Raw genomic sequence first — 72,089 nt, 5'->3', positions numbered from 1 at the left:
TGTACTATTGGCCTTTCCCTCAAAATCCCAGCCTTCAAATATTGAGTGCCATTAGCTCCTCTTGTCCCCAGTTCATACCCACATATTTCCCCTTTTTCTTGCTGCTTTAGCCATCCTCAAGACTAGTTTCTCCCAGATGAATTCATCTTCTAAAACCATGATGTCTTCCTGCATCCATTACCCCCCTGCAAGACTCCAGCTACACTTCCCACCCTCTGTCTCTGCCTTGGAGCATTCACTTGCAGGACATCCATACACCAACAATGTATTGCAGTATATTTGTATTATTTTTATTTTTTTTAATGCTCTTTTGACCCAATTTTGAGGCTTTTGCTACAGCATGGTCACTTCCCCAACTGGAGAAACTGATTAAGTCCACCCCCAAAACATTTCCCTAATTAGGTTCTCACACATTGAGCTACTAGGAACACACCCATGTTGCCCCAGGTCCAGGTACCAAAAAACAGGCGACATCCTCTACACCCTAAAGCCAGTGGAATTATCCAAATCAGCCAATTCACAGAGTGCCTGCGAAACCTAGCTAACTCCACCCACTTGCCCTATATAAGCTACCCCTACAGCTCCAGAATGCATTACCCCCTTGGAAGCCCTGTGTGGTCTGCCTGGCATCCTTCTCTGGGGTGGAGGTCTAAGTAACAGAGTTCTGCCTTTCTTGTATTCAAGTATTAGCGTGTTGTGTCCCACCACCTAAGGAATCTTTAAATCTTACCAAACATATATGCTTTCTCCCACTGTGTTTTTTAACCCCTTGTGGACAGGAACTCTTTTGTACCTTTTACCCACCCCGACCTTGACTCGCATCTGCCCACTGTCCCCACATACCATTACCCTCTTTGTTCCCATGCCCTCTGTACCCTTTATCCCCACAGAGCCCAACATGTGCTACACCCTTCACTTCTTTGCACAGTGCACTTTAACCATACTGCACCCTTTAACCCCCATGTGCATTTTACTCCCTCAGTACCCTCTATCCTCCCACACACTTTATCCCCCCAAGCTCCCATTCACTTTGTGCCCTCATCTTACTTTAGACTCCCTTCCCCTGTGTCCCCTCTCATCCTTTCTCCTCTTTCACACCCATTCCCAGTCATCCCCACACACTCCAACATTCTCAACACATCCTTTACCTCAAGAGCCAAAGCTCTCAGCACCTTTTGAATGCTGTGAAATTAAATTATTATCCTTGTGGTCTGTGTCATGTTGGAATGAGTATAAATGGCCAACATTTCTGTCTGTCGGGCATTCTGGGCTAGGACAGATGAACAATTTTCCACATATGAACACATGGTTGAAATACTAACCCACCTGGTGACTATGTGAATGATTATAAGAAACTGAGTTGGAGTGTGTCACTCATTTTCCTGTGTGCAATGTGAATGTGGAATAATGTGAATGTGGGTCATATATGTGCATGAGTGTGTGTGTCAATGTGGGAATAACTGTGTAGTTCTATATTTGAGTGTGTTTCAGTAGGTGAGTGTGGATATGCCGTGCTTCTATGTATGTCTGAGGGTGTAAATGTATGTGTGCATGTACTATGTGCTTGGAGTATGTGTTGTCAACCATGTGGCTCCGTTCCATGACTTAGAAATAGAAGGTATGCATAGAGAAGAAATAACCTACATAAAGTGTGGTTTGGCCTTAGCCCTCCACGGCTACTGGAAGATGATCTCCAGACACTTGGAATATCATGCCTGATACAAGTGTCTTTGTTTGCTTGTGGGCTTGGCCATCAGACAGTCTCACAATCTGATTTGTGATGGGGGCTTTGGGCTATGCCGGATCAGGTCAGCCTCTGAAGGAGCTGGAGACCAAAGCTATCAGTCAGACTTTCACAATAGCTGGAGAATAAATGTCAGCCACCCAGACTGTGTGTAATCAAGCTCTAGTAAAAACTCTGGGCACCAATGCTTGGGTGATTTTCCCTGGTGTCACTACTCCATGAGTTGTCAAATTACAATGTCAGGAGAGTAACACATCATCACTGCACCGAGACAGGACAATTGGAGCTCTGATTTTGGTAGTTTTCCGGGATTTTGCCTCATGCATGTCTTCACTGCCTGATATTAATTTGTATCCTTCCCTGTAATAAACCATAAGAGTGAATAGAACTGGTCTCAGTGAGTGCTGTGAGTCCATCTAGAAAATGACTGACACTAGGGTGCTTTTGAGAACCCCCAAACTTGTAGTTGGTGTCAAAAGTGTGTGTGGTTTTTGAGTAGACTGTGCTCCCTCAGGTGAAAACTCTCACAGGGGGAATGGATACAAGACCTTGTTCAAACCATGAATTTTTCTGTTGGAAAATCCAAAGGAGTGATTTTGGCTTTTAAATTTATGTGTCTCCATTAATTGGGTAACCAATGAATGCTCCTTAATGAAAATTCAGCAAAGATAAGAGAAAAGAGCTCTGGTAACTCTCAATGATCTTAAATTGAGAACGTGGCATTAGCTTTTGTGATACTTAAAAGAGTGTTAGAACCTGTCTGTTAAACCATCTGATCCTGATACTTTTATTTCTGAGGGACGCTATAAACATCATGCTTTCCTATATGGATATTTCTGTGTTTGCACGTCTTATGACCAGTGAGTCAGTATTGGTGAAGTACAATATCCAGGGAAATTTCCACATCATCATCTCCAGTTTAATTTGCATTTAGTTATACAAACAAGGCCAATGATTTCCAATGTCAACTACTGACATGTCCTTTCTTTTACTCTTATCTCATTAGAAGTTCTTCTTGGACTCTGTTATGTTCAGGTATCTGGCGAATAGTTTAATAATGATGACTCTTAGGAGTCTGAAGATTAAGAAAGAACTTGATTTTTAGTGGAAGAACTTCTCAGGGAATCCTGTGAGACACACATACCTCACTGCCAGTCCCTCAAGAGGCAGACAACAGTATTTACTGCTCTTCCCATATGAGACCCTGTCTCCCTCATAGATCACAAAAGAGTAAGAATCTCTCCAAATGCATCAACAGTCTCTTTGGAAATACTCACAAAAACTTGTATTTGGTTTTGGTAATTAGCGACTACGGAACAGTTTTTCATAAGTATTATCAGCTCTTCAAGACTGCACTGCCATTGTCGCCACAAGTGAAATGATAATTGCAGTTCTCAGGGTAGGTGAGGTCACAGAGTCATATACCCATATCTCAGGGTCTATTTGCCTCTATTTCTTATTTAAAAATGAACCCTCCTCCTGAGTGGATATCAACCCCTGTTATGGACACCACACTTTGACTGCCTAAGCCAAGTACTACCAAGCCAAGATGAGAAGCAGCTGACATCTGTTATAGACAGCTGTCCCAAGTTCCCAGACCAGGCCTGTGTTCCCAACCTTATACCTCCTCATTCAAACCACTGTAATGCTTAAGCTGAATACAATTTATATTTGGTATAAGAATGATATTCTTGACTATCTTAACAATTTTAATATTTTTACGTTATGCTAGTCACCTTTCTTGTGTTTCAGATTGCCTTTTTGGTACCTTTGAATTATTATTCCTATAACCATAATACTTTGTTTCTACCCCTCTAGACTAAAATAGATCAGAGCTTAAGTACAAAATCTTTTAATTAACTAACAGAATATCATTAAACGTTTATCTGATACTTTGGTTGTTTATTCAGTCCACATCTGAGTGGACGTCTAATGACAATGTCTTCTTACAATGGACACATTCTTTTGCTTCACATAATAATCAGTCCAGTTGTTGGATATGTGAGCCAACTTCCCGCTTCTAGTACTTCTCATTTACCTTAGTGTGTTTCTCCCTTTTGAGGTACAACTTGGAAAGCTCTAAAACCATTAATTATGACAGAGAAGACTAGTTCCAATGTTCACAGTTCATGTGATATTACTAATTATTATCCTGAATCCCGGCCAATAGCCAAGACTATTAAAGATACAGGATATGGTTCTTCCTTTTCTATTGCTCAAACTGTTCATTTATCCCAACAATTTGCCACTAAACAAAAGAAATTGGATTCTACAACAAGAACTATGGACAGTTTCACACAAATCTGGGATGGATTTGTTTGGGTTACTCCTTGTTAGGGGTCTTGAGGTACATCAGCACCTGGGAAGAGAATAAACATTCTAAACAAAACTTACCTCCCTGTACCTGAAACATGGGATGGATACTCCCGGAATCACGTCAAAATACTTTCATTCTTAGAGAAAGTGATAGGTTAGGAACAGACTGTTCTCGAAGGCCAAGGATTTATTAAGTGGCACCCAATGGAACTCAACGGTTATGTGGAACAGATCTTTGGCCTTGGCTACCACCTTGATGGCTAGGATGCTATTCTCTGGGGTTCCCTTGGACGCAGGGAAGAATTTATCCTAAATTAACAACTGTTGACAATCTTTCTCTCCTTAAGCCCAGATAGACTTGTTCAGTGTTCCATTGCTATGACCACCTATCAGTTATATTTGTTCCCTCATAGGATTGGAAGATGTCATGTCACATATAGAAGTCCTCACTAAAATTACTCAGCAGGTCTTCAATGATATCTCAACAAGAATATCTTTACTGAATACTGAGATGTCCTTAATGAGAAAGGCTGTCCTGCAAAATAAAATGGACTTAGATATTCTAACTGCATCCCACGATGCTACTTGTGCTATGGGTCAAACCGACTGTTGTTTTTGTACCTGATGAATCTTCCAATCTGTCATCTCTGTTAACACACATGAAAAAACAGGTGACTGCCCAAAGTGATCCCTCACCAAGTCTCAATTTGTTTAGTTGGCTCCACTCAGATATGAGTTCCCTTCTGTGTTTCAGATTAAAATTCTTATTTTCATTACTTGGAATTCTTGTATTAGGCATAATAATCAAGCTAATTACAGTTTTCTTTACTAAATGTTATAAGACTGATACGCAAGATAGAGCAAGGATTACTCAACAACTCGAGATAGTTGATCATTCTTACAATTCTGAATGAGCCGCTTTTGCTGATCAAGATTATGCTTAAGACTTATTCTTCTGAACTAAACACTTTATTATAATTACTACTGTATCTGTTTTACTGTTGTTAAATGTTATATGGTGATAACTACAAAATCTCTTTGAAGTGCATGCACAATCTTTGTGAGACAATGCAAAATTACTGACCTAAGGAATGCTTTCATTATCAGCATATACCTCTATGTCTGCTCACTAAACTCAGGTTTCCCCCCGACCCCTGCCACCATGTGGATAATTGGGTAAATCAATAAAATAAATGTCCAGCTCTGAGGGACATGTTGGACCCAAGCCAGGCAGCATCGACCCTGGCACCAGGGGATAATAACTTGATCATCAATACTTTTTATCAAAAGATTTCCAATCAAAAGGGGAAAAATAACAAAATAATAAGAATATTAAGAAGTTTTCACATATTGAGGTATATGAGGAAGCCATTCTGGTTTAAATCTGATTTGGTTTAAAACTTGTTTTTCCCAGAGCAGCCTGACTTATGGCCCACCAAACAGCCACTGTACATCTGTTTCAAACATTTTCCCAAAGCAAAGAATGCACTCTTTAAAGATAGGGATGAATGTCTTCTTTCTCTGACACTATCAGTATTTCTTTGAAGATAAGTTTTTCTTCCCAGAGAACCACGGTCATGTTGACTTGCTATGTATGTCCTAAATTGTGGCAAAATATCTCATGACTTTTGGAAAAGAATTGAATTCCTGTTATGCTTGATGTATGTTTTTTTTCCTGAAACAGTTTCTAACCATGTTGTAAAACATACTTCTCTTGATTTCTTTCTTCCCTGGGGAAGAGAACACTTCTGGGCTTGTCCTCACATTAGTTCATTAGATATCTCTCTTATCTATAAATTGATTATTGATTATTTGTCTTGACAGAAGTTTATGTTGGAAAGATTTTCCCATTGTTTATTCTATTGCATGGCCTTTAGGAGTTCATTGTGATGGATACAAGTTATATTTCTTTCTGTGTGTGTGTGTCTGTTTTGATGAAAACAGCCTTAATTTTAATATAATATGAAGTCATTTGATCCATATGGTTAATACGTTCTATATTGTTTAGGATATATTTTCTTATTATAAGATCATAGAAATAGTTTTGTTTATTTATGAAAATAGATTAAATCTTTAACATTTAGATCAGCAATCTATTCAGTGTTGATTGGTTTTATGATGTGGGTCGTGATTAAGACTTTTCTTTTTTCCAATATGGCTAGCAAATTTCAGCTTATTCTGGAAAGGTTGTGTTATACTGTCTTTCCGTTTCCCCTCACGTCTCATTGCTTTCCCAGGTTAAAACAATTCATCCTTAGTGCTGACTTTTCCCTGAAATGTATTGGTTCTCTCTCCACCTCTTTCTGACTTGTGAAGCCTTGGCAATCAAACAGGAGCACACAATGCAAATTACTCTTGGTGACCCAAATCTTCAATGAGCCTTTGGCTCAGAGGAATGACTGTTGCCATAATATAAAGGAAAACATGTTGAATGACAGAATAGCCTACAGAGACATGACAATAGCAATTATCTTCTTGTCACAGACTATAGTTGGAATTCTGGGCAATTTCTCTCTTCTTTACCATTACCTCTTCCTTTCTCACACAGAATGCTGGTTGAAGGCCATAGATTTGATTCTCAAGCACCTGACTATATCCAACACTTTGATCATTCTCTCTAAAGGAGTCTCTCAGACAATGGAAGATTTTGGGCTGAAATATTTTGTCAATGATTTTGGATGCGATCTTCTTTTCTATGTTCACAGAGTTAGTAGGACTGTTTCCATTGGCACCACATGCCTCTTGAGCGTGTTCCAGACCATCATGATCAGCCCCATGAATTCCTATTGCAAGGATCTTAAAGTCAAAGTCCCAAGGTACATTGGCTTCTCAGTTTCCCTCTGCTGGATCCTATTCATGTTTGTAAATTTAATTTTTCCTATGTATGCATTGTATGTGTCTAACAAATGGAGCATGAAAAATATGACAAAGAAAAGAGATTTTGGATACTGTTTTGCTATTGATCCTGAGATAACCACAGGCTCAATATATGTAGCATTAATAGTATTTCCTGAAGTTTCATTTTCTGTGATCATAATCTGGACCAGTTGTTCCACGATTTATACCCTGTACAGGCACAAGCAGTGGGTCCAACACATTCACAGGAAAGATGTTTCATCCAGATCCTCCCAAGAGTCTAGAGCCACCCAAAGCATCCTTATTCTCCTGATCACCTTTGTATCTTTTCAAACCCTCTCCTCCAACTTTAACCTTTGTATTTCTCTAATTTATAAGCCTAATAGGTGGCTGGTGGAAACTGTTTCCCTAATGTCTGGGTGTTTTCCAACTGTCACCCCCTTTCTGCTCATGAGCCGTGACTCCACTGTATCCAGCTTCTTCTTTGCATGGATAAGGAAAACAAAATTTCCTAATCATACCGGAAAAATGTAAATTGTATGTTTTGCACAATTCAGTTGTTTATTCACTCATCACTCTCTAAAAGTCAATATAGAATCTAAAGAGAAGGCACATGTTTTTCTAAGAAAGACCCTATGAGCCTTGGCATTTCATCAACTTGATGACTATGGGACATATGTGGGAATAGTGGTGGTGAATAAAGCCGATTTGCCTCATTTTGATGCCAAGTATCCTGATGAGTGTAGTCTTAACTGAATTCTGCTTGAGACAAGAATGAATTTGGGCCTAGACTCTGAATGAGATGATTCAGAGTGGTTGACCAAGTGGTGTACTTAAAGAATATTAGGCACAAGGAATACAGCTAGGATGGAGTGTTTGATATTGTTGGGAGACATTACTGCATGGGTTTCCAAAGTATGTGCACGTCTTCTTGTAAGTACCATGGCCAACTTTGATTCTGAATTGTATTTCATGGATGTTTGTGTAAAAAAAAAAAACAACATTGGAATATAGGAATTGTGCCACCTGTTGGGCAGAGTACAGATTTTTTTTGCTGTACAGGAAAATGAAAGGCCACAACTAATGAATATCAATGCCGGAGGTGACACAAATTTTGGAAGGTCAAGAAGAAAGTTAAGCATGAGAAGTCCCCTGGTCCTCAAGCAACATTAAGAAAAGCACTAAGACATAGTGGAAAACATTCAAACGTTAAAGGAGGATCAGGGTCAACACTGGCTCCAGAACCACAACATGCTCTCTTGAAATATGAATGATACTTGGCAATGTACTAAGGAAGTCATTCCTTAAAATTCACCTGGCTGGTGAGTAGGAGCTAAAATTGGAGTTAGAGCCCCATAGCCAGCTTCAAAGTTGTCCCACTACAATGCCCCTGCCTCATAACACTCGGCTTTTATTGTCTCCTGCCCCATCTCCAGACTGTGGTGGTAGAACTATATGAGTTACCTCATGCCATATAGCCTATTGGAAGGTAGAGGGAACAGCCAGGTGTAGTTATATCCCTCTGCACCAAACATGGAGGCACGAAAGATCCTGGAGAAGAGTTTAACCCCTACTGCATGGGGAAATGATCCCAGAAAATTGAAATCAGGAGAATATTAAGGGAAGAATGCAGAACTAGGATCTTTAATTCCAGGTGGAAGAGTCCACCTTCCTCATACAAACATGTAGCAGAAAACATTGTGGGCAATATAATCCATTCCTTGGAATGGAAAGAGCAAGCTCTTCCAAAGCTTCAACTCCAAGAAAAGGCCAGGCATATGTATTAGTCACTTCACCTCAGGAAAGAAATCATTGGAAATTATTTAACAAAAAGCCAAGCCATTTTCAGGTTCTGACAAAGTCCAAATCCACTTAAAATCAGAACTTTCTTCATAAACAGTAGAGACACTGAAACTCAGGAGAGCAAGACAGTCATTAGCCCTGTGGGGGATCAGAATTTGCCACCCCAAAATGAGTCTCTTTGCCTTGGTTTGATTATTTTAAGAACAAAAGACTGTGAAAAAAACTCTGGCCTTCCCCCTAACTGCTTAAAAGAATTTAAGATAAAATTCTTATCTGACAGGCCATCAGCCTGGATAAATCTGTATCTGCAGACTATGAAGGTCCTTGCTAGGCCCATCCTTATCAAAGTTCTGTTTACCAAACATTTGCTTTTCCATTTGCATGTGAATTGCTTTCCTCCCCTTTAAGTCCCAAACCACTACCCTCAACATCTTCCTTTGTCTTTAGCTGAAAATGCTATTTAAGATGACAACCTCAGCCAGAATGCTGAGTCGCTCAGTTTTCCTGAGTCTCTCCCATGTATACATGTTATAAAGCCTTGTTTGATTTTTCTCCTGTTACTCTTTCTTGTGTCAATTTAGTTCATAGTCCAGCCAGAAGGACCTAAAGTGGGTAGAGGAAATCTCTTCCACCCCTACAGCCCAATCCTAGGGAAGAAACTGGAGTTTAGGCATTAACTGCATGCATGGGAGGAGGATCAGCTCCAGATGTGGCTCCAGGCCCAGGGAGAGGCCATGAATGGATGTGTTAGTGACTAGAACTTATGAGCAATGGACACTGATAAGGGCTTCATTCAACACCCAAGGAACCATCTCAGAGAATCATAGATTTCACTTCCCAATATGCTCTCCCTCTCTTCTTCTTGTGTCATTCCCAATGCTTCACTGGAAACCTGGAATTGAATAGGCCAGTCTAGGAATAGAGATGCAGGAAAGGGAGAAAGAGGTGAATTCATTCGGAAAAGGAAATAGAGAAACACACAGTAACTCTGATTTGTTTTGTTTTGCTTTTTCTGACAAACTCGTTGTTCTAATTCTGTTTTAGTAGACTCTGCACTTCTCTTTTTGGTATCCTTTCCTCACAGCACCTATTATATTTACCGTATTTCTTTATTTTCTAGACTCTTAGAGCTCTGACATTTGTGACCTTGATGACTAGGGAGTTACTGCCTCTCTCATGAGTAGCCAATTTTAGAAAGAGAAAAGGACTTGACAAAGGCATCCCTTTCGTATGCAGCCTAACCAATATGGAGCTCACACTCCTAACCATCTCCTTATCCAACTTTCACACTCCAAGCCTGTTTTTCCACTGCCCTAAATAAACCCAGGACCAAGTACCAATTAGAGACAGTCCCTGTGCCCCAAGGTCCATGGGAATTATTCATACAAGCCAATTGTAAGCTGTCTGTCCTGTCCTGATTTTGCCTGGGAAACCCCAACAAAGGCTCTGGCCTAGGATTTCCCCCCTCTTCTGCTTCTTTCTCCTTATTAAAACATGATACTTTCCCTGTGTCCCTGCGTGGTATGTGGGACCTTCTTCTCAGAAAATATAAGTAATAAAAGTCATCTTTCTCAGTGGAATAGAATCAAAAGCCCAGAAATAAACCCACACATCTATGGACAACTAATCTTCGACAAAGGAGCCAAGAGCACACAATGGAGAAGGAAAAGTGTCTTCAACAAATGGTGGTGGGAAAACTGGACAGCCACAGGCAAAAAAATGAAAGTAGATCATTTCCTTACCCCATACACAAAAATTAACTCAAAATAGACTAAAGACTTGAATGTAAGACCTGAGACTACGCAACTTCTAGAAGAAAACATAGGCAGTATGCTCTTTGACATCGGTCTTAGCACGTATTTTCAAGCACCATGTCTGACTGGACAAGAGAAGTAATAGAAAAAATAAACAAATGGGACTACGTCAAACTAAAAAGCTTCTGCACAGCAAAGGAAACCATCAACAAAATGAAAAGACAGGTGCTTTAGGAGGCATTCTGTGTTGCAGAGTTTGTTGATGTGAGTGGCACAGCCAGGCAGGTGTCTGGGCGCAGACCCAAGTGTTGCCTGGGAAAGGGGCATGTGGCCAGGAGCAAAGCACGTGGCTTTCAGGACAAAACTTCCATGTAGCAACCCTGAGGGCTCAGGCCCAGCCACCAACAGCAGTAGACAGGGCCTCACAGCCTCTGCGCACATGCCTGAATGTGCCATCCCTGCCTCTGGGCCACCTGTGCCTGGTGCCTGTCCTAGCTTCCACCAATAATAGAAAAACTCATAACCTATGCCTCTGAGGTGATGCACTAAGAAGGTCCCACCATCATCTGTGTGTAGAAGTTCTACTCAAATGTTGTACCTGAATCTAAGGGTGAGGGACAAAATGAGATAAATCCACACTGAAGGACATTCTGTAAACAATGGGCGTGCATTCTTCAAAATTGTCAGTATCACTGAAGACAAAGGTGTGGCAACTGATCTAGATTAAAGAAACTAAAGAGTCCAGACAACCAAATGCAATCCTTGTACCACGCCTGGATCCTAGATTTATGAAGACATTGTTGTATCACTGGGGGTATGTGTACACACTCTATTAAATGGACTGTCTATGAGGGAGTGAAGATGGCGGCGTAAGCAGACTCGGAACTCACCTCCTCCCGCGGACACAGCCAATTTACTACTACTCATGGAAAAATTACCCCGAGACAGAACTGAAAACTGGATAAGAGGAACTCCTGCAACAACGGACAATCCTAACTGAGGTGGAAGAGGCAGAGACTCCCTTCTGGAGAGGAAAAACGCTGCCTCCACAAGCCACCAGCTTCACGGCCGCCGGGAGCAGCTCACAGGTACGCAGCCCTCCCTGGAGGACCGGGGCCCTGAGCCGGGAGGGCCCCCGCTGTGGGCATTTTGTGGACCCAGCACAATCGAGACCAGCGGCATAATATCTGATTTTGCCTGCTACTAAAGCATTGGGGAGTATCCCCAGAAAACCCGGTTCACAAAGAAACTAAAACTGGCTCTTAAAGGGCCCACGTGCAAACTCACCCGTTTCAGAAAGCATCCTAAAATCACCAGAAAGAAAGGTGCACAGTGCTTTGGTGACAAGAGACTCACCTAATAGGCCCTGAGTGCATCTCAGTGAGGGGTGAGACCTCTCCAGGGACTGGGACATTGGCGGCGGCCATTGTTGTGGCCTGGTGTGAGCGTGCTGACACAGACGCCATTGGAGTTCTCCCTGAGGCCTGCTAGCCCAGGGTCTGCCCCACCTGCTAGAGCACCAATTTAATCCAGCTCAGCCAGGACAGGCAGCACACCCTAGAGACTGGCCCCACCCAACAACAAGCCCTCAGGCAACTTGTGGGCCTGCATAGATTGGTGACTGGATTCTCTGCAGCCTGGCAACTGAGCCGACTTGAGCGGGGCAGGGTGTGCACAAGGAGCAGGTGGAGAGTGTGGGGTGGTGGCGGAGTGTGTGGGGCTCCTGCCATGGAGAGACTGGGTCCGCTTGGGGAGGTCGGGGCGCTCACATGGGGCAGGACTGTGTTGACTGTGTGTGGACCTGTGGGTGGCAGGGCTTGTCAGCAGCAGAAGACTTGTGCTTCTCAAAGACCCACATAGGAGGTTTCCCACACCTTCCAAAGCCTGAAACAATTGGGTGCTCCTGTGCCTGAGGCCAGCCCCACCCAGCTGCAATCCTCAGAGAGCTGACAAGAGACCTAATAGGCTAGAGGCTTACAGCAATTGTAAGGCCCTAAGCCTAACAACCTGCCACGCTAGAGGCCGACTCACTTAAAAGAAATACTGCAACACAAATGTGGTATTAGAACTTGCAGCCAACTGTGCTGGGGCTCCCCACACCTGATAAAGAGACTGAAGGGCCCACAACAACTACAAGCAGCTGAGCATTATAACAGCTGGCCAGGAGCATAGCTCAGCCTCCCTGGGCGCCTACAGGGAGAGCAAACAGGCCACAACAGAAGGACACACGTAGCCCACATAGGGGTCAACCCTGGAACATTGAGAACTGAGGGAAGCACACTGGAAGCCTCCTAAGGCATCACTTACATAAGGTCACCTATCCAAGAGCAGGAGACGTAGCTCACCTACCTAATACGTAGACACAAGCACAGGGAAAGAGGCAAAATGAGGAGGCAAAAGAATACATTCCAAGTAAGGGAACAGGACAAAACCCCAGAAAAGGAACTAAGTGAAACAGAAATGAGCAACCTACCCTACAGAGAGTTCAAACTAAGAGTGTTAAGGATGCTCACTGATCTGGGGAGAAGAATAGATGAACTCATGAGAATGTCAACAAAGAAATGGAAGATACAAAAAAGAACCAATCAGAAATGCAGAATACAATACTGGAAATGAAAAATTCACTAGAGGGACTCAAAAGCAGAGTAGAGGATACAGAAGAATGGATCTGCGAGCTGGACGAAAGACTAGAGGAAATTACCCAAGCTGAACAGGTAAAAAAGAAAAGAATTTAAAAGAATGAGGACAGTCTAAGCGACCTCTGGGACAACATCAAGTGCACTAACATCCGTGTTATAGGTGTCCCGGAAGGAGAAGAGTGAGACAATGAGGGAGAGAATCTATTTCAAGAAATAATAGATGAAAACTTCCCTAACCTAATGAAGGAAACAGACATCCAGGTACAGGAAGGGCAGAGAACCCCAAACAAGATAAACCCAAAGAGGCCCACACCAAGACACATCATAATCAAAATGTCCAGAATTAAAGATAAAGAGAGAATCCTAAAAGCAGCAAGAGAAAGTCAAGTTACATACAAAGGAAACCCCATAAGGCTATCAGCTGGCTTCTCAGCAGAAACCACACAGGCTAGAAGAGAGTGGCACGATATATTTAAAGTGCTAAAAGGAAAAAACTTACAGCCAAGAATACTCTACCCAGCAAGGTTATCATTCAAAATGGAAGGAGAGATCAAAAGTTTCCCAGACAAGCAAAAATTAAAGGAGTTTGTCACCAAGAAACCAGTGCTACAAGAAATGTTAAAGGGACTGATTTAAGGGGAAAAGAGAAGACCACAAATAGGAAAAATTATCTATTTCCATGATAAGAGGGTAATGGATACAAATGCACAAAAAAGAGATTAGATATGATATCAAAAACATAAAAAGAGGGAGGAGGGGAGTTAAAGAGTACAGCTTTCAGACAGAGGTCAAACTAAAGTGACCATCAATTCTGTATAGAAGAAGAAAGGAACAGAGAAGGACTACTAAAACACTGAGAAAAAAAAAAAAGTTAAAAAATGGCAGTAAGTACACACTTATCAATAGCTACTTTAAACGTCAATGGACTAAATGCTGCAATTAAAAGGCATAGCATGGCTGACTGGATAAAAAGACAAGACCCATATATATGCTGCATACAAGAGACAGACTTCAGACCTAAAGACACTCACAAACTGAAAGTGAAGGGATGGAAAAGGATACTCCACGCAAATGGCAATGAAAAGAAAGCTGGGGTAGCAGTACTCATATCAGACAAAATAGACTTTAAAACAAAAACTGTAAAAAGAGACAAAGAAGGGCATTACATAATAATCAAGGGAACAATCCAACAAGAGGATATAACACTTGTAAATATCTACACACCCAATGTAGGTGCACCTAAATATATAAAGCAAATATTAACAGACATAAAAAGAGAAATAGCCAGTAACACAATAATAGTAGGGGACTTTAACACTCCACTTACACCAACGGATAGATCATCCAAACAGAAGATTAATAAGGAAACATTGGCCTTAAACGACACACTAGAACAGATGGACCTGGTAGATATATACAGAGCATTCCATCCAAAAACCGAAGAATACATGTTCTTTTCAAATGCACATGGAACATTCTCCAGGATTGATCACATATTAGGCCACAAAACAAGTCTCCATAAATTTAAGAAGATTGAAATAATACGAAGCATCTTTTCTGACCACTATGGTATGAAACTAGAAATCAACTACAGGAAGAAAATCAGAAAAGCCACAAATATGTGGAGATTAAACAAAATGCTACTGAACAACGAGTGGGTTAAGGAAGAAATCAAAAAATACCTGGAGACAAATGAAAATGAAAATACGACATGCCAGAATTTATGGGATACAGTAAAAGCGGTTCTAAGAGGGAAGTTTATAGCGATACAGGTGTATCTCAACAAATAAGAAAAATCTCAAATAAACAATCCAACAACGCACCTAAAGGAACTGGAAAAAGAAGAACAAACAAAGCCCAAAATCAGTAGAAGAAGGGAAATAATAAAAATCAGAGCAGAAATAAATGAAATAGAGACCAAAAAAACAATAGAAAAAATTAATAAAACCAAGAGCTGGTTCTTTGAAAAGATCAACAAAATTGACAAACCTTTAGCTAGACTCACCAAGAAAAAAAGAGAGAAGGCACAAATAAGTAAAATCAGAAATGAAAGAGGAGAGGTTACAACAGACACTTCAGAAATACAAAAGATTATAAGAGAATACTATGAAAAGCTATATGCCAACGAATTCGACAATCTGGAAGAAATGGATAAATTCTTAGAATCATACAACCTTCCAAAACTGGATCAAGAAGAAGTAGAGAATTTGAATAGACCAATCACCAGTAAGGAGATCAAAACAGTAATCACAAACCTCCCCAAAAATAAAAGTCCAGGACCAGACGGCTTCCCTGGGGAATTCTACCAAACATTCAAAGAAGACTTAATACCTATCCTTCTCAAACTCTTCCCAAAAATTGAGGAGGGGGGGAAGCTCCCTAACTCATTCTACGAAGCTGACAACCCTGATACCAAAACCAGACAAGGACAACACAAATAAAGAAAATTACAGGCCAATATCACTGATGAACATCGATGCAAAAATCCTCAACAAAATACTAGCAAATCGCGTACAACAACACGTTAAAAAGATTATACACCATGATCAAGTGGGATTTATTCCAGGGATGCAGGGATGGTTTAACATTCGCAAATCAATCAACGTGATACACCACATTACTAAAATGAAGAATAAAAATCACATGATCATCTCAATAGATGCAGAGAAAGCATTTGACAGGATACAGCATCCATTTATGATAAAAACTCTGAATAAGATGGGTATAGAAGGAAAGTACCTCAACATAATAAAGACCATATATGACAAACCCACAGCTAATACCATCCTCAATGGTGAAAAACTGAAAGATATCCCTCTAAGAACAGGAACCAGACAATGATGCCCACTCTCACCACTCCTATTTAACATAGTACTGGAAGTCCTAGCCAGAGCAATCAGGCAAGAAAAAGAAATAAAAGGGATCAAAATTGGAAAGGAAGAAGTGAAACTGTCACTATTTGCAGATGACATGATTTTATATATAGAAAACTCTAAAGAATCCACCAGAAAACTTTTAGAAGTAATAAACGAATATGGTAAAGTTGCAGGATACAAAATCAACATACAAAAATCAGTTGCATTTCTGTACACTAACAACGAAGTAGCAGAAAGAGAAATTAAGAATACCATCCCATTACAATTGCAACAAAAAGAATAAAATACCTAGGAATAAACTTAACCAAAGAGGTGAAAGATCTGTACACCGAAATCTATAAAACATTTCTGAAAGAAATCGAAGAAGACACAAAGAAATGGAAAGATATTCTGTGCACTTGCATTGGAAGAATTAACATAGTTAAGATGTCCATACTTCCTAAAGCCATCTATAGATTCAATGCAATCCCTACCAAAGTTCCAACAACATTTTTCACAGAAATAGAACAAAGAATCCTAAAATTTATATGGCACAACAAAAGGCCCCGAATAGCTAAAGGAATCCTGAGAAAAAAGAACAAAGCTGGAGGTATCACACTCCCTGATTTCAAAATATACTATAAAGCTATAGTAACCAAAACAGCATGGTACTGGCACAAAAACAGACACACAGATCAATGGAATAGAATTGAAAGCCCAGAAATAAACCCACACATCTATTGACAGCTAATCTTTGACAAAGGAGCTAAGAACATACAATGGGGAAAAGAAAATCTCTTCAACAAATGGTGTTGGGAAAACTGGATAGCCATATGCAAAAAAATGAAAGTAGATCCTTACCTTACACCATACACAAAAATTAACTCTAAATGGATTAAAGACTTGAATGTAAGACCTGAAACTGTGAAACTTCTAGAAGAAAACATAGGCAGTACGCTCTTCAACATCGGTCTTAGCAACATCTTTTCAAACACCACGTCTGACCGGGCAAGATAAACAATAGAAAAAATAAACAAATGGGACTACATCAAACTAAAAAGCTTCTGCACAGCAAAGGAAACCATCAACAAAATGAAAAGACAACCTAACAATTGGGAGAAGTTATTTGCAAACCATACTTCTGATAGGGCTTAATCTCCAAAATATATAAAGAACTCACGCATCTCACCAACAAAAAAACCACCAACCCAATTAAAAAATGGGCAAAAGACCTGAACAGACATTTCTCCAAAGAAGATATACAGATGGCCAACAGACACATGAAAAGATGTTCAAAATCACTATCAGGGAAACGCAAATCAAAACTACAATGAGATATCACCTCACGCCCGTCAGAATGGCTATAATTAACAAGACAGGAAACAACATGTGTTGGACAGGATGTGGAGAGAAGGGAACTCTCATACACTGCTGGTGGGAGTGCAAACTGGTGCAGCCACTATGGAAAACAGTATGGAGATTCTTCAAAAAATCAAGGATAGAACTACCATATGATCCAGCTATTCCACTGTTGGGTATTTATCCAAAGAACTTGAAAACACCAATTTGTAAAGGTACATGCACCCCTGTGTTCATTGCAGCGTTATTCACAATAGCCAAGACTTGGAAGCTACCTAAGTGCCCATCAAGGGACGAATGGTTAAAGAAGATGTGGTATATATACACAATGGAATACTACTCAGCCATAAGAAACGATGAAATCCAGCCATTTGTGACAACGTGGATGGACATTGAGGGTATAATGCAAAGTGAAATAAGTCAGAGGGAGAAGGTCAAATACCGTATGATTTCCTTTATTAAGTAGTAGATAATAACAACAATAAACAAACACATAGGGACAGAGATTGGATTGGTGGTTACCAGAGGGGAAGGGGGGAGGGAGGAGGGTGAAAGGGATAATTCGGTACATGTGTGTGGTGATGGGTTGTAATTAGTATTTTGGTGGTGAACATGATGTAATCTATGCAGAAATAGAAGTACAATGATGTACAACTGAAATTTTTACAATGTTATAAACCAATGTTACTGCAATAAACAAAAAATTAAAAAAAAAACATGAAAATATTTAATACTTGGAAATTAAGCAATACACTCCTATGTAATTGATGGGTCAAAGAACAAACACAACAGGTATTAAATAATACTCAGAAATGAATTTAATAAAAATATTTCATGTCAAAAATAAAAAAATAAAATAAATGGACTGTCTAATGTTTATTTGTTAATTGTAATAGTTGCACTGTGTTAGATTGTACAATGACCATGACATTAGGGGACCCAAGATTAGATTGGTGGCAGGTTTGATGTCTGGTGAGGGTTGTTTTCCTGGTTTTCAGACTGCTACCATCATCCTGTATCTTCAATGGCAACAAGAGAGACCTCTGGTCTCTTGTAAGGGGAACTAATCCCCACCTAAGAGCTCCACTTTCATGACCTCATCTAAACCTGATCACCTCCCAAAGGCCTCACCTCCAAATTCCATCATATTGGGGATTAGAGCTTCAGCATATTAATTTGAAGGACACAACTATTCAGTCCATAGCAGTAAATATGCACCCACAGTGAGAATGCAATCATGGTGGTTCAGCCTTCCCCTGCCTCAGATCATCAAGATATTCCACATGTGCACAAATCAACATGACCACTGATCCACATTCCTTGATGTCTGTGACAGAGGGCATTGACTCTTTAAATCTATATAGAAGGTCTGCTTCAATAAAGATGACTCGTTAATGGTCTCTATCAAATAATTTATCATATTTCAGTGAATAGGACAAATGTAATTACACCAACAGTAAAATATCCCCTTCATAGATTACTGATTAAGGAAAGCAGTTTGATTGGAATGTAAGTCCATTTAGACAATGTTTCTGCGAAAATTTGAAACAGGAAAAAATGTTAATAGAGTGTTTCTGTGCCTGAAATATAGTAGAAAATATATACTGGTTTCTACTCCTGGTTCCTGACAGAGGGCTCTTGAAGACCTTGTAATTTTCTGGGTGATAAGAGCATTAGGAGGGGCTGACTCAGTGGTGTAGTGGTTAGGTTTATGTGCTTCACTTTGGCGACGCGGGGCTCATGGGTTCAGATTCCTAAAGTGGATCTACATGCCTCTCATCGAACCATGCTGTGGCAGCATCCCACACAGGAAAAGAGGAGGAAGATTGGCACAGATGTTGGCTCAGGGCCAACCTTCCTCACAACCCCACCAAGAAAAAAGAGCGTTAGGAGTCTTTTGTTCTAATATTTGGGTTTTGACCCTGGTTCCTGACACAGGGCTCCTGAAACACTTGCAATTTCCTGGGTGATAGGAGTTTCTTTTGTTCTAATAAAGTGACACTTGGTGGACTCTGGTATGGCACCTGTTTGAGGGCTGGTCACCAGAAAGACCAAGCCAGGATTAGAAGCTTGGAATTTTCACCCCAGCCTCCCCATTCTCCTGAAAAGGGAGAAACGCTGAAAACAGAGTGAACAATTGATCATGCCTACAGGATGAAACCTTTATAAAAATCCCAATAGTATGGTGTTCAAAGAGTTTCCAGGTTGGTGAACACATCCACGCTAGGAGGGTGACGCACCTCAACTTCATAGGGACAGAAGCTCCTACTCTGGAGACCCTCCCGGACCTCCCCTTTGTGTCTCTTTATCTGGCTGTTTGTATCCTTTAACACAGCGTTTAATAAACTGGCAAGACTAAATGTTTCCCTGAATTCTGTGAGTCATTCTAAGCAAATTAATTAAACCCAAGGAGGGAGTCACTGGTGGCTTTGATTTGTAGCCAAGTAAGACAGAAGTAGTGGGTAACTTGTGGACAATTACTACATGTAATTGGCATTTGAACTGGGGTGGGAGCAGTTTCTGGGACTAAGCTGTTAGCCCATGGGATTTGACACTATCTTCTGGAAGATGGTGTTAGAATTGAATTAAATTGCACAACAGCCTGCTGATGTCCAGAGAATTGCTTGTTGTGCAGAAAAATCTCCACAAATTTGGTGATCACAAGTGTCAGAACTGAAGTGTTCTGTGTAAAAGGAAAGGAGACTCACAAGAAAGAAACACACAGTAGAGAACTGTGTTCTTCTCTACACAGAAGAAGGAAAAACTGAGTTTTTCCTATACAGTGATTTTTATTTCATTTTCTTGCAATGGCAGGTAAAATATCAGATTTACACTGACACTACATAAAAACTAGGATGCACCTAAACCTTAGGAAAATTGTTACTGCCAGATTTCAAAATGGTATCAGTTGTGCAGTAATTCATTGTGTAAATATTTTTCACTAAATGTGTTTCTATGTCTTTAGATTTCTACTGCTGCTAAAACACACTTCCATGAATTTAGCAGCTGAAAACAACAGACATTTGTTTTCTCACAGATTGACAGGTCAGAAAGCTGAAGTCAAGGTGTCTGCTGCTGTTGTCTCTTAACTGGACCTGTGGCAGAATTGCTTCCAGGCTGAATCATGTTGTTGGCTGAATACATTTCTTTAGAGGATTCTCATGTGGCTCCCTCCATCTTAAAAGCCACCATTAGCAAACTGAATCCCCTTCCTGTTTTGAATCTCTTCCTTCTTTCTATTCTATTTCATTTCTGTTCTTAAAGCCTCATGTGATTACATTGGACCTACCTTGATAATCCAGGACAATCTCTCATCCTAGTCTGTTAGGGCTGCTATAACAAGAATACCACAGACTGATTGGGTAAACAACAAACATTGATTTCTCACCTTTCTAGAGGCTGGGAAATTCATAGATCAAGATCCTGGCAGATTCAGTGTCTGTTGAGATACCTGATCCTGGTTTGCTGATGGCCCTTGATTTCTCATACCCTTAGACAGTGAGAGAGGCAGAAAGCAAGTTGTCTCTTGTAGCTTCTTATAAGAGCAGTAATCCCATTCACGAGGGCTTCATCATGTGACAAAATTATGTCCAAAGGCCCCACCTCCTATTACCAACCCATTGGGAGTTAGAATTTCAATGTATGATATGTGGAGGGACACAAACATTTGGTCCACAACATAATCTGATGATTAGTAACCTTAATTACAACTTCAAAGTCCCTTTTACCAGGTAATGTAATATAACCAAGGTAGTAACACCAGGGAACGGAGATATGCCTACTTCACTATGAGACCAGTCAATTTTTTGCAATTAAAATGTATATATTTTGAGTGACATCAGCATCATGGCGAAGTGAGCTTTCCCGTAAACTCTTCCCCCAATAACATACAACAAAAGGAACAGTCACAGACCAACAACAGACCCCTAGGAAGCAAAAAGGAAGATCGGAGAGATCCACACTGCCTCACATCTGAGAGTGGACGTACTGGGGCCACCAGAGGAAGTGGGGAGAGGTAAGGAGATATCCTCTCCCTCCCCATCAGGTCAGCGATCTGGGTCCGCATGGCTCCCAGAGAGGGGGGAGGGGCGGCCCTCTGCAGGGAAACTGTAGCTCTTCAGGCTCTCTCAGCCAGTGGGAAACTCCCACACAGAGGACTCAGAACTGCTGCAGGGGTGCCATCAACATCTGAGCACCCCAGGAGAGCAGATAACGAAGGGCAAGTGAGAAGCCCCCCACGCCAGGGACCCAGTGGGTGAAAGAGAGAACCCCCCCTCCTCACATGCCTGACACTGAAGCTCAGCCAACCAGACCAGACTGAGCAGCCTGCTGATCACAGTGAGCAGCCGGGGCAGAGCACAGGGGTCTCAGATTACACAGCCCTTAACCCCCACATGGTGGGGCCAGTGGAAATTGCAACCAGATATTTCCAGGATGAGGAAAACAAAGTGAATTCAGGAACCACAATGCAAAGGTACATGAAATCACCAGACCAGAAGGAAAATGACAAGCACCCAGAAACCAACCCTGAAGACACAGAAATCTGTAACCTAAATGACAGAGATTTCAAAACAGCTACCATAAAAAAAACTCAATGAAATACAAGATAACACAGGCAAACAATTCAATGAGATAAGGAGTTTCTTCACAAAAGAGATTGAAATCATAAAGAAAAACCAATCAGTACTGATGGAGGTCAAGAACACAATGGAGGAGTAAAGGAGAATCTGGAATCTTTAAAGAACAGAGCTGACAATATGGAGGAAAGAATTAGCATTATAGAGGACAGGAATACAGATATGCTCCAGATGGAAGACGAGAGAGAACTAAAACTAAAAAGAAATGAATAAAGTCTCCGAGAAATATCTGAGTCTATTAGGAAATGTAACATAAGACTTATAGGTATTCCTGAGGGAGAAGAGAGGGAAAGAGGAACAGAGAGCCTATTCAAGGAAATAATTGATGAGAACTTCCCAAATCTGGGGAAGGAGCAGGAAATAACAGTAAGTGAAGCCAATAGGTCACCTAAATATGTCAACAGGCAAACGCCCACTCCACGATATTTAGTGGTAAGGCTGGCTAAAGTCAATGACAAAGAAACAATATTAAGGGCAGCTAGACAAAAACAAAAAATAACATACAAAGGAACTCCCCTCAGGCTCTCAGCGGATTTCTCAACAGAAACTTTACAGGCTAGGAGAGACTGGAATGATATATTCAAAATACTGAAAGACAAAAACTTTCAGCCAAGAATACTCTATCCAGCAAAAATATCCTTCAAATATGGTGGAGAAATAGTAACTTTCCTGGATAAACAAAAGCTAAAGGATTCATGGCCACAAGATATCCACTACAAGAAATACTCACAAAGGCCCTCAGGCCTGAAAAAAAGAAGAGAAAGGGAATACAAAGCTTGGAGCAAGGAGGAAAATAGGTAGATAAAATCATAAAAATAGTAGATCTTTATCGGAATAGGTTAGCAACCACTTAAATACCAAAATCAAAGATCAAAGACGGAAATCACCAAACACAAATATAACCTCATCACTGTAAACACACACTCACAACACAAGATAGAATAAGGTATAACAAGAATGACTTAGAAGGGGAAGAGGAAAGAGATTGAATTGACTTAGTATAAGGAAATAAGAGGCCATCAGATAATGGACTATCTCATACACAAGATTTTTTTACACAAAACACAAGGTAACCCCTAAACAAATAATCAAAAAAAAAAATCACATATGATAAACAAAGAGAAAACTAGAAGAGTCATAAGACAGAACAACCATAATGAATTGGCACTCCGAAACAAATGGGACAAGAAACAAAGGAAATGCAAAAGAACCAGAAAATAAGTGACAAAACAGCAACATTAAGCCCTCATATATCAATAATTACCCTAAATGTAAAGGGATTGAACTCTCCAATCAAAACATACAGAGTGGCAGGATGGATTAAAAAGCAAGACCCAACAATATGCTGCCTTCAGGAAACACATCTTAGCACTAAAGACAAGCACAGCCTCAGAGTGAAAGGATGGAAGACAATACTCCAAGCTAATGGCAAACAAAAGAAAGCAGATGTTGCCATACTCATATCAGACAAAGTAGACTTCAAGATAAAACAGGTTAAGAGAGACAAAGAAGGGCAATATATAATGATAAAAGGGACACTCCACCAAGAAGATATATCAATTATAAATATATATGCACCCATCATAGGAGCACCAAAGTACACAAAGCAACTATTAACAAACCTAAAAGGAGAAATTAACAACAACACAATAATAGTAGGGGATCTTAATATCCCACTTACCCCAATGGAAAGATCATCCAGACAAAAAGTCAATAATGAAACAGTGGACTTAAATGAAAAACTGGACAAGATGGACCTAGTAGACATATACAGAGCACTCCATCCAAAAACAGCTGACTACACATTCTTCTCAAGCATGCATGGCACATTCTCAAGGATAGACCATATGTTGGGAAACAGAGCAAGCCTCAATAAATTTAAGAAGATTGAAATCATAACAAGCATCTTTTCAGACCACAATACTATGAAATTGGAAATCAACCACGAAAAAAAAACTGGGAAAGTGACAAAAATGTGGAGATTAAACAACATACTACTGAACAACCAATGGATCATTGATGAAATTAAAAGATAAATCAAAAAATATCTGGAAACAAATGAAAATGAAAATATGCCATACCAAATCAAATGGGATGCAGCAAAAGCAGTCCTGAGAGGGAAACTCGTAGCGATACAAGCCCATCTTAACGAAAAAGAAAAATCCCAAATAAGCAACCTTAATTTAAACCTAACAGAACTAGAAAAAGAAGAACAAAGCCCAAAGTCAGCAGAAGGAGAGAAATAATAAACATCACAGCAGAAATAAATGAAATTGAGGCAAAAAAAAAACAGTAGAAAGGATTAATGAAACAAAAAGTTGGTTCTTTGAGAAGATAAACAAAATTGACAAACCCTTAGGCACACTTACTAAGAACAAAAGAGAAAAGGCTCAAATAAATAAAATTAGAAATGAAAGAGGAGAAATTACAATGGATACCACGGAAAAACAAAGGATTATAAGAGAATACTATGAGAAATTATAAGCCCACAAATTGGACAATCTAGAAGAAGTGGATAAATTCTTAGACTCATACTACCTCCCAAAACTGAACCAAGGAGAAATGGAGAATCTGAATAGACCAATCACAAGTAAAGAGAATGAAATAGTAATCAAAAACCTCCCAAAAAATAAAAGTCCAGGACCAGACGGCTTCTCTGGTGAATTTTACCAAACATTCAAAGAATACTTAATACTCACCCTTCTCAAACTATTCCAAAAAGTAGAGGAAGATGGAACACTTCCTAACTCATTCTACGAGGCCAACAACACCCTGATACCAAAGCCAGACAAAGACAATACAAAGAAAGAAAATTACAGGCCAATATCGCTGATGAACATAGATGCAAAAATCCTCAACAAAATATTGGCAAACCGAATACAGCAACACATTAAAAAGACCATACACTATGATCAGTGGGATTTATACCAGGGATGAAGGGATGGTTCAACATCCGCAAATCAATCAATGTGATACACCACATTGACAAAACAAAGAATAAAAACCACATGGTAATCTCAATAGACACAGAGAAGGCATTTGACAAGATACGACACCTGTTTATGAAAAAAACTTTCAACAAAATGAGTATGGAAGGAAAGTATCTCAAATAATAAAAGCTATTTATGACAAACCCACAGCCAACATCATACTCAATGGGGAAAGGCTGAAAACCATTCCTCTGAAAATAGGAACGAGACAAGGCTGCCCACTCTCACCACTCTTATTCAACATGGTACTGGAGGTTTTACCCAGAGCAATAAGGCAAGAAAAAGGAATAAAAGGAATCCAAATAGGCAATGAAGAAGTGAAACTCTCACTATTGGCAGATGACATGATTTTATATATAGAAAACCCTAACGAATCCACCAAAAAACTTTTAGAATAAACGAATATGGTAAAGTTGCAGGATACAAAATCAACATACAAAAATCAGTTGCATTTCTATACACTAACAACAAAGTAGCAGAAAGAGAAATTAAGAATACTATCCCATTTACAATTGCAACAAAAAGAATAAAATACCTAGGAATAAACTTAACCGAAGAGGTGAAAGAGCTGTACACGGAAAACTATAAAACATTGCTGAAAGAAATTGAAGAAGACACAAAGAAATGGAAAGATATTCCGTGCTCTTGGATCGGAAGAATTAACATAGTTAAGATGTCCATACTTCCTAAAGCCATCTATAGATTCAATGCAATCCCTATCAAAGTCCCAACAACATTTTTCACAGAAATAGCACAAAGAATCCTAAAATTTATATGGAACAACAAAAGACCCTGAATAGCTAAAGGAATCCTGAGAAAAAAGAACAAAGCTGGAGGTATCACACTCCCTGATTTCAAAATATACTATAAAGCTATAGTAACCAAAACAGCATGGTACTGGCACAAAAACAGACACACAGATCAATGGAATAGAATTGAAAGCCCAGAAATAAACCCACACATCTAGGGACAGCTAGTCTTTGACAAAGGAACCAAGAACATACAATGGGGAAAAGAAAATCTCTTCAACAAATGGTGTTGGGAAAACTGGACAGCCACATGCAAAAAAATGAAAGTAGACCCTTACCTTACACCATACACAAAACTTAACTCCAAATGGATTAAAGACTTGAATGTAAGACCTGAAACTGTGAAACTTCTAGAAGAAAACATAGGCAGTACGCTCTTCGACATCAGTCTTAGCAACATCTTTTTAAGCACCATGTCTGACCGGGCAAGAGAAACAATAGAAAAAATAAACAAATGGGACTACATCAAACTAAAAAGCTTCTGCACAGCAAAGGAAACCATCAACAAAACGAAAAGACAATCTAACAATTGGGAGAAGATATTTGCAAACCATACATCTGATAAGGGCTTAATCTCCAAAATATATAAAGAACTCATGTATCTCAACAACAAAAAAACTACCAACCCAATTAAAAAATGGGCAAAAGACCTGAACAGACATTTCTCCAAAGAAGATATACAGATGGCCAACAGACACATGAAAAGATGTTCAAAATCATCAACTATCAGGGAAATGCAAATGAAAACTACAATGAGATATCACCTCACGCCCGTCAGAATGACTATAATTAACAACACAGGAAACAACGTGTGGGAGAGGATGTGGAGAGAAGGGAACTCTCATACACTGCTGGTGGGAGTGCAAACTGGTGCAGCCACTATGGAAAACAGTATGGACATTCCTCAAAAAATCAAGGATAGAAGTACCATATGATGCAGCTATTCCACTGCTGGGTATTTATCCAAAGAACTTGAAAACACCAATGCGTAAAGATACATGCACCCCTGTGTTCATTGCAGCATTATTCACAATAGCCAAGACTTGGAAGCTACCTAAGTGCCCATCAAGGGACGAATGGTTAAAGAAGATGTGGTATATATACACAATGGAATACTACTCAGCCATAAGAAACGATGAAATCCAGCCATTTGTGACAACATGGATGGACATTGAGGGTATAATGCAAAGTGAAATAAGTCAGAGGGAGAAGGTCAAATACCGTATGATTTCCTTCATTAAGTAGTAGATAATAACAACAGTAAAAAAACACAGAGGGACAGAGATTGGATTGGTGCTTACCAGAGGGGAACGGGGGAGGGAGAAGGGTGAAAGGGATAATTCGGTACATGTGTGTGGTGATGGGTTGTAATTAGTATTTGGATGGTGAACATGATGTAATCTATGAAGAAATAGAAGTACAATGATGTACACCTGAAATTTATACAATGTTATAAACCAGTTACTGCAATAAACAAAAAACTAAAAGAATAAAAACAATGTTCAAAAATGCAAAAAAAAAAAAGAAAAGAAAAAGCGAGGGTAAAATAGAGGAAGGGGCAAGTGGATATGGAGAGACAACAAGAGTGAACCGGAGAAAAGAAGAGGGAGAAAAGAAAATAGAAAAATCTAGATTAAAAGGTATTGCCAGAGAGGTGAAGGGTGGCAAACTGGACGAGAGAGACTTAACCGGTGGTAACAGTGGGGACAGCAAGGGGCAGGTACATCAAACTGAGTGAGGAGGAAATAAAAGAGGTGGGGCCATGGAAGATGGAGAGATGTGGTTCTGGGACGGAAAGAGGGGCAAGACTTACAGGGAGGGCAGAGGGACAAACGGAGTTGGGAGACAATCCCCTGGCATTAATCCCTTCAATGGCTTCCCATTGCCCTCAGGACACTGATTCAAAAGTACTCCCCCTAATCCCTCTTTCAGTAGCACTAAGCTAGAAAAAGCAAGCACAGCACACCTGACCCCTTTACACACTACCGTCGCATCTCAACAGAAATATTGTTGGTTCCCTGCATTTTGCGTATTATAGGGAAGGAGTGGAACCTAGATGGGTGATTCCTGTGGAGAGCCAGAAGGCTGCTATAGCAAAGGTCTGAGGACACCAGAAGAAGAAGCAGGCTTTGCCATTGCAGGTACAGATGTGCAAGAAGCAGCAGTTAGTAACACTGCCTGGGAGAGGCATCTGGGCTGGTGGGATAGGGAGGAGACCGCCTCCATGCGCATGCATTTGCGCGTGGATATGGTGGCCTCTTCCTTTCTCTGCAGCAGTTACAGACCTAAGGTCACCCTCTTGGCTGACAGGTGGTGTTAGAGCTACAGATTGTGGAATGGAGCAGTTACTTCGGAAATAAATCTTTGATGATAATGCTCTTTTAGAGCCTCTAGACTCTGAAGAGGCAGAGTACCATGTACAGGGTGCAGACTATGGATGCAGTTGAGATCTGTGCTCAGAGCTACCTGTATGGCTGCCCAAGTGAGAGCGGAGACCTAGTGTCATCAGTGGGGTATCATTCTGGAGTAAATTGTGCTGGGACCTTGTCGTACTCATTCCCATTCAGAGTTCAGTACCAGAACCATGGTGCTGCCCTTGAGGACATCTAGACTTTAGGGGACCCTGCATTCAGGTCCATTAGGTGATGCCCTGGATACTCTGTGTGTGCCCATGCAGGAGGGTTTGGCCTGGAAGGAAGAGATGGCATTGAGGTTGATCCAGGACACCTCCAGGAGATTCCTGTGTTAGCAGGAAGACAGGTGTGTGATATGAACACTGGTCCCAGGTTTGAGTGTCAGCAACAAGTCATCACAAAGGACAAAGATTTAGGATAAGCTCTGCTGAATCTCATGACAAAATCACAGACTCACTCTAAGCAGCATTGTTATTATTATCTGATGTCTCATTGTGAGCTCACAATACAGACCTGTAGATCTGTATGTTTCATCATGTTCAGACACAATCAGCAGGTCACGCACATTCACAGGAACAACCTTTCCCTAGTAACTTCCAATTTTGGGGGGGAGACATGTATTTTTTAAAAATTTAAGACACATACACAGGTTATTAGTGCACAGCTCAGTGGGATTTCACAAATGACCACACCTCTGTACACAATACCCAGATCAAGAAACAGAACGTTGTCAGTCTCCTAAAACCCTCTTTTGCCCCCTCTCAGTCATTATTCCCAAGGGTGTAGTTCTGGTGGGTATATTTGTAGGACCAGAATTGTTGGGAATAAGTTTACTACTATCTTACCATTTGAAAGATTAGATTACCTTTGCCTGTTTTATACTTTATATAAATGGAATCATACAGCACAAAACATTTAATAATGGCCCTTTTTCCATTCCATATGATTTTTGTGAATTTATCTGTATTGTTGCATATTATTATTGTGATTCATTAACATTTCTATATAGGACTCCATTGTGTGAATATCAAATGATTCATTGGTTCACTTTATTGTTAATAAACAAGTGGGTAGTTTTGCATTTGGGGCTATTTTGAGTAATAAGTCGTGCAGTATATAAATTCTGTGACTAGTTTTTTGGTGATACAAATTTCTGTTCAGTATATTCACACGAGTGGAATTGCCAGGACACAGGATTACATTTAGTCAGCCAAAGTATATACTACACAGTTTCCCAAAATGTTTGTACCAATTTTAACACCCACCAGCAGTGCATGAGATTCTTGCTTTATCCACATCCTTCACAAAACTTGATATTTCTGTCATTTCGTTTTAGATTTCTGGGTGGTGTTTGATGGTACCAGGTAGCGTTATATTTGAACATTTCTGATTATTTAGGACGTTGAATATTTTTTACACATGTATTACCCATTGAATAACCTCTTATTGAAGTTTCTATTGGAATGATTTGTGCATTGTCTGTTCTATCTTTGGGAGTTCTTTCAGCTTGTTACAAGCATTTCCGTGTCTCTGTGTGTGTGTGTGTGTGTGTGTGTGTGTGTGTGTGTTGATGAGAACCAGCTCTTAATTTTAACATAATCTAAAGTCATTTCTGGGCCAGCCCCATGGCTTGGCGGTTAAGTGCGTGCGCTCCGCTGCTGGCGGCCCGGGTTCGGATCCCAGGCGCGCACCGACGCACCGCTTCTCCGGCCGTGCTGAGGCCGCGTCCCACGTACAGCAACTAGAAGGATGTGCAGCTATGACATACAACTATCTGCTGGGACTTTGGGGGGAAAAATAAATAAATAAATAAAATTATAAAATTATAAAGTCATTTCATTCTTATGGTTAATATATTCTGTGCTGTTTAGGATATAAGAATATTTTCTTATTCTAAGACCACAGAAATATTTTTTTTGTTTTTCTAAAACAGCACAATATATTTTTAAAATTTAGATCAGCAATCCACTCAGAGTTAACTTGTTTTATAACGTGGGTAGTGATCAAGGTTTTTCTTTTATCCAAAATGGCTAGCAAATTTTAGCTTATTCTGAAAATGTTGTATTATGCATTCTTTCCATTTGCTCTCATTTCTCATTTCTTCCCCTAGATTAACACCACTTCATCCTTAGTGTTGACTTCTCCATGAAATATACTGGTTATCTCTCCACCTCTTCCTGTCTTGTGAAGTCTTGGCAATCGAACAGGAGCACACAGCACAAGTTACTCTTGGTGTCAAAAATCCTCAATGAGCCTTTTTGCTCAGAGGAGTGATTGTTGCCATAATTTAAAGGAAAATATGCTGAATGACAGAGTAGCCTCTAGGGACTTGACAATGGCAGTTATCTTCTTGTCACAGACTATAGTTGGAATTCCGGGCAATTTCTCTCTTCTTTCCCATTACCTGTTCCTATACCACACGGAAAGCAGGGTGAGTGCCACAGATTTGATTCCCAAGACCTGACTATATCCAACTCCTTGATCATTCTCTCTAAAGGAGTCCCCCAGACAATGGCAGCTTTTGGGTTGAAACATTTTTTCAATGATTTTGGACGCAAACTTTTTTGTATGTTCAGAGAGTGGGCAGGGGTTTATCCATTGGCAGCACCTGCCTCCTGAGTGTGTTCCAGACCACCATGAACAGCCCCATGAACTTGGAAGGATCTTAAAGTCGAAGCCCCAAAGTACATTGGCTTCTCAATTTTCCTCTGCTGGATCTTGTACATGTTTGTGAATTCAATTTTTCCTATATGTGTTGTATGTGTCTAACAAATGAAGCATGAAAAATATCACAAAGAAAAGAGATTAGAGATACTGTTCTGCTATAGATAATGAGAAAATCACAGGCTCAGTACATGCACCATTGATAGTCTTTTCTGAAGTTTCATTTTCTATGCTCACTATCTGGGCCAATGACTCCAAGGTTTTTATCCTATACAGACATCAGCAGTAAATCCAACATATTCACAGGAATAATGTTTCCCCCATATCCTTTGCTGAGACCAGAGCCACCCAAAGTATCTTTGTCCTGGTAAGTACCTTTGTATCTTTTTACTCCTTCTCTTTCACATTTGTCTTGCTCTTATTTATAATTCCAACTGATGGTTGGTGAAGATTGCTTCCCTCATCTGTGTGTTTTCTGACTGTCAGCCCCTTTCTGCTCATTACCTCTGACTCCACTATAACCCAGGCTCTGCTTTGTATGGCTAACAAATACAATAATTCCTAATCTCATCAGAAACATGTAAATTGTATGTTTTTGTGCAATGTTCAGTTGTTTATACAATTGTTACCCTCAAATACTCAATTCAGAAGCTTATGAAGACATCACGTCTTCCTAAAGTACACCCTAATGGTTACAGGGCTTTGTTCAGCTGGACCAACATTGGTATAGCAGAGGCAAATAAAGCAACTTGGCCTCATCTCGATGCATAGTATCTTGTAGCTAGCAAACCTAACCAAATATTGTTTGAAGTAAATTGAATAGATTTTAGTCTTATCTCCTGGGTCAATTAAAGAGAGTGGTTGACAACTTGTGTCACATGTATGGGAAAATTGGCCAGAAGTGAATACAGTGAAGAAATGAGGCACAAACAGCTTTTCTTCTGTACTGTTTTCACAAATATTTGTGAGAAAAATAGTTTTGGAAGATAGGGACAGCATCACCCTCTGGAACAATGGACAGACTTGTTTGCTATACAGGTAAATAAAGATAATGTTTCCCTTTTAGGCAAAGGGTAGGGCAGGTTTGCTAGTAGTTCCCTTTAAAAGATTGGGTTTTTCTACACTTAAAAGTTCCTCACCTGTGATGCAAACCCATTGCGTGTGCTTTGTCCACCAGTCCCTCTCCACATCATTCCGATAGGAATTAGGGAGGCATTGATGAAATCACGATGTTCTTGAGACTGCTGTACCATGGATAATAAAGCCTTTGTGTTTTTTCTGTTTTGTTGTTTTTTTAAGACTTTATTTTTTAGAGCAGATTTAGGTTCAGAGCAAAATTGAGTGGAAGGTACTGAGATTTCCCATATACCTCCTGCACCCCATGCACAGCCTCCCCAACTATCAAAATCCCACACCAGTGGTACATTCATTACAATTGAAGAACCAACATTGACACACCATTACCACTCAAATTCCATAGTTTGTATTAGGTTCACTCTTAATTGTATATTCTATAGATTTGACAAATGTAATGACACATATCCATCATTATAGTATAACACAAAAGTAGTTTCACTGCCCTAAAAATCATCTGTTCTCCACCTATTTGTCCTTTCTTCCCCCTAACACCTGGCAACCACTGATCTTTTTACTGTCTCTACAGTTTTGCCTTTTTCAGACTGTTATATAGTTGGAATCATACACTATATAGCCCTTGCAGATTGGCTTCTTTCACTTACTGATATGTATTTAAGGTTCCTCTATGGCTTTTTTTGGCTTAAAAACTCATTTCTTTTAGCACTGAATAATATTCCATTTTCTGGATGTACCACAGTTTAACCATTCACCTACTTAAGCACATCTTGGTTGCTTCCAAGTTTTGGCAATTATTCATAAAACTGCTATAAACATTCACGTGTAGGTTTTGTATAGATATAAATTTTCAACTCACTTGTGTACATAGCAGGGAGCGTGGTTGCTAGATCATATGGTAAGACTATGTTCAGTTTTGTAAGAAACCATACACTAAGTGGCTTATAAACAACAGATTTTTCTCACAGTTCTGGAGGCAAAGTCCAAGATCAAGGTGCTAGCTGATTTAGTGTCTGGTGAGAGCCCTCTTTCTGGTTGCAGATGGCTGTCTTCTTCTTGTATCCTCACATGGCAGAGAGTAAGAATGTTCTCTGAGGTCCCTTTTATAAGGGCACTAATCTCATTCATGAGGGCTCCACTCTCATGAACTAATTACCTCGCAAAGATCCCACCTGCTCATACAGTGACATTGTGGGTTAGAACGTCAACATATGAATTTTGGATGGGAGACACAAACATTTGGTCCATTGTATTCACTTTGTATCCTTCAATCATGCTATAATCACTTATTAGTTCCAAAAGTTTTTTGTTGATTCTGAGTTTCTACATAGATAATGTCATGTGTGAATAAAGACAGTGTTACTTCTTCCTTCCCATAATGATGTGGGATAGGTTTGATTTGATAGGAAAAAAACATGATTCACAGAATTTTGAAAAAATTATTAAATTTTATTAATTAAAACATGACAACTATGATACATTCTGAGTAAAATGGTATTGATGATATAGTGGTTAAATGTGAATCCTATACACGTATACCATACTCTGGTTAATTAAATTCTCGTCTCTGATAATTGCTGTCTTTAATTTCCAAGAATAAGACTAATTCATCTTTGATATACAACAGCTATTTTCTTTAAAAGGAGAGGATGGCAATCACTTCTTCTCCATTATTTCTACTACATAAGCAGTCCCTACTAACCTATCATCACATTCTCATTAAAATCTCAGTCTCTCAATCCTAAGGCCTGCTCTGTTTCATGCTCAGCTGGTACAGCAAAGGTTTCTGATAATCCAGTGGCCCACTGTTGTACCAATAAACCTGTAGAAGAGTATCCTGAACATATGATGATTTACATCATTGTTTTACATATATTCTTCTCCCAACCCCATGCTCTCATTGAAAACCACACAATATTGTATGTTAAAATTCAGCATCCCTGTTCCTTCAGGAAACATGGATATGAATAATCTCCATCTAATAAAGTAGGCCTGTTTATCTATCTTACTGATCCCCTCCCAGAGACCATGAAGGTAACACATGAAACGCATGTGATGAAGGCATAACATCAAATTTCAAACTTCAGGTTGAAAGATATCAATAGTAATGTAGCCTTTTCAAGAAACCTCAAATAATAAAAATATTTTTAAAATGAAGAAATGGTACACTACCAAAGATCTCCTTGCTCCACCAATACTCATCATTACATGAGTTTCACATGATTTTGACTTTTAATTATTGTGAAGAATTTAATATCTGAGGTCAATTAATCTAGGACTAGAGGCTTAGTTCTCCCTAGTATAAATTCTCTGATACATAGTCTGTTGTGAAAAATGTTTAAACGATTTACACCATTCATTATATTTCTTTACACCACTCATTATATTTCTAAGATTTCTCTCCAGTATGAATTCTTTTGTGAATCCTGAAGTCAGACCATTGTCTAAAGGCCTTGCCACATTCAATACATTTGTATAGTTTCTCTCCAGTATGCATTCGCTCATGACCCCAAAGGTGTGAACGTTTGATAAAAGCCTTACCACACACGTTACATTTGTGTGGTTTCTCTCCAGGATGTATATTTTGATGTCTAGTGAGGCTTGAGTACTGCTTAAAGGCTTTGCCACATTCATTACATTTGTAAGGTTTCTCTCCAGTATGAATTCTCTGATGAATTGTAAGGTTTGAATTTTGACTAAAGGCCTTGCCACACACAATACATTTATATGGTTTCTCTCCAGTATGGATTCTCTGATGTCGAGTAAGGCGTGAACACCAGTTAAAGGATTTGCCACACTCATTACATTTGTAAGGTTTCTCTCTACCATAAATTCTCTGACGAACCCCCAAGCTTGAGCTTTGAGTAAAAGCATTATCACATGTAGTTGATTCACAATGTTTCTTTTCATTATGTATTTTCTGATGTCTAGTAAGGTGTACAAATTGTGCATAAGCTTTATCACATTCATTACATTTATAAGGTTTCTCTCCAGTATGGTATCTCTTATGTTTAGTTAGGCTTGAACGAACAGTAAAGGCTTTGCCGCACTCATTGCATTTGTGAGGTTTCTCACCAGTATGAATCCTCTGATGTTCCACAAGACTTGAACTTTGGATAAAAGCCTTACTACATTCATTACATTTGTATGGTTTTTCTCCAGTATGAATTTTCTGATGTTTCACAAGGCTTGAAATGTGGATAAAAGCCTTACCACACATACTACATTTGTGTGGCTTCTCTCCAGGATGTACATTTTGATGCTTAGTGAGGTGTGAGCACTGCTTAAAAGCTTTGCCACATTCATTACATTTATAAGGTTTCTCACCAGTATGAATTCTTCGGTGAATCCTGAGCGTAGACCACTGCCTAAAAACTTTGCCACATTCAATACATTTGTATGGTTTCTCTCCAGTATGAATTCTCTTATGATCCCAAAGATATGAACGTTTGGTAAAACCCTTGCCACATTCATTACATTTGTAAGGTTTCTCTCCAGTATGAATTCTCTCATGACGCCAAAGGTCTGAACATTTGATAAAAGCCTTACCACATTCATTACATTTGTGTGGTTTCTCTCCAGTATGAATTCTCCAGTGATTTGTAAGATGGGAATTTTGATTAAAGACCTTGTCACATATATTACATTTATAAGGTTTCTCTCCAGTATGGATTCTCTGATGTCTTGTGAGGTTTGAGAACTGCTTAAAGGCTTTACCACACTCATCACATTTGTAAGGTCTCTGCTCAGAATGAATTCTCTGATGACTAGTAAGGACTGAATAATGGCTAAAAGTCTTTCCACATTCATTACATCTATATGGTTTTTCTCTAATGTTTGTTTTCTGATGATGTGTAAGCAATGAAGGATACATAAAAACTTTTCCATATTTCTTACAAATGTTGGTTTTGACACTAGGAGGAGGAAATCTTTGAAGTGGTAAAATTGAGGAACAAGTTTTGATAGACTTCTCAACTTGATGACATTCATAAATTTTCTCTTCAGTTTGAAATCTCTGCAATTCAGCCAGATGTGACTGAAAGCTTAATCCAATCCTATTTTCAAAACATTTTGTATATTTGTTTCCTGCAGAGACTATGTTACTTTTTATTTTTAACAAATTCTTTATAAATGACTTCCCATGTTTGAAGTTATGATATGCACTTTTTATTAAAGAAACACTCTGCTTTAAAGGTAAATTAATGCAAGATTTGCTGTCGTGTTTCTCTTTTTTACTAGTGAGACTTACGTTACCTGTCATAAGCACTTCTTTGAAATTTCTTTCTTCATATCCACAATTACTCTCAAATTCATACATATTTCCCCAGACTTTCCTGAAGTCAAAATCCTCAATGTCATGGCTTTCATATCTTCCCAAGACCATTGGTTGGTATAATTCACCATTATTAATGTCTTTCTTTGGTAATAATTCCTTGATCATAAATCTAGCAGAGATATCTGAAAGATATTTAAAAAATAGTCTTCATATTAACTAGAATTGGAAGATGAATATTACAGTAAAAGTAATATTTACATTGAAGAGATAAAAACTTCTCAAGCAAGGTCTACGAATGTTTAAGAACAGAACTCTTTAATAAAAGATTACATGTATTTCAAATTATTTTTAAGGGAAGCCTACTTTCAAACACTCTAGGAAAAAATCACTTACACTATGTAAACTTACATAAGCTCTGAAAGAAAGTGTATTCTTTGACTACCACATCAAAACACACACTGACTGGCAGTAGACAAACTGGTGTCTCATATTACAAGAGACACAAATATTATATAAATGCATATTTACTGCATAATTATTGCATGCAAAAAAATGCTATAGTATAGCATTATATGAAGTAATGATAAATAATTCATTAAAAACATAATGAATATGATAAATACATGGGAATTATGAATTGCAAAACTAAAAAGCTGATAGGAAAATCAAAAAGAATTTAACAAAACATCGTTGGAATAACAACATATTCTGAATATCTTCTATAAAACTATCTCTACTCATGCAGAATAGGTATTTTGCAACATTAACAATTGGTAAATTGCAGTCCTATTCTATACTATATACTGAAATCCATAATCTGTAAATGAGAATTAAATTAATAAAAATTTTTAATAAACCAAGATAAATCCAACAGGTAAATAACAAGGAACCACAATTATACAAAATCACAGACTGGAATTTTAATGCTTTCTCCCTTAAGAACAAGAGAAAGACTTATATTCCATAAGGAGTACACAATATGAGAACTGAAAAATATGTTGAGAAAAGTTCCCACATATTCCTAACACTCTAAGTTATGCACATGCCCCCTGATTTTTGAAATATCAGTTTCAGATAAATATATAGTATTATAAAGGTAAGAAAGGGGTAAAGCTAATAGTGTGAAAATCGTGAAGTATGTTACTCCAAAAGTACATCTCTCCATAAAAACAGCAAATAAATTGGCAAAAACTATCAGAATTATGGAAACTAAACAAATGTTTACAGCAAACGTGTAGATAATTAATCAAGAAAGAGGCAGCTCATGCTCAGTAGGAGAGCTTTCTGGCAGTTTAATTTACCCTGGCCCCATCTCATTCTCTCCAGCACAAAGACAGCCTTGAAAATAGCAGCCCACATTCCTGGCACAAGTCCCTTGTACTGGGAGTGGCAGAGCAAACTTTATTCTCTAACAATTGTGATTTTTACTATGACTTGCTTGGGGGTTCCCTGAAGAACTGAGTCAAAGAGCTTTGCCTTTATTTTGCCTAATTCAAAACTCTCCGAGGGCAGAGGCACTACACAGGGGTGCATTTGTCAAACATATTTAAAGGCAAATATAGTAGCTGCTGAACACTTGGGGCAAGAGATTAAAGATGGAGAAAAGAGAAGACACATTGAAAGACCTAGGAAGAAAGGCTGGGGAGTAAAATGCTTTGGGGAATAAGGGCTTTTAAAAGCTGCCACATGGGGCCAGCCCCGCAGCTGAGTGGTTAAAGTTCTGTGCACTCCGCTTTGGCGGCCTGGGTTTGCAGGTTCAGATCCCAGGCATGGACCTACTCCACTCATCAGCCATGCTGTGGAGGCGTCCCACATACAAAGTAGAGGAAGACTGGCAGAGATGTTTGCTGAGGGTGAATCTTCCTCAGTGGAAAAAAAAAAAAAAAAACTGCCACATATTCCTAGGAATCTAAGTCATACACATGCCCAGGGCTGAGTGATTGCTCAGAAAACATATGAGAAGACCCTGAGGCCTTACCTCCAGCTAAACTTCAGGCTCAGCAAAAGCAGGAGGTAAAGGCTAAGGCAGCATTGTAAATTGCCAGGCTGAGTTTTACAGGTATTCCCAAACACACAAAGTTTATCTCCAAAGACTGGGGTTTTCGTTTCTGTTTTTCTGGGTTTTTTTGGTTCCAGGTATTTGAGAAATTTTATGTCGAATCACTAGCTGACCACTAAGCTAACTAAAGAGAGACTTCAGAGACCACACGTGACAAAGAATATGGACTTTACAAAATTAACTCAGAAAAATTACTAAACAAACAATAGCAACTACAACAAGCAGGAACAACCAACGATGGGGTGGCGAAGTGGGTAGGGAAGACTGTGACTTCCTGAGTTGCCATATTATAAAATTCAGTTTAAAAATATATATATATGAGGCATGCAAACCAACAATGATGTATGGCCCATACACAGGAAAAAATGGAATTTAACAGCAATTGTCCCCAAGGAAGCCCCGACATTGGACTTGACTAGACAAAGAATTTATATCACTATTTTAAATATGCTCAAAGAGCTAAAAGAAACAATGTGCAAAGAACTAAAGGAACCCAAATAGAAAATACCAATAAAGAGAAATTTTAAAAAGAAACTAAATAGAAATTCTGGAGATGAGAAGTACAAAAACTGACAAAAAAAAAATTTTAAAACCCTAAAGGGGTTCAACACAGAACTGAACAGGCAGAAGAAAGAATTAGCAAACTTGAAGATAAGTCAATTCAGATTACATAACTTTAGGAGCAGAAAAAAAAAGAATGAAGAAAAATGAATAGAGGACAAGAGAACTGTGGGACACCTTCAAGTGTACCAACATAGATAATGGGAGCCCCAGAAGGAAATAACAGAAAGAAACGGGCAGGAAAAATATTTGAAGCAACAACACAGAAATATTTCCAAATTTTATGAAATACATGAATCTACATATCCAAGGAATTCAACAAATCCCAAGTGAGATAAACTAAAAGAGATCCACAGTGAGACACTTTATAATCAAACTGTTAAAGACAAAGAGAATCTTGAAAGCAGTAAGAGACAATTTCTCAGGTGAAAGAGTCCTCAATAAGATTAACCACTGATTTCACATCAGAAACCATGGAGGTCAGAAGGCAATGAGATGACATTTTCCAAGTGCTAAAGAGAAATAATTGTCTACCAAGAATTCTATGTATGTCAAAATTATCCTTTAAATAAAGGAAAAATTAGGACATTGCCAGAAAAATAAAAACTGACAGAGTCCCTTGTAAGTTGACCAGTCCTACAAAAAAATGGTAAAGGGAATGCTTCAGGCTAAAATAAAAGAAGAGACAGTAACTCAAATCCACAAAAAGAAATAAGGAAAAGTAATACACTACACAGGTAAGTATAAGGTCAGTATTAACATATTTTTGGTTTGTAATTCCTTTTTTCCCCTATTGATTTAGAAGACAACAACATAAAACAGTAATTCTAAATCTACATTGATTGATACACAATATATAGAGATGTAACTTGGGACAATAACAACAGAGGAAGAAGGGACAGGAGATACATGTGTGTGTGTGTATATATATATATATAGTATATCAAAGTTTTTATATACTATTGAAATTGAGTTGGTATTAATTTTAACTAGATTGTTATAAACTAATATTTTATTTGTAATCCTCAGGGCAATAACTAACAAAACAATTAAAAAATACATAGTAAAGGAAACAAGAAGGGAATCAAAATGGTACACTAGAACGTACCTAACACAAAAGAGGGAAGTAATGGAAGAATTGAGGAGAAAAAAACGACAGAAGACACATTGAAAACAAACAGATAGATGGCAGAGGTTCTTCTTTATCACTACTTACATTAAATGTAAATGGATTAAGCTCTTTAATTAAAAGGTAGAGGTTGGCAGCATGGATATAAAAATAGGATCTAACTATATTCTGTATGTAGGAGATTCACTTTAGATATAGATATGTAAACACGCCGAAAGTGAAAGGATGGCAAATGATTCTGTTATGGGCTGAACTGCGTCCTCTCCCACAAATTGATATGTTGAATTTCTAACCTCCAGTACCTCAAAATGTGACTATATTTGGAGATAAGGTATTTAGAGGGGTAATTTAGGTTAAATGAGGTCATTGGAGTGGGCCCTAATCCAACGGCTGGTGTCTTTATAAGAGGAGATTAAGACACAGACACACACATAGGAAAGACCATGTGAAGAAGGAGGGAAGAAAAGACAGCCAACTACAAGCTAAGGAGAGTAGCCTAAGAAGAAAAAAACTGCTGACACTCTTATCTTGGACTTCTAACTTCCAAAACTGTGAGAAAATAAATTTCTGTTGTTTAAGCCACTCAGCCTGTGGTACTTTGTTATACAGCCCTGGCAAACTATTACAGATTCCATGCAAATAGTAACCAAAAGAGACCTGAAGTGGCTATACCAATAACAGAATTTAAGTCAAAAATTTTTATGAGACAAAGAAAATTGTATACTAAAGAAAGGATAACTTATCAAGGAATTACAACAAATATGAACTTACAACTAAACAAGAAAGTCCTACAATATATGAAGCAAACACTGACAAAATTAAAGGGAGAAATAAAAACAGTTCGAGAATATTTGGAGACTTCCAGACCCCACTTTCAATAATGGAGAGGATAGCTAGAGAGAAGTTCAATAAGGACAGAGGACTTGAGCAAGACTGTAAACCAAATAGCTCTGACAGACACATATAGAACACTCCACCCAATAACAGCAAAAGACATTCTCCTCTAGATGCACATGAAACATTCTCCAGGATAGACCATACATTAAACCATGAAGCAAGTCTCAATAAACTGAAAAAGACTGAAACTATACAAAATATTTTCTCCAACCACAACAGAATGAAAGTAGAAATGAATAACTGCAGGGAAACTGGGAAGTTTACAAATATATGGAAATTTAAAAAAACACTCTTATCAGGTGTATAAGCAGTACCATACTATACCATACCATAAGTTTTGGTATGTTGTGTTTTGTTTCTTTCCTCTCAAAGTATTTTCTAGTTTCCCTTTTGAAATTTTCTTTTATCCATTGTTTTTTTGAGTAAAAGCAGTTTTACTGCTGGATCAAAAGATCCACCCCACTCCCCTGTTACACATACTTCCTGACGTGAGGCAAAAGCAGAACTGAAGAAATGGCTGGGGCATCTGAAGAGGCAGAGAGGGCTTGAGACAGCCCCATGCACTTTCCTGGGGCCCAATATGCCAACATTTTCCCATCCTGTAAGAGGGTCTCCCAAGTACATGAAATGGGAATGGAACCTGGAGAAGGCCTGGGGCCTGGAGTATGGAGGCTTCAGCTCTGATCTGTGTGGACTGAGAACTGAGTATGAGAATCAGGAAGAAAGAGGACTCCTTATAACCAGCCCTCCTGGTGCACCTCAAGATCAAGCTACCAAAGAGGACCTAGAGGGCAGATAAGAGTATATTAGAGGTCACGATAAAGATTTTGCCTTGGTCTTTGCATGAGCTAGAGGTTGGGAGGATGAACTTTTACAGGTCTGAAGAAAAGAGTGATAAGTGGAAGGGAAGAAAACTTTCCTTTGAGAGGTCACAAGAAATAAACTTTGTTTTCCCATAGAACTCTTTCACTTGTGGAGAGTTTCTCAAACATTACTAATGGTGCAGCTTCCTCTCCATCCATCTGAGCTCTTTCCTCTGGTCACATCTTTGATACACTTAATTTTTCCCTATATTCACCTGGCTTTGCACAGTCCAGGGCTCGTGCCCTTGCTCCAAAATGGAGATAATATTCAGGTCAGAAAGAGAGATTCCTGCTTATAAGAAAGCCACATGATGTGCTGTGGCTTTTCCAGAATACAATTCCATCCCTTTGTTCAGCTGAGAAGAGAGGACATTACAGTTATGTCTAGAAAAATATTTCACAAATTTGTTCACTGTCTGTCTCCCTCTGAATGCTTAAGGAATATTTTTAAAATACAGATATCTAGCTCTCCTCCAAGAACTACTCTATCAAAAGTACAGGGGTAAAAGCAGATCCAGAAACAGATATTTTTCAACATTTGCCATAAGATTTTGTGATTACTCAACTTCTGGAACCACCACTAATCTAGTGTGGAGTGGGCAGATCATCTGAAGAAAAGGGAAGGTGAAAGTCTAGACACTACATCATGAAGCTTTTTAGTTCAGAGTCAATCCAGCATCAATTCCAGGCAAGCAAGGCAAGGGCTCTCAAGAGACTCACTAGGGCAGATCCCAACTTCTGGAGGGATGCTATTCTCACCCAGGGAGAGCAGGTTCCTGTAGTTCTCCAACATCACATCCCTGTACAAGGCCCTCTGAGCAGGGTCCAGGCATTCCCACTCCTCCTGAGAGAATTCTACGGCCACATCCCTGAAGGTCAACAGTTCCTGAAATGAAAAACACATTTCACTAATGGACAGTAGCGACGGTTGTTATCTTCACACAATACGTGAGAAGGAGAGAGGTGTAAGGATTGATTCAATTGAAGTGAATGTTCTGACAGATCATTTTGAGCAAGATAATTGTGAACAATTTATATATCCCTAGTTTTGCTTTATATTTTTCCATCAGAGGATATCAAATCCACTAAATCACTGTAGATTTCCCATTTTTCAGGACAATAAAAGAAATACATAAATGAAAAATATTCAACACAGGTTGTTTATACGGATGTAGTATATATTATGTTCTACACATTGAGTGATATTCAACACCTAGATGAGCTAGTGCATGAGTGGCATTTTCAGGCACGACAAAGTCCACATATATGCAAAAATATAAATACAAGTTTCCATTTAAAGTCAGATATTTAGCCATTATGGAGTTTATTAGCCAAATGGAGTTTAATCCACTAATAAAAAAACGATTCAAGATGAAAAAATTGACTAATGTTGTATGTTAATTTAGCAGATTAAATAGAAGAAAGATTTATCACAGCAGTAGATCTTTGAAGAAATACTCGATTAAAAATCATGCCAGATAAGAAATTAAAAGAACTGTTATCAAGCAAGACACTTTCACCAAGCATCATAATCTGCAGTAAGCACTAGAGGCATTTCCACTAGAGGTAAGGCTGAGGCAAGTGGGCCAGCCAGGCTCCTGCCTTTCACCACTGCACAGGATGCCTGAGCTGGGACGAGAAGAGGGAGAAGCAAATTCCCATCAGGAATTTTACGTGACATCTAATTACAAGAGATTTCCCAAGCTATGTGAAGAAATTAGAAAATTTTATTAAAGAATATACTGATGGATATAACAAAAATATAATCAAAGACTGACAAACCTAATTCTTATTGGAAGATGTGGTGATATAAAGACCTCAGTCATTTAGAAATTCAGGGCAATTCAAATGTAAAAGAAATGTGGAATTTCAAATAAAAAGTCTCCATTGTGTTGAGAGAGAAATAATTTTAAAAAGAAAAATAAAATGGAGGGCCCTGCCAAACAACATGTGAACCTATTAGTATATGTGTATGCGTGTGTGTGTGCGCGAGGGTGTGTAATATACAAAACTTTGAAATCAACAAAATAAAATGGCTAAAAGATATCCACAAAAAAGCCAAGTTAAAAATATTTCATTAAATCCAAGTTAAAGAGATAATTTTAAGCAAAAAAAGATTAACACTAAATGGAACACAATATTTTGAAACTATGCCAGGTGAGGCCTTCTAAAGCAAGATCAGAAAGCAGAGGGCAAGAAGGAAAGAAGATGCATGTTTCATTGCAAAACAATGATAAACTAAGAAAGACACCAGGGCACGTGTAAGAATTAAACTACAAAATATAGAATAGCTCCTAAAAATATATCAAAGGAGAACTGAGTAAAGTATGAAAATCCATGTTTTATTTCCACAAAATAATGAAAGTTACTCACAAGTAGTTGGAAAATGGAAATACAAACTAAGATTGCCATTTTCCTCCAAATTTTCAAAATGCAAAAAGATTACAGTACCTGTTTGGTTACATCAGGGGAAATCTCACATGCTGTTGGTGGGAGAGAGTACCTTTGCAGCTTTAGGAGAGGGCATCTGACAGACTCTACCAAAATATGAAATGCACCATGCTTGACCTAGTAATCACATGTCAAGTTGCCCAACCCAGAGAAATCCTCAGACACCAGGAGAGAGGTCAGCCTGCTCATAGAGAGCCACTGTGGCATCCTTTATAACAGCGAAAAACTGTAAAGGTCTCATGTGTCTTCATCAAGAGATTGCCCCAATGAGGATCTGTCAAAGGCAAGCTGTATCTGTGTTTACTAACATGAAAACAACTTCCAGACATATATTGTGTAAATTTTTTAAATTTGCAGAACAAAATATTACTTTAATAAGCTTCATTGAAGAATTTTTTCTAAGATCTCATTAGGATGCATAAATGCATTTTTATAAGATTTCAGCTGACTCTTGCTACAGAACTGACAACAGTGGTCCCTCACTGAGGCATGAGGGATGGTGGAAGACATGACAGGGAAGAGGATGCTTTACATCTTAGTGCCTAAACTGCTTCTTTGTTTGGAGTTTGACCACAAAATCACACAAATATATATCATGCAACGTTTAAAATAAAAGAAAGGTAATAGTTAATAATAATGGTGGAACCAGAATTTGGCCACAGCCTCTTTGATGACAAAGATAAAGTTTCATGCTCCACGTCTTGGCTTAATTATAACCATTTTTATCTAAAAGATCTGCTGCATGAGAGTCCCTGAAGGAAGACCACGGTCTCTGTGGGATGGATATGCCGAGAATGATTTTTTTAAAACCTGTTACTGTTATATATTTAGGTTGATTGTCTATCTTAAAACCAATTATGGAATAAAACATACTCTATCACTGATGTCTGTTTCTGAACTTTATTCTCAATCATTAATATTCTGGAACCAGAAATGCCATGATTCACTTGTTTAGCTCTGAATGCATTATCAAGTCAGGCAGAGCTGGTTTCCTCTTATCACTCTGGCAGAATTTTCCAACTATTCCTATACATTAATACATGACTTCCATGTGCAACTTCTTTCATCCTGGTCTACAGAGAGTTGACAGTGAATCCACATGGGGCCCCTAAACAATCCTTGCTGTCCTCAACTGCACTGATACCACAGTGCCCACACCCACCTCCAATCCGTGGATGTGAAGCCCTGCCTAGGACCACACCCAGTGGAGCCCCTTCACAAGTTCCATGTCACCGGGTCACGGTGAGATGGAATCTAAGTGGAGATGAGAGGGACTGAGGGAAGGCCCTGAGTGAGTAAGAAGGAACACGTCAAGCAGGACACTCAGAGTCAGAGATTAGCAAGTCCAAAGATGGACACTTCATGAAGGAGAGACAGAACAATCAAGTAAGAACATGACTTTACCTGAGGAAGAGCCATTTTTGACTCCTTTTCTTTCCTCTTCCTCCTTTTCCAGGCTTTTTCCTTGGGCAAGATTGGTCTTGAGAAGTTAATCCTGAGTGTCAAAAATATGCTGTTTAATGCTTAGATTCAACACATCTCCTTCCTGTGCCACAACCACACACACAGGGAAGTCCTCACCATGTGGAAAAGACGGTCCTCTGCTGCCCACTACCTCAGGAGGGATTCAGGGAAAATAAGCTCCTACACAGAGACCAACAAGTGAGTTTTTTGACCTCTTTCTTCAGAACTTGCTCCCCTCCTGATGAAGCCCTAACATACACTGCAGCAGTGGGGATCTGGGCTGGACTGACCCTCCCCTTCAGGTCAGACCCGGCCCTGATCAAACCCCATGCAGAGTAGAGCCCCCTCACCTCTCCCTGGATCACAGGCTGATCTCATCCTCAGAAATGGAGGACTCAGAGCCTTGATGCTCAATGCTGGATACAGATCAGAATCACCTGGGATACTTTAAACATCACGGAGGTCCCATTCCACTTGACCATTTGAAGGGCAATCTCTGGGGACAGTGCACAAGCACTGTATTTGCAAAATGCCTCAGCAATCCAATGTAAAGCCGGAGTTGAGCACCACTCAGAGGATCCAAGCCCAGCACACCTCCCACCTAGTGGCTCTGCTCTCCCCTAGGGCATTGCTGTCATGTGTATCCAGCCAGTGGAATGGGAAGGAGCAGAGACAAACATGCAGAGCAGGCAATATGGACCAGAAGTGGGGGTGAGGGAGTAGCTGGATGTTAAAAGGGGGATAGGGGAGGAGACAGAAGCCAGAGAAGGTGCCACTGAGAGACGATGTCAGAACAAAGACCTGAGGAAAGAAGGGATTTTGCCACCTACAAGTGAGGGGTCAGAGACTTCTAGGCAGAGGGACATGCATGTGAAGGCCTGAGGTGATGGTGTTCCTGGCTCCAGAAAGGGCAAAGAGGCCTGTGCGGCTGGAGTAGAGTGAGTGAGGAGGAGACAAAAGTAAGAGATAAGATGAGAAAGGGCTGTGGCCTTCAAACATTTTTCCCTGTCCCCAAGATTTTTGGAAACCATGTATTCCCTTATCCATTTTAAGTAAACATCGGTTTTTAAATTTATTTTGTCCTAAGTTAAAATAGTAACAAATAAAATAATATCTTATATATTTTGAAAACATGCTGAGATGTTCACCTAAGCCCCAGGAAGTACAGGGTTGCCCAATACTGAGATGTGGAAGACTGCAGGAGAACACATTTGGGGAGTTCAGGGGGCCATTTTTGGACATATTAAGATGCAAATGCCAGTTGGTTGTCCTGAAAGAGATGTTGAAGAGACAGCTGGATACAGGACTCTGGTTTCAGGGGACAAGTCTGGGTGAAGAGGTGAAAAGAGACATTAGTGTTTAAAGTTGAGATGGGATGGGATGGGATGGGGTGGGGTGGGGTGGGGTGGGGTGGGGTGGGATGGGATGAGATGGGATGAGATGAGATGAGATGGAATAGCAGTGGTGTAGACAGAGAAGAGGTTCAAGGACTAAGCACAGAGGTGCTCCCATAGTCAGAGACCAAGGAGTTAGGAGAAACAGGCACAGGAAGCTGAGACATCAACAGGGAGAAGAAAATTAACACAGATGATTGGTAGATAGATTTATTTTCTAAAAATAGTGTGATGTGAAAGCCAAGAAAAAAGTGCTTCAAGAAGAGGGAGTGCAGGGGCCTGCCCCGTGGTGTAGTGGTTGGGTTCGTGTGCTCTGCTTTGGAGGCCTGGGGTTTGCAGGTTTGGATCCCAGACACAGACCTACACACCGCTCATTAAGTCATGCTGTGGCAGCATCACATATACAAAATAGAGGGAGAAGGGCATGGATGTTAGCTCAGGGATAATCTTCCTCACCAAACAAAAGAAAAAAGAAGAGGGAGTGCAGCATGCTGTTGACAGGACAAGATGACAACAGAATAAAATACTGATTCAGAAATGGGGAGGTCACTGGTGACTCTGATGAGGAAAATATCAATGGAATGTGGATGTGAAAGGGAGAACTGGAAGCAAGAATTGAAGCAGAGAGTATAAACAAGGTTTTAGAGTATTTTGCTCTGATATGGAGCATAAGAAAGTGCACTTACTAAAGTGGGAAATGCAGCTAATAGAGGATTTTTTGTTTTAAAGATGGGAGAATGTAGTAAACGGCTTTTTGTTGTTTTTTTAAAGATAGGACAATATCACCATCTATGTATGCCGAACATAACAATTGCCTAGAGGTAAAATTTGACAACACAGTGGCAGTAGCCAAAGGATGCCATACCGTCCTGAGACTGTTGTACTGCTGGCCCTTTAGCCCCTCCACAGTTATGCCCAGAGACCCACCTCCAGCAAGCTTGCCCCAATGAAAACTCCCCTTCCCGTCACTTCCTGCTTCCCTTCTTGACTCAGACACTCCTACAAGCTCCCATGGTGTTCTACACTCCCAGTGGACACCTCATGATATTACAGAACCCCATAATCATCAACACATTCTGCCATAGAATCCCACACTGCAATCCTAACATCAATCTTCTTTTCTGGCAGGAAAACACCCACCAACCCATGATCCCATAGTTCCTTCTTGGAGATCTTACCCTAAAGTCAGGCACCGCCATAATGTCAAAATACAAGAGTAATGTCCCCAGTGACCCACATACTCCAACAAGACTCCAATATCTCCTAACAAAACACCCCAAAATGTCATCTGTATTCCACAAAAGACGTGACACCTTCAGAAATGCTTGGCCTGTAATGAGATCCCCCACCAAAACCACCACAGATTATCCCCAAAATGATCTGTGAAATTTTCCCTTTAACCTCTTAGGTCAATGATCCTTGCACTCCTAAGAGACCCCATAGCAGTCACTATGTAGACTGTATATCTTTACAGACTATGATGCAATTCCTGACATCCCTCAGAATGAAGGCGTGAATTGCCCCACAGCCAGGCATCTGGCTGCTGAAGGCTCACAGTTCAATCCCTCCTTGTAAACTAACTCAGCCAAAGGGAGCTGCCTGACCATCAGCATGGCACCTCCCTAGGCAGTGAGTATCCAATGACTGGTCAGTGCAGGATAGAAAAGCCTGTTTCTTCCCTCACACTGGACCAATTCTGGAAGGTTGCCCCACCTCCAGAGCCCCCTGCTGTAGCCAGACAGTGGAAACTGGATTTTTGTCCTGAGGGCAATGGGAAGCCATTGAAGGGATTAATGCCAGGGGATTCCCTCCCTACTCCGTTTCTCCCTCTGCCCTCCCTGTAACCTCTTGCCCCTCTTTCTGTCCCAGAACCACATCTCTCCATCTTCCATGGCCCCACCTCTTTTATTTCTTCCTCACTCAGTTTGATGTACCTGCCCCTTGCTGTCCCCACTGTTACCACCGGTTAAGGTCTCTCTCATCCAGTTTGCTACCCTTCACCTCTCTGAAGATACCTTTTAATCTAGATTTTTCTATTTTCTTTTCTCCCTCTTCTTTTCTCCGGTTCACTCTTGTTGTCTCTCCATATCCACCTACCCCTTCCTCTATTTTACCCTCGCTTTTTCATTCTTCCTTTCTCTCACACAGTTTTTCTCATTCTCTGTCAGACTGTCTCTACTCCGCCCCCCATCCTGCACATTCACAGGTATGGAATAAAGACGTCCCTTGCCCAGGAACAGTGCTTTCCAGTAGGGCTTCAGGAACGTAAACGCACCACGGCAAGCACAGCCAGCGGGATGCCATTCGGGCAGGAGAAACACGGTGTCACCGAACGGGTGCAGGTCTCCTCCCCCCGCGCATGGATCAGAGATCTCCCTCAAGTCGGCGACTGCAACGTGGGGGACTAAGGAGGGAGGAGCCCGACTCTAGAGGACGCGTAGATGGAGGGGGTGTCAGGAAAGAGGCGGGGTCTGCAGAATCCCAAGGCCAAGAAAATGTGTGTACTGCCATCTCTGCCTTGGAGGGACAGAGAGGGGCGAGGCTGGGGGACGAGGGAGGGAGAACTAGAATCCACCTCCGGAGTGAGAACTTCACACAGCGCGGCTGAGAGGGGGAGGGGACGGGAGCCTCCGGGAGTCACCGAAGGGCTGTGAGCAGGAAGACGACGCGGCAGGCGGTGTCTACCTGGACCCAAGGCAGAAAGGCCGGGGGCGGGGACCCGCCTCAGAGCGATTTTAACCCGAAACTGACACGGACCCCCGGACCCGCAGCGGAGCTCCCAGGCCTGGAACGTCTCGCGATTCTGCCTGGACTCATCGAGCGCGGAACGAGCGGATGAAGGGGTTTTGACGTTCGTGGCGACCCCTGAACCTCGGGTGTTGCAGACGCGGGGGCGGGGGGGGATGGGGCACCGCAAAGATCAGGATTCAAACAGAAAAGCGAAGACCGACTCACCCGACTGTGCCCCTCGCTCCGCTTCCGGGTCGGCAGAAAACTGCGCGTGCGCGGCGGTGCAGGGGGTGGGGCCCGTAAGGTGCGGGGCGTGGACAGTGGCCCCGACTGGACAGAAAGTGCGCTGCGAGACAGGCTGGGGCCGAAGTAGGGGCGGGGCCTGGAGGGAGCCGGGTCTGGATCTCTGGCCGCCCTTGGACTTTTGCGGAACTGTTTCTCGACTCAACGGTACCAGCTTCTCTCCTCCTGAATTTCCTTAGTGTCCTGTAGACCGAGCTGCTTCCTCGCTATTTTAAGGTAATGTTTCAATTTAAGGTAAAAGATTAGAGTTGTGAGGTCTGCTTCTATTAGAAGCTGAGATGTTTTCCTCTTAAATTGAAAATGGTTGGGGCCGACCACGTGGCGTAGTGGTCAAGTGCGCGAGCTCCGCTGCTGACAGCCCGGGTTCGGATCCCCAGCGCTCACCAGGGCACCGATTGTCAGGCCATGCTGTGGCAGCGTCCCATATAAAGTGGAGGAAGATGGGCACAGATGTTAGCCCAGGTCCAGTCTTCCTCGGCAAAAAGAGGAAGATTGGCATGCATGTTAGGGCTGATCTTCCTCACAAAAAAAAAAAGAAAGAAAATGGTTGAATTCAAAGCTCTTTTGGCCAGCAGGTAGTGTTGAGGAATATAATTAAAAATAAAATAATCTCCCAACCCAGAAATCCTCTCCACAAAGGTAGTTGAGAAAGAAAACAGTTGTATTATTGAATAAGCATTAATCTAGAATGTAATGTGCATCACAGGCTATCTGCTGAGAGATTGCAAAGACAAAGAAATCTCACCCTGTCATATAAACCAAGCAGATACAAGCCTTTGCTTTTTACGTACACGTTCTCAAGATAAAAAATAACTAGTCTTCAAAGAAGGCATGACAGCACCATTTGTCGCACATAATTCATCCTAGCTTCACTAGGTAATTGGGGTGACCATCAGTGTTAGCTAGTTGGCTTTATCCAAAGGAAGAACAAACTTCTCTTATCTTTATGACAAGAGGGGAATTTTGCAACTTGGAGGAAGGCATCTGCTGATTTAGGCACCTACCCTCCTCATAGAAACAGTGAGATGTGTGCTATCTCCCTTGATTTACATTTCAAAGAGATGGCTCCCAGGTCCTTGAGGATGCATTCCTGGGTTACAAAATTGGCAAGAGACTCATTTAGCTTTGAAAAAGATATATATACATTTCAAAGAGGCAGAGAAGTAATTTATAAGTTTTCTAAAGGAAATGCTCTAAGAAAAGGGAGGGGAGAAAGTCTCTTCCCTTTCTTTCAACAGAGAGAATTGCCTTTTTTGTCCCCTTTCTTATTTTTGGTTTGTATTTGTCCTTACAGAAACAACATGTGTTCATTCGTTCAAGCAATATTTTTTGAACATCTGCTTTGTGCTCACAAGAACGGTAGCGTGTACTCTGTCTCAGGAACTGTGCTGGGAACCTCACATAAATTATGTGAGTTAATCCTGTAAATACCCTGGGAGTTGGGTATTATATGTCTGTCTTCCCCAGGAGGATTTAGGTGCCGGGCTTTGCCTTTCTGGGGGTAGAGATTCTCTGTCTCTTCGGTTTCCCTATCATTGATCATTAAAATGATCTTACATGTGATGGTAGCTCAATATATATGGACGAGAGGAGGCACAAAGGAATGGTGGGACTAGAAAATTCTGAAGGATTTTCTGGTTGTTCATTTGTGTTCATGTATTTTGTTTGTTTTTGACATGTGAAGCAACCATTGGGCCCCCAAGAGTTGGAGACATGGTGCTTCCAGGAGTTGTCTATGCATAGGTTATAACCAAAAAAGCAAATTCACTTATCAAATTTTAAGTCCTTTGTTCCCCTTTATGTGCATCTGGGTGTCTGGAAATTCTGAGTACCAGTTCCGAACGGGCAGCAGGAGGAGCCACCCTGAACTAAATTCTCCCCTAAACAGTTCTGAGATGGGAGGACCTGAGGGTGGGGGGCAGACGGGAGGGGTGTGAGAGGCAAATTCCTTACCTATGAGGCTATTTTAGAGGGGACCGGGACTGATGATTCTGTTAGGCCCTGGAGACCCCAGCTAAGCAGAGGAGATCGCCTCCTGGGTCCAGATTCTGGAGGCAGCTGAGCTCTGTGCACAAAATCATGTAAGGCCAGAAGTATGAAGTAGAAATCCAGGAAGTTTTGGGAGGAATAATTTTAGCCAGGACCTATGGGCTAATTATACGTTATATAGCACAGGGTAGTTCTGGGCCCCAGTCCCAGAATTACAGTCCCTGTGCTCTCCTAGGGAAATATGTATTGTAGGACACCCTGAGGGGCTGCCCACTTCCCTGTGTGTGCATGCCGGAGGGTTTGGGCTGGAAGGAAGAGGGAGAAAGGTGGGGGGAGTAGAGGAGATCAATTACCCTGGGGGACAGCACAGCATGGTGGTAGGACTGGTTGGTGCTACAGATTCACGTCCAGGTCAAGGCTGAGCTCTGCAGCTTCTTCCTGTGGGCTTGGGGTCAGATTGGGTTCTAGTTGGATGATCAGAGCCCCGAATCGGTAGAGGGACCAATTTCTTGATGCATGTTTAGATCCTGGCTAAGGGGTGCAGATGACATAAGACTTCAGAGCAGAAGTGCAACAACTTGGGCAGAAACATATAGCAGCACAGTGGGGCTCCAGTAGGCGGAGTCTGGTCCAAGAGAGGTGGAGCCACACGAAGGTCCTGTGGACATGTGCCTGTGTAGGTGCCAAGTGCCATGAGATGGCGTGGGGACCAAGCTAGGTGCCCAAGGATCGTCGCTTCCAAAATTCCTTGGAGAAGACTTGTCCCAAAGACTTGTGCTCAGGTGAGACATGCCCTCTCCCAGTAACCCTAATTTTTTTATATTGCTTCTGTTGTCTAATCGTGACCATAAAATTTATGATGTTGTCTTCAGGTTTTTTTCCGTAATCGGTGGAAAAATGGCAAAGGGAAAAATATTTTTCTTAATATAGCCTCTAGGTTCTTGTTCTATTTAATAGTCCTGGAGACCTCTGACTTTGGTGACTTAGAATGTCTTCCAACAGTTAATGACGTCTCATGTATGACAGTATGAAATAATAGAAAATATATTTATTGGTCTCCGCCCCTGCCTGGTTCCTGGCATGGATCCTCTAAAACCCTTGTCATTTCCTAAGTGATAGGAACACTAGGAGCATCTTTTGTTCTAATATTTGGTCTTGAACCTGATTCCTGTCACTGAGCTCCAAAATCCCTTGGAATTTCCTGGGTGATAAGAGTGTCTTTTGTTCTAATGAGGTGAATGTTATTTGGCTCCTGGGTGGGGCCTGGTCACCAGAATGACCAAGCCCTGATTCCAAGCTTGGAACTTTCTACCCTGCCCACCCCCAGTTCTCCAGGTAGAGGAAAGGGGCTGAAAATGGATTTAGTGATCCATCATGCCTATGTGATAAAGCCTCCATAAAAATCTCAAAATTACAGGGTTCGGACAGCTTCTGGGTTGGTGAACATGTGGAGGTGCTGGGACAGTGGCTTGCCCAGAGAGGATATGGAAGCTCTGAACCCCTTCCCACATACCTTGCCCCATGCATTCTTCCAAACGGCTGTACCTGAGTTATATCCTTTTATAATAAACTAGTAATCTAGTTAATAAACGGTTTTTCCTGAGTTCTGTGAACCACTCTAGCATGTTAATCCAATCAGAGGAGGGAGTCATATGAACCTCCAATTTATAGCTGCTCAGTCAGAAGCACTGGTGAGAACCTGGACTTGCGATTTTCGTCTGAAGTGGGGGAGGGATCAGTCTTGTAGGACTGAGCCCTTAACCTGTGGGATCTGACACTACCTCCAGGTAGAGAGTGTCAACATTGAATTGAATTGTAGGACACCCAGGTGCTGTCACAGAGGATTGCTTGGTGGGGGAAACACTACAACACACTTGGTAGTCAGAAGTGTCAGAAGTGTTTGTGAGTAAAAGAGAAACATGGGTGGGAAAGTGTTTTTCCAACTCAGACAGTGACACAACAGAGCCACAGTGAAGACACAGGGCTCTTCAGTGCCATTCAAAGGACAGAAATACTAAGGTTCTTGGGCAAATTTTTTATTATTAGTAAAGTTTCCAATGTTCCATTGTTTAAATATAACATGTATTTATTATTTTTTGAATTTTGCTTGGTGTTGTAATATGTAGTGACAATGTTGAACTGTATTCCAACACTATAATTCTGGGAAATAGCAAAAGTTAAAGAACCTCTCACCCCCACCCACATGTTGCAGGAAACAGCTTACTGTAAAGAACCTTTCCCATATGACTTGAGTAAGACTCATGATAGCCCCCTTGTTACCTAGGAACAAGGAAAATACAGACCTCCAGATCCCCATCCTTTGTCTTATCAATGATTACTGAATTGTTTGCCCCACTATCAACAGGAACTGCAGGAAATCAGAATAGTATGTCACTTCAAAATATGTCACTTTGGCATATTGATTATTTTGAATTAAAGGCTTAATTCAAACTTAAGAAACAGCCAGTGCAAGAAAGGCACTCTGACCCTCCATTGTCTTCCTGAAAGCAGGAGATCAGTCTCCCATGTGAAAGGTACCCTCCTTGTACCAGGAGGAAGGAAGACATTCTTATCGCCAGAGACAGGGAATTTGGGGCCAAGAAATCTGTACAAAGAAACCTTGTTAAACTAACCCTTATTTTCCTTGTTACTTCTTCACCACTTACTGCCCCTAGCCCGAATCTCTCTGTCTTGTCAATTCTTCACAGATTTATTGTTTTTTGCCTAAAAGGTATAAAAACTTCCTGCTCTGGCCACTTCCTCGGGTCTTCATTCTCTTGTGAAGGCTCCCATGTACATGTAAAAATTTAATAAAATTTGTATGCTTTTCTCCTGTTAATCTCTGTTATGTCAGTTTAATTCTTAGGCCCAGCCAGAGACCCAAAGAGGATAAAGGAGAATTTTTCCTCCCTTATGGAATAATGCTTATTAATATGAGTTAATCAAACTTTACTTAAGCTTCTGTCCTTCCGAAACACCCCTGAATTTTAGATCTCTCTGGAGCATTGTAATTTGGAACAACCCCTAATTCGGAACAACCCTGCCATCATAACAGCCCCTCTCAACGGTAGGCAACTTCAGGGTGAAACGTTCCCTGATCAATTATATGTCGTGCCATATGCTCATCTAATCTCCTGTACCTTTTTTTTTCTAGCCTTGTTTACCCCTCCTTATAAAAGAAAAGCTCTTTTCTGTCTGGCTTTTGAGACTTTTGCAGATCATGTGGTTGGAGCATTCTCCCTATTGTAACAATCCTTTCAATTCTCCTTACCTAAGTTCAAATCTGTTTTTTATTTGGCAGTGGTAAATATTTTAGTTTTTCATTTGTTCTAGAAAATGTATATTCTCTATTTTTGTATCACAGGTTTTAAAAGCTATTCATTAGGTCAAACTAGTTCCTTGTGTTTTTCATATTTTTGAATCTTTAATAATTGGCATCTGTTTTTTAATGACATTACAAGGAGACATATGTCAAAATCTTCCTGTGATTTGAGGAAATATCCTTTTTTATTTCTCGTGAATATATCTATTTTGCTCTTACAGTTTTACAAGCAACAAAATCCCTCATAAACAAAATAGATTCATGACTTTCACTTATAATGAACTTTTCCTCTACTGTTCAGAATTTAATGAAAAGTTCCACCATCAGCTCATTTCTTTGCTTAGGATTATGGAAGTCCATGCTGAAACTTCCTTCTTGCCAACACAGTATAGGGAAGGAAAAATAATTTTCTATCTACTCTGAGTTCTTGGCTGAGATGCCTGTAATAAAACACAGATTAACAGGAGAAAAACAGAAGTTATTAAAAAAAAAAAATCTCAGAAGTTTATTAACACCTATACCTCATGTGCATGGGAGATACCCAGGGAAAGATGAGTAACTCCCAAGATGGCCTAAGCCAGCTGCTTAAATACCATCTTCAGCTAAAGACAAAAGAAAGATGTGGCAAGGCCACTTATGAGGACTTTACCAAGGACAGCTGGGTAAACAAGGGTAAAGTTTGTTATGCCTTTGATAACATTCTCATGTGATTTAGAGTTGTCCTTCTTTTCCCCTGCAGAGAGGGAGACACCCTTACAAATGGAGATTTCTTTTAAATGTAATGTAATTCCCCTTGCAAAAGGGTAACTTCTACTCTGTTTTCAGAGCTTCTCCTGTGTCTGCTGCTTCTCGAAATAATCCTTATGCCAAAGGGGCATATTTTGGGATGGCATATTCTGCTGCCCTCTAATGGTTAGTTAGCCATATCACATCACACAGAATAATCTACCTTCTAAAGATCTCAAAATCCATCCCAGACACCATATATTTTTAAAATGTGCTAATATGTCATCATGTGTTTACCTTTGGGCCATGCCAGGATATTCTGCTCATTTTACCTGAAAATATTTTAAATATGCTAATTTTATTACCTAAACATCATATTTCAATTGATTACCATTTCTCTATGATGAAATCTCCCACATGTAGGAATGTGAGAGAAACACATATTTCATAGTAGATGTTCACTCACAGATATTGCCATAAAAATTATTGAGAGTGTGGGGAGAGAGGGAGAATCCCCCTCTGCCCTTTCCCTTAAGGTTCTTATGGCTGGCCAAATAATCAACAAGACAGGTTAGCAGGAGAAAATAATACCAAGTTTAATAACATGTATACATGGGAGACACTCAGAAATGAGCAACTCGTCCCTCTGTCTAAGCTGCTTGCTTAAGTATTGCAGCTAAAGGCGAGGAACGTGTTGGGGGTGGGTAGTGGTCTGGGACTTCAGAGGGCAGGAAGACAATTCTTTTCAGGGTCATCTATAGATAATGTGGTCAGGGAGAGACAGTTTTTTTGATAAAAGGGGCTTGGTGCCCCTCCCATTGTAACATCTATTTTACATTATCATTACAGCCATCATGATAGAAGATCTGTTCCAGGAAGGAGCCACCATGTCAAATTCTTTAGGCAGTTAGTGGGGGAGGTCAAATGTCCCAAAGAGAAAACAATGAAGGTAAAGAGATATATTTCAGGGTGGCCAAATCTTGATCTCCCACAAGGGCAAATACGAGGCTGTTAGAAATTTGAAAATCTAATTTTACATTCCTTAGGGGTCAAATAAAAAAAATAGGTATGAATACCCTTAGAAATATTACAAAATTAATTATTCTTTAGGTGAAAATAAATCGAAATGTCTTCTAAGGACTGTATTTTACAGGCTTTGTTATCCACACCTGACAGAACACTCAGCAATAGAAAACAACTAAAATACATTACAATTTTTAAATAAAAAATGCTTTCTAATTACCTTTGGAATGATTGTAAAGTGAAATTGAAATTACATTATATTCAGAAATTATTGACAACCATATTGTGATGCCAACAAAGTTTGTCTCAAATGTATTTGAGTATAATTCATCTCAAGTGTGAAACAATATAACAAGTAAAAAAAGAACAATGCAATTTCATCTATTTTTTTGAAGTTATTGCTTTTTTAAAGCAATGGTCAGTGACCTAAATTATCACATGCCTTAGCCCTCCAAGCCCCACACCTCAGGTCTTCTCCCTATGAAATTTTCTGGAACTGAGCATAGAGTTGAGCCTCTGACTCAGAGGTGAATGAGAAACAGAAATGGAAATGATGTTCTGTTGGGCACACTACATGGATATTGCACGGTGCGCCCAGACGTAATTTGCATTTCACATTCTAGTTTGCATGGCCTACAGAGACAATTCCAGTGCTTGTTTAATTAAATTGCTTAAATTAATTTTAAATGCAGGAAAGTTCCTGGATCCAACCACTGCCCCCCATCGACCCCCCGCCGAGATCCCAGTTCCCACCTAGACCACTGAATTGTTTCAGCCTCACTAGCAGGACTCGCTTTCCAACTTGCTCGAAAAAATAGCTTGTGAACTTAGACGGTTTTCAACTTAAGAGGAAAACATCTTAGTTTCCAACAAGAGTGAGCTACACAACTCTAAGCTTTTACCTTAAAACTGTTTGAAACATTAACTTCAAATAGTTGGGAAGCAACGCTGCCTCTCAGGAAGAGAAACGGGCTCCAACGTTTCCAAAACCCAGACGCGCTGGGAGGAAACCCGGGCCCCGCCTGTCCCAGCCCCTCGCATCCCCGCCTGCTCGTGGTCCCGCCCAAGCCTGCCTCTTTCTACGTCCGGTATCTATGGTACCGACCCGCCCAGGCTCCGTCTCCACGCCCCGCCTCTTCTCTCAGCGTGAGTCCAGTTTCCTGCAGACCTGGAAGTGGATAGCGTGGAGGGAAGGTCACTCTGTGGAGCCTGAGTGTCATCTTCTTTAAACCTGCATTCTGCAGTACCCCTCACCACGCCTGGGGTCTAGGGGTGGCTACAGATCTTAAAATCCTCGCACCCGCCTTCGTGCCTGGGGTCTGGAGGTGGCTACAGATCTTACAATCCTCGCACCCGCCTCTCCACGCCAAGTAAATTTAGATGTCACTGTGAGAAGCTGGGGGCGCTTCCCTTTTGGTTTAAAATGTGCGAGATGGGTCCACACCCTTCATGCCCCCCAAGCCTTACTTTTCTCCTCCCCTGGGGGGTGTCACCAACTAGTGCCTGGAGAAACTCAAGGGTAGGTTTGGAAACAATTAACTTTTTCCAGGTTGTTTCTTTTCCTTTTGTATGTTAAGGAGGTGTAAGGAGCAGCCAGCCTGAAACTGACCAAGTGAGAAACTGAAGGGAGTTGTAACCACCAGCCATCCTGAAACTGACCAAGGCTTGCCACAAGAGCTATGCCCATGACCTTTGCCTTATTTTTAATGCAAAGATCTCTCCAGGAGGAGCCTAGGCTTCATTATGTGGAAGCATGTTCTCCCACTGAGCCTGTGCAAGCGAATACCTGACTCTCCCTTTTGAATATTCATTCCCCAACTGAAATAAAAGTTCTTGCTTCACTTTGTTCAGAGATGCCATGACTTTGGAAATGATTCCTTATGGCATCTTATTTGCTGCAAATACACTTTACTTTGTGAAACAACTTCTAGTGGTGTAGAGTCTCATTTAACTCACCAGGAGGCGGGCCCACTTGGTTCGGTAACAGGGGCAGCTCCAGCCACCATGCTCCAGGAGAGGCTGCGTGTTGTCCCAGGTCCTGGGATTCTGGACCCCACCTGTCTGCTGAGACCCAGCCACTTCCACTCACCTTGCATCATCCTCCGCCAGGTCTGTCCACTCCCCAGGCACCCCCGTCATTAGTCACAGCTTCTCCTCACCTTGCACTAGGGGAGGTGACTAAAAAGGACCTGTCTTGAGACACCCAGTGTTTTACCGTTCCAAATTCCATTCCACTGGATAATATGCTCTCGAAGGAAGCAGGCATCTTATCCTTAGCTCAGGTTCCCTGGAACACAGATGCTGAGACTGAGATTTGCATGCGTGGGTTTAATTGGGAAACTCCTGATCACATCTGAGGAGGAATGAAGGAAGTGGAATTAGGCAGACAGAAATGTTATCCTGCAATGTAGTTAGAACAAAGGCCTGAGCTGAGCCCACAGGGAGCTCTGGCTGCAGGAGGATGGGTGCCTTGGTGCTGAGGGGGGTGGATCTAGGAGGTGCCCGTTTTGTGCCAATCTCAGCCTATCGATAACCAATATAATTGTTGAATATTACAGTAACAGCTTAAACTAGGTTTAGACTAAGATAAAAGATTACTGACATCTTTACCAAGTACACATTGGAACAATCTAAAATTATTTATTCGATACTAAAGAATGTTTCCTATATATATGACATAGAGCAGAGAGCCTGTGGGTTGTGGTTGGACCTGCCCTTGTGGTTTTTATTATGATTGCAAGACACCCTTCAGCAATGACCATCAGGAAACCGAAAAAATAAAAGTTTATCACTTACAAGACCTGGAAATTACACAGCACACCTGGGGCCACACAGCGAGGTCACAGGAAGAGAGAGAGAAGGAGTGCACTTGCCTGGGGTTCTGCTTTTATTGGAGTCTAGGGTGGAGTTTAGGGTTTCATGGGCTCACTCTTTATTGGTGAATTTAAAACAATGGGAATTTAAAACATTGGAAGAGAAAAAAAAAAAAGTAGCCCAAATGGTCAGTTATTGAAATCAACCAAGATCTCTAACACAAAGGTGCCTCGGTGCAGTGAGACAGCTTGGTTCTTTATCTAGTCCTGTGGCTGGCAATATATTTATTTGAGATAGCCCTCTTTGAAATGGATGCCTCGGCAATCAAAGTTTAAGTCAGGCACTTGCATTACAAAAAAGAGAAAACTCAATTATCAGGGCTTACACTACAGTGCCCCAGACCATCCACTCCACACAATGACTTCCCTGGGAGCCTGCTAGGGTCATTGTCCAACCCGGAGAGGATTTGTAGGGAAAGTCTCAGAGAACATTTTGGGGGATAACTTTGGAATTTGGGGTTATTCTGGGTTGCAAGTCAAGAAGGTTTCACATGCATTTTGGAAGACCCAAACGAGCATTTGGAGTGTTTTTGGAAGATAGGATCTCAGTGGGGCATGTGCTTCCTTGTAGACATCTGTTGAGAGTGAGGAGAGTGTTCTGAGTGAGAGACTCTTAGTTGTGCCCTCTTCTGCTCCTGATCAGCTCCCCCCTCACTCATGATAAAGACTATTCCAAGGACAATGAGGACCCTTGCACACATCAGTCCCCCAAAATTGCAGCCACGCCAGAGGGTGTACTACTATCCCTCTGTGTGTTGCTGACCTGTAAATTGTGCACCAGTTGCCAGCCCCATGCACAGTCTTAGTATGGTATGGCATCCTTCCCCTAGTGCATCATCAATTTTCACATCTTAGGAATTATTTTGGTCAGCATACACAGATGGTGGGATTGTCTGTCTGAAACACACACACACACACACACACACCCCAACGCTTTTTATTCACTCTTTTCTTCTATTGTTAAAGCAAAAAATTCTCTATTAACTACATTTCCCCCTCTAGTAAGTACCCCTTTCCTGTGCTCCCTTTCAGAGCACAGTACAGTAAAAGCTTGTTTATACGCTCTTCAAATCTTACCACCAGTTCTCACTTGAAACCCATCTAGTCAAACTTCCACATCCACATTCCACTGATACTTTCTTGTTCAGAGCCACCAATGACCTCCCCATTTCTAAATCCAGTATTTAATTTCCTGTCCTCATCTTACTTTTCCTGTCAGCAGCATGTGACACAGGTGATCCTCCCTCTTCCTTGAAACACTTTTATTCTTAGCTTTGAGGATACCCCACTAACCTTTATAAACCTGTTTTGTGTCTTTCTCACTTCCCTGATCACCTCTCAGTTTCCTCTGCTGGTGTCTGCTGAACTCCTGGGGCTTAGGTAAGCATCTCAGCATAATTTAAAATATATATTACATTATTTGTAAATGTTTTAATTTATAAGATAAAAAAAAATTACATGTTCACTTAAAATGAGTGAGAGAATATATGGTTTCTAAAATTCTTTTGAGATATGGAAGAAAAATATTTGAAGACCAAGGCCCTTCCTGATCAGCTTCCCCCAGTGCCTCTCTGCCGTCCTCCCCTGCTTGTCTCCTCCTCCTCGTCATCCTGCTCTGGCCACACAAGTCTCCTTTTCCTGGGGCCAAGGCTGCTACTGCCTCAGGGCCCTCACAGAGGCTGTCCTTCTGCCTAGAACTGTCTGCCCCTCAGATGCAGGTGGCAAACACCCTTCCTCTCCCAGGTTCTTGTTCTGATACCACCTTCTCTGACCCCCCACCCATTTAACATGCCAGCCACACCCTCACCCCCACCTCTGCTCCATATTGCCTGCTTTGCATGTTTCATTCTGCTCCTTCCCTTTCCGCTGTCTGGATCCTGATGACAACAAGACCCCCACAGGGAGAAAAGAGCCACAAAGTGGGAGGTGTGTTGGGCTTGCCCTCTGAGTGGTGCTCATCCTGGCTTCACATTAGATTGCTGATGCATATTGCAAATACATCTCTTGTACCGACTCCCAGAGATTCCTCTTCAAATAATCGGGATGGAGCCCAGCCTCAATAATGTTTAAAGTGCCCCAGGTGATTGTAGTCTGTATCCAGTATTGAGCAGCAAGGCTCTGGGTCCTCCATTTCTGAGGATGAGATCAGCCCTTGATCTATGGAGAAGTGAGGGGGGCTCTGCTCTGCATGGAGTTTGATCAGGGTTGGGTCTGACCTTAAGGGGAGGATGGGTCCAGTTTAGATCCTCACTGCTACAGTATATGTGAGGGCTTCACCAGGAGGGGAGTGAGTTCTGAAGAAAGAGGTCAAAAAACTCACTTTTTGGTCTCTGTGTAGGTGTTTACTGTCCCTGACTTCCTCCTGAGGCAGTGGGCAGCAGGGACCTTCTTTTCCACATGATGAGGTCTTCCCTGTGTGTGTGGTTTTGGCACAGGAAGGGGGTATGCTGATTCTAAGCATTAAACAGCATATTTTCCACATTCAAGATTGACTTCTGAGAAAGACTCATGTTGCCCAAGAAAGAGGTCTGGACAAAGAGGAAGAAGAAAGAACAAGAGTTAGTAATGAATCTTTCTCGGGTAGTCATATTCTCAGTTGATTGTTCTGTCTCTCCCTCCTAAATGCCCTTCTTTGGACTTGCTAATCTCTGACTCTGAAGTATCCTGCCTGACACCTGTTTCCTCACTCTCACTAAGGGTGAGTCTCTCTCCTTCAGTCTCTCTCATCTCCACTTAGATTCCATCTCACCATGACCCAGTGACATGGAATTTGTGAGGAGGCTCCAATGTGTCATGGAGAGATAATTCCTTATTTCAGTAAATTTAAGTTTGTATATATTTTTGTGCATGAATGCATGGATGGCAAGCTCATGGTTTTTATAAAAGACACATCATTATTTCATAAGTTATTTATTACTTAATAGTTGAAATTATGTCTTAAATATTTTCCACGGCCTCAAATTTTTTCTACAGTGTCACATTAATGAACTAAATAGTAGTAAGAAGAGTAACGTTTACATGCATGCACATATGTGTGTGTGTGTATATAATGACCTTTTATGCAGTTCCCTGTTGTTAGCCTTGAACTTGTTTCAAATTTTCTCAGGGAACCCTCTATTAATGTACTTTTGATGCTGTATCTGTTATATATGTTTAATTCTTTAGATTCAATTCTAAAGCCTGAACACCTGGGTTCAGGAGCTTGCTCTGCCATTTCTTATCGTTTGAACTGAGACAAGTTTCATAGAATGTCGGTGACACAGCAGTCTTCTCAGTAAGGTGGGAACAGATCTGTCTTTAATGAGTGATGTCATTGTTATAGGAGTTAGTGCATGTAAAGCATTTAGAGTAATGCCTAGCACATTGGATGTTTTCAAAAACTTTTAGTTATTACTGTTGTTATCATCACAATTTTTAGATTCTGACCTTTCTTTAAAGTCCCTGTGGACCTTGTCATCTCTGAAGACACAAGTCATGCTCTAGTTCATCTAGATATTGAACATCACTCAGTGTGAAGAACATAATAACTAACACTGCTTATAGATAACCCTCTATGGGTTTTTTATTTTTATATTTCTTTTATTTCCACAAAAATGAGAAATCCACACTGATTTAGAAGCTATCATAACCTCTTATGGAAAAGTACAATACACCAAAATTAGGGACACATAACTTGTTCAAAAACACCTTACGTGGATCTGTTAAAACACTCACTTCAACCAAAGTGATCCTTATTTCTCTCTCCTCTTCTCATTTTGAGTGAAGATAAGAACTCTCCCCATGACTCCTTTGGTGAAATGTGCTTTCCTTTCAGGGATGGTTGACCTTAAGGATGTGGCAATAGAATTCTCTAGGGAGGAGTGGGAATGCCTGGACCCTGCTCAGAGGGCCTTGTACAGGCACGTGATGCTTTTGGACAACTACAGGAACCTGCTCTCCCTGGGTGAGGATGATTTCCCTCCGGAAGTCAGGATCTTCCCCTGAGTATCTTTGCATTTTCCGTTGTTTGCCTCCTGGGAGCCCCTACATTGCTTGACTGAGATCAAAGCCCTGTTGACTCAGAAAGGAAAAGCTTCATGATGTGGCATCAGGAGTTTAACCTTTTCCTTTCTTCAAGTGATCTGCCACTTCATGATACATCAAGGGTTGTCCCAGAGCTTAAGTATGTGTATAACCTATGACAAACTTAAAATATCCAATTCCCTCTTTTCTGCTCCTGTGCTATTTATTCAGTAGTTCTTGGAAGAGAGCTAGATATCTGCATATTATACTGTTCCCTATGCATTCAGAGGAGGCAATCAGCAGATGAATTTTTGAAATTGCTTTTCAGCTTTATTGAGGTATAATTGACAAATAAAGCTGTAATATAAAGTACAACATGATCATTTGATATACATTGTGAAAGGATTCCCATAATCAAGTTAATTGACACATGCATTACATATTTACTTTTTTTTTTTTTTCTTTTTGGTGAGAACACAAGTTCTACTCTCTTAGCAATTTCAATTATATAATATTATCAACTATAATCACCATGTTATACATTAGATCCTCAGACCTTATTCATCTTATAGCTGAAAGTTTGTACTCTTTTACCAACCTCTCTCCATTTCCCCCACCCCCCATCCCCCGGCAGCAACCATTCTACTCTCTGTTTCCAAACTTGATTTCTTCCCTTGTCACTGCACTCCCTCTCTTTCAAATCTCTTCCATTTTTGCCCCACACCCATTTTGCCCCACACTCATACTATAATTTCTATAGTTAAGAATGAGACAGTATGATGGTACTTGCTCAGTCAGTTCCTCTTTTCTTCCCAGGGCAGAATTTTAACTGCCCTAGTACATTTATCTTCCCACAGATTGGCAAGTACAAAAACTTCTCTCACATGCTCATTACTTCCTGCCCTCTGCTCTTGACCTTCCTATCTCCTGGCCATCATTCACATGGTACCTTGATCTGTATGGACTACACTGTTACTTCCTAGCATATTAATTTTGTACTCTTGAACCCCCTAATTTGCACAGGACCCCCTCACCCATCGTACTACTCTCATTGTGTAAGGAAAGACCCCTACTCATCCATCATATAACTTTTTGAGGACACTACGTAAATCAATATGTACAGGGGGCAATGACTCAGATACCATTATCCATGAGGGATGGCTGAGTAACACCATAGCAACACAACTCAGTTACGGTGTCTCTGTCAAAGTATTTATTTTTAAGCTCCTGCTATTGACTGTGACTTGTCATTTATACTACCTGGATGGGCAGTCATGCTTAAGAACACGTTGTCTGAACGTGTAGGCCCAAGGTCAAATCCTATTTCTCTAACTTACTTTCTCTGTAAAATGGGGTTAAATATACAAACCCTGTGTGCCTACTGTCCTTATTTGAAATATAGTGATAACTTACCTCAAGGGTTTTAAACAAGTTAGTGCTGTTAGAAAGCTTAGAATATTGCATGTTTTATGGTAAAGTCTCAAAAATATGTTTAGTAAGATATAGCAACCCTCTGTCATGTTTTTAATCACATGGTCCTTTGCCTGTGTCTTAGTTTGGCCTGCCATAACAAATACTATAAACCAGGTGGCTTAAACAATGGAAACTTATTTCTCACAGCTCTGGAAGCTGGCAAGTCCAAGATCTTAGTGCTACCCAATTCGATTCTGATTAGGGTCCTCTTCCTGGTTTACACTAATGTCTTCTTGCTGTGTCCTCGCATGACGGAAAGAATGAAAAGAAGCAAGCTCTCATATCTATTCTTATAAGGGCCCTAATCCCGTTCATGACACTCTACCCTCATGACCTAATTATCCCAAAGATCCCAGCTCCAGTACCATTACATTGGGGTTTAGAACCTCAACATATGACTTTTGGTGGATGCAAACTTTCAGACCATGCAACCTGCATTATGTTTGGTATGTTTTTATTTTACAGTTTTGTCCAAATAATATTTTATCTGACCTTAGTTAATAAGATTTCCATGCACAAATGCTTTATTACCTATATTTTGTGACCAGTGCACTGGAAAATTAAAGAGCACTGCACACAGAGGGAATTGCCTATTGCTTGGCTGTTACATAACTGCAGTCATAAAATCATAATTGTGATTCCTGATTTCTTTCCCCAATTCTTATTCTTTATAATATACGTATATACCTGACCTGATACTTCAAAAGTCAGTGGTCTTAACACAAATTCCAGTTCTCATATTGTGTGCTAGTTCTGGAATAGAAGCCCTTGCTTTTTTCTTAAGAGGGATTTGTTGAGAATTCTACAAATTATAATTTTGTATCATCTTGGTTACTTATTATTTATGTGCTGGTTTTATCATGAGTTACTAGAGTGTTTTGTTAATTTTCATTATGATTTACAATGATGTTTTTTCAGTGTGTATTATACAACATAACTGACTTATACCACTTGTTAATGTTGCAAAATGGTCATTCTGAGTGAATATAGTTTTATATCCAGTATTCAGAAAAATATTTTATTTTTATAACATTGTTTGATTAAATTCTTCCTTATTTCTCCAGTGCTATTATGGTTTTCCAATTCTAAATTGCCATTTATTTAGATTACTCATTAGATAAATTTTTGTGGATTATTTACCATTGGGGTATTCATGCTGTGCTTTAGCAATTACTAGTGCACAATAAATATGCTGTAAATATGTATAATATTTTTATCTATTCACATATGAAACAGCCATATGTTTTCTGTGAAGTAGCATGTGATTTGGGGTCATAGTGGGAAAATACCCCTTCTTTCAAGGCTAACATAAGTTTACATCCTGTGAGTTTTTTGGCCATTGATTGTTTAAAGTAGGCGTTCCTAAATTAATTTGAATTTCATGTAATCACCCTTTTTTATTGAAGAATCCTTTTCTTTTTGTGTTCCTAATAATCAAAGATCATGGTTGCAACAATTCATAACTGTTCAAAATATGCAGTACTTTTGGTGCAATATTACATTCTTCAATATGAAATATTTACCAACTGTAATTGGTAGGTAACATATGGTTCTTTATATCTTGTACATATCTCTCCTAAATGTGTGATCAAGGAATTACTAGCAAAAGAGAACAGTGATACAGGGGGAGTATTGCAAACAGTGATACTGGAAAGACGTGAAAGCTGTGACACCAAATGTTATGGCTTCAGGGAAAGCCAGAAAAATATGCATGACTGTCAGTGGAGAAATGATGACAGAAGTTACAAAGGAATGCCTGTGACCCGTAAGAAAAACCTCACTGGTAGAAAAGATCAATGTGGTAGAATAGATGCAGGAAAATAGGCTTGAATGAAACTTTCAGTCCCATTTGGCTGAAGTGCAAATATTTCAAACTGAAGGGAAAATTTATGGATGTAATCAAGTTGAGAAGTTTATCAACAATGATTCCTCAGTTTCACGACTTCAAAGAATTCCTCCCAGTGTCCAAACCAACATTTCTACTGAATATGGGAATGATTTCATGCATTCTTCTTTACTCACAGAAGACCTAAAAGCACACATTAGGGGAAAACTATAAATATGGTGAGTGTGACAAAACAGTTAATCACAGCTCACACCTCCCCATACAGCAGATAATCCATACAGAAGATAAACCATATAAATGTGATGTACATGGCAAGGTCTTTAGTTGCAATTCATACCTTGTACATCATCGCAGAATTCATACTGGAGACAAACCTTACCAATGTAATGAGTGTGGCAAAGCCTTAAGTGAGTGTTCAAGCCTTACTAACCATCAAGTAATTCATACTGGAGAGAAACCTTACAAATGTAATGAATGTTGCAAGGTCTTCAGTCAAATTTCAGGCCTTGCAAGTCATGGAAGAATGTATACTGGAAAGAAACCTCACAAATGTAATGAGTGTGGCAAAGCATTTAACCAGAGCTCACATCTCACTAGACATCAGATAATTCATACAGGAGAGAAACATTACAAATGTTTCTCTCAGTTATGATTCACACCTTGCACGTCATAGGAGAATTCATATGGGAAAGAAACCTTACCGATGTAATGAATGTGGCAAGGTCTTCAGTCAGAGTTCAAGCCTACCTAGTCATCGAAGAATTCATACTGGAGAGAACCATACACATGTAATCAGTGTAGCAAATCCTTTATTCAACGCTTAAATCTCACTAGATAATCCATACTGGAGAAAGACCTTACAAATGTAATGAATATGGCAAGGTTTTCACTCAAAATTCAAGCCTTGTAAGTCATCAGAGAATTCATACTGGGGAGTAACCTTACAAATGTAATAAGTGTGACAATGTTTATTATAAGTTCAAGCATGAATTGACATGAGAGAGTCCATACTAAAAAGAAATCTTATAAAAGTATGTCGCAGAGGATTTATACAGGCTTCACAACTCACTAGACATCAGAATATACGTCTTTGATGAAACCATGTGAATGTAATGTGCATACTAAGGCTTTTACCCATAGATCAAAACTGTGGAACATCACAGAACTCATACTGGAGAGCAGCTTTAGAAATGTAATGAATGTGGTAAGGCTTTTTGTCAAACATTTATGCCTTTGATGTCATGAGAATATTTATACTAGAGAGATACCAAACAAATGTACTGAATGTGGAAAAGCTTTTAAGCAACAGTGTGTCCTCAGGATTCACCAAAGAATTCATAATAGAAGGAAATCTTACAAACATAATGAATATTTTAAATTTATTCATGACTTTTCACAACAGACTCCACACCAGAGAATTCATATGAAGAATAACTAAGTCTCAAGTTCTCCAACTGTAACCTGAGATATTACATCCTGCAGAATAATTAAAAGTCAAAATATGTTGAAACTCATAGATAGATATCAAAGATATATCCTAGAAATATTATTCTATGGTTTCTTTTCTAAATCTCTTAGTTTCAAGTTTTATGGTTTTACATTTCACATTTAAAGCTATGATCAATTTTGAGATAAAATTTGTACAGGTGTGAAGATTTGGTGGAGTTTTTTTTTTGTAGTATGGAAAATAAATTGGTCCAGCATCACTTTTAAAAAATTTCTTTCTTTATTCAATTTCCTTGGTACCTTTGTCAATACTCAGTTGGAAGTAATTGTATGGGGCCATTTCTAGATTCTCTATTCTGTTCCATTCATCTATGTATCTCTCACTCCACAAACACCATATAGTTTTGATTACTTTTTACTATATGAGAAGTCTTGAAATGAATGAGAGTGATTCCAACCACTTTATTCTTTTTTTCCCCAGATGTTTTAGCTATTCTAGTTCCTTTGCCTTTCCATGTAAATTTTAGAAAAATCTTGTTTGTGTCAAAATATCTTGATAGGAAATGCATTAAACCTGTCTATTACGTCACAATCATTTGACATCATTTCTATATTATGTCTTCCAATAAATGGCTGTAGTATGTCTCTAATTATTTGTGTGATCTTTGGTTTCTTTCATCAGCATTTTATAGATTTCAGCATCAAAATCCTGTCAATGTTTTGTTAGATTAACATATTTCTACTTTTTTGAGCAATTTTACATGTTGTATTTTTAATTTTGGTTTCCATGTGTTAATTCTACTATATAGAAATATGATGGATTTTTTTTAAAATTTATCTTGTATCCTTAGAATTTACTAATCTCACTTATTCTAGAGATTTTTGTCGATTCCTTGGCTTTTCTATATACACCATTTCATTAGTTTCCTAATGTGGCTGTAAGAAATTACCACAAACTAAGTGGATTAAAACAATAAAATTTATTCTCTTAGAGTTTTCAAGGTCAGACATCTAAAATGGGTCCACACCACACTGTTAACCTTTTTTATACTCCAAGGAGGAATTTGTTTCCTTGTACTTCCCAAGTTCTAGAGACTGCTTATATGCTTTGCTTCATGACCCACTTCCTCCATCTTCAAAGGCAGCAAGGTAGCATCTTAATATCTCTTTATCTCCGTCCTGCTTCCATCACTGCAACAACTTTTATGTGACTCTAACCCCACCTGCATCCTTACTCATACCCTTCTGATTATATCACATTTATCAAATAATCCAGGATAATCCCCTATCTTAAGATCCTTGACTAGATAACACTTGCAAACTACCTTTTGACATATAAGATATCACTCGAAGGTTATAGGGATAAGGATGTGAGTATCCTTTGGGGGGGCGTTATTCAGCCTACCATAGCCACAATACCTTCTGTTAATGGGTACACTATTATATCTGCCTTTCTGGTATCTATGACTTTTTTTTTTCTTCCCTTATCTCATTGGCTATTCTAATAGTATGTCAACTAGCAGTGGTAAGAATAGACATCCTTGCCTTATCCTCAATCTCTGTGGGGGAATCATTCAATCTTTCAATATTAAGAGTGATGTTTGCTCTAAGGTAAGATGGTATAGGTGTTCTTTATTGAGTTGAGGTAGTGTCCCTCTATTCTTAGTTTTATGAAAGTTTATATCATAATTGGGTGTTGAATATTGTAAAATGGTTTTTCTGCATCAATTGATATGATCCTGTGATTTTTCTGTAACAATCCGTTACTATTGTGATTTACATTGGTTGGGTTTTGAATATTGAAACAGCCTTCCAGCCTTCAAATAAACCCCATTTGGTCACGTTATACAATTCTTTCTATATATTGTGGATTTCTATTACTAATACTCTGTTAAGAATTTTTGCATCTTTTATTATGTGAGATTTAGTTGGTAGTTATCTTTTTTTCCTTCTATTGCCTTTGTCTCTTTTTGTTACCGTGGTAAGACTGGTTACATAAATTGTCCTTTGATTTTCTACATACACCATTTCATTAAATTTCCTATTACTGCTGTAACAAATTACCACAAACTGAGTGGCTTATACCAACACAACTTTATTCTCTTACAGTTCTGGAGGACAGAGTGTAAAATGGATCCATAGCACTGTGCTCCTTCTGGATACTCCAGGTCAGAATTTATTTCCTTGTTTTTCCTGGATTCTAGAGAGCACTTACGCCCTTTGCCTCATGGTCCCCTTCTTCCATCAAAAGGCCAGCAAAGTAGCATCTTAAAATCTCTTTATCTCTGTCCCTCTGCTTCCATCACATCACCAGCTTGCACATGACTCTAACTCTACCTACAGCCTTCTTATTTATAAGAAACCTTGGGATTATATCACATTTACCAGATCATACTAGATAATCTCCCATCTCACAATCATAACGAGATCACATTTGCAAACTCCTTTTTGACATTTCAGGTAACACTCACGTAGGTAGGAGGACATGGATATCCTTCATGGGGATCATTATTCAGCCTACCACAGCCATAATGTCTTCTGCAAATGGGTACACTATTATATCTTCCTATCCTTTATCATTTTTATTTACTCTTCTTCATTTATTTCACTGGCTAGAACTTCTAATACAATGCCAAATAGCAGTGATAAGAGTGGACATCCTTGCCTTGTTCCCAATCTCTAGGGAAAAGCAATCTTTCACCAGTAAGTATGATTTTGCTACAAGTTTTTGTAGGTATTCTTTATTGAGTTGAGGAAGTTTCCCTCTATTCCTAGTATTCTGAAAGTTTATACCATAAATGGGTGTTGAATTTTGTCAAATGCTTTTTCTCCATGATTGATAGAATCCTGTGGTTTTTCTTCTTCAGCCTGTTAACATTGTGGATTAGATTGATTGGTTTTTGAATATTGAAACAGCCTTCCATCCCTCAAATAAACCCCATTTGGTCATGGTGTACAAATCTTTCTCTGTATTGTTGATTTCTATTGCTAATATTTTGTTAAGAATTTTTGCATCTTCATGTGGGATTTACTTGGTAATTATGTTTTTTTTTTCTAATGCCTTTGTCTAGTTTTAGTATCGTGGCAATACTGGCCTCATAAATTGAGTTGGGAAGTATTCCCTCCTCTTCTATTTTCTGAAAGAAATTATGTAGAATTGCTGTTAATTCTTCCTTATATCTTGAATAGAATTTTCTAGTGTCACTGTTGTGACTTTGTGTGTGTGTGTGTGTGAGGAAGATTAGCCCTGAGCTAACGTCTGATGCCAATCCTCCTCTTTTTGTTGAGGAAGATTGGCCCTGGGCTAACATTCGTGCCCACCTTCTGCTA

At 40.0% G+C, this 72,089-nt stretch overlaps 2 protein-coding genes, 1 long non-coding RNA gene and 1 pseudogene across 4 annotated transcripts; 3 read left to right on the top strand and 1 right to left on the bottom strand.

Annotated features, from left to right (window-relative positions):
• The first annotated feature begins 6,469 nt into the window (after window positions 1-6,469).
• Window positions 6,470-7,450, top strand: LOC101394939 (vomeronasal type-1 receptor 4-like). Its single transcript, XM_004439151.2, has one exon. It carries the CDS (start codon window positions 6,485-6,487, stop codon window positions 7,448-7,450), a length of 966 nt encoding a protein of 321 aa, XP_004439208.1. The 5' UTR covers window positions 6,470-6,484.
• Window positions 7,451-30,424: 22,974 nt separating this feature from the next.
• LOC101393409 (vomeronasal type-1 receptor 4-like) lies at window positions 30,425-31,424 on the top strand (annotated as a pseudogene).
• On the bottom strand, window positions 30,686-49,930 carry LOC106800166 (uncharacterized). Its single transcript, XM_014794327.2, has 4 exons — window positions 49,302-49,930; window positions 45,573-45,663; window positions 42,438-42,603; window positions 30,686-36,390 (listed from the first exon to the last, which is right to left on the bottom strand). Exons 1-4 carry the CDS (start codon window positions 49,328-49,330, stop codon window positions 34,322-34,324), a joined length of 2,355 nt encoding a protein of 784 aa, XP_014649813.2. The 5' UTR covers window positions 49,331-49,930; the 3' UTR covers window positions 30,686-34,321.
• Window positions 49,665-61,382, top strand: LOC147912783 (uncharacterized). 2 transcript variants are annotated; one of them, XR_015549570.1, is made up of 4 exons: window positions 49,665-50,275; window positions 51,354-51,469; window positions 52,573-52,830; window positions 57,812-61,382. It is a non-coding gene; the product is annotated as an uncharacterized LOC147912783 (long non-coding RNA). The 2 variants fall into 2 exon arrangements; XR_015549569.1 differs by lacking the exon at window positions 57,812-61,382 and having other exon boundaries at window positions 49,673-50,275; window positions 52,573-57,805.
• The last annotated feature ends 10,707 nt before the right edge of the window (window positions 61,383-72,089 follow it).

This window comes from Ceratotherium simum, chromosome 33, assembly GCF_057802395.1.
Source record: "Ceratotherium simum simum isolate JZ-2026a chromosome 33, ASM5780239v1, whole genome shotgun sequence".
Taxonomy (NCBI): Eukaryota; Metazoa; Chordata; class Mammalia; order Perissodactyla; family Rhinocerotidae; genus Ceratotherium; species Ceratotherium simum.
The sequence above is the reverse complement of the archived record's forward strand: the minus strand, read 5'-3'. Positions and strand labels throughout refer to the sequence as shown.

What these genes read in the sequence shown, in the direction of transcription:
- LOC101394939 (XM_004439151.2), top strand. Translation starts at nt 6,485, where the DNA reads ATGTTGAATGACAGAATAGCCTACAGAGACATGACAATAGCAATTATC.
- LOC106800166 (XM_014794327.2), bottom strand. Translation starts at nt 49,330, where the DNA reads ATGGCATCCCGCTGGCTGTGCTTGCCGTG. An exon ending in CGCTGGCTGTGCTTGCCGTG is followed by an intron (nt 45,664 to 49,301) that starts GTGCGTTTACGT and finishes TTTGACACTCAG; the next exon opens with GATTAACTTCTCAAGACCAA. An exon ending in CAAAAATGGCTCTTCCTCAG is followed by an intron (nt 42,604 to 45,572) that starts GTAAAGTCATGT and finishes TTTTCATTTCAG; the next exon opens with GAACTGTTGACCTTCAGGGA.